The sequence below is a fragment of the Pleurodeles waltl genome, chromosome 3_1 (genome assembly GCF_031143425.1).
Source record: "Pleurodeles waltl isolate 20211129_DDA chromosome 3_1, aPleWal1.hap1.20221129, whole genome shotgun sequence".
NCBI classification, from domain to species: domain Eukaryota; kingdom Metazoa; phylum Chordata; class Amphibia; order Caudata; family Salamandridae; genus Pleurodeles; species Pleurodeles waltl.
Genome location: NC_090440.1, coordinates 1,912,996,318 through 1,913,068,406, shown reverse-complemented (window position 1 = coordinate 1,913,068,406; position 72,089 = coordinate 1,912,996,318).

The following is a 72,089-nucleotide window of genomic DNA, read 5'->3' as shown; positions in this document are numbered from 1 at the left end:
TAAATAATCAAGGCCCGCTCTCTGCAGTATCTGAGACATGCCCTTTGAATAATCAAGGCCCGCTCTCTGACGTAATTGAGACGTGCCCTGTAGATAGTCAATGCTTGCTCTCTGACGTATCTGAGACAAGCTCTTTAGATAGTCAAGACTGGCTCCCTGAGTCAGCTGAGAAATATCCTCTAGATATTCCAGACCTGCTGTCTGAGGTACCTGAGATGTGTACTTTACTCGAGGCTCGCTCTCTGAGGTATCTGACACAAGCCCTTTAGCTAATTAAGGCCTGCTCTCTGAGGCACCTGAGACATGCCCTCTAGATAATCATAGCCAGCTCTCTGAGGTACCTGCGATGTGCCATTTAGATAATCAAGACTTGCTGTCTGAGGTACCTGAGACATGCCCTTTAGATAATCAAGGCCCACTGTATGAGGTAGCTATGACATTCCCTCTAGATAGTCAAGCTAGCTTTCTGAGGTACTGTAGACAAGCCCTTTAGATAATCAAAGCCTGCTTTCAGAGGTATGTGAGGCACGACCTTTAGATAATCAAGGTCCACTCTCTACGGTACCCGAGTCGTGCCCTCCAGATAATCAAGACATGCTGTCTGAGGCATCTGAGGCAAGCCCCTTAGATAATCAAGGCCACTCTCTGAGGTACCTGAGACATGCTGTCTAGATAATCAAGGATTGCTAGCTAAGTTACCTGAGACATGCCCTTTACATAATCAAGGCTTGCTCTCTAAGCTATCTGAGACATGCCCTTTAGATAATCAAGACCCGCTTTCCGAAGCACCTGAGACATGCCACTTAGATAATCAATGACTACTCTCTGAGGTAACTAAGACAACCCCTTCAGACAATCAAGCCCCTCTCTCTTTGTGTCTGAGATATGCCTTTAGATAATCTAGGCTCGCTCTCTGGGGTACCTGACACGTGCCCTTTAGATAATCAAGGCCACTCTCTGAGGTACTTGAGATGTGTCCTTTAGATAAACAATGCCTGCTCTCTGAGGTACCTGACACATGCTCTTTCAATAATCAAGGCCCGCTGCTCACTCAGGTACCCGAGTCATGCCTTCTAGTTAATCAAGGCCAATTCTCTGAGGTCCTGAGACATGTCCTCTATATAGTCAAGGCCTGCTCTCTGGGGCACCTGAGACATGCCCTCTAGATAATCAAGGCCCGCTCTCTGGGGCACCTGAGACATGCCCTCTAGATAATAAAACTTGAACCTGAGATACCTGAGAGAAGGCCTTTAGATAATCAAGGTCTGCTCTCTAAGGTACCTGGCATATGCCTTTTAGATAATCAAGGCCCACTCGCTGAGGTATCTGAAACAAGCCCTTTAGATAAGGCCGTCTCTTTGAGGTACTTGAGATGCACTCTCTACATAATCAAGGTTTCCTATCTATGGTACCTCAGACATGCCCTATAAATAATCAAAGCTTGTTATCCAAGGTACCTGAGACATACCATTTAAACAATCAAGGCCTAGTCTCTGAGGTACCTGAGACATGGCCTTTAGAAAATGAAAACCTCCTGTCTGAGGTATTTCAGACATGCCCTTTAGATATCCAAGGCCCACTCTCTGAGGTACCTGAGATATGCCCTTTAGATATTCAAGGTGCATTGTCTGACGTACCTGAGACATTCCATTTAGCTAATCAAAGCCTGCTGTCTGAAAAGTCAAACACATGCCCTCCAGATAATCTAGGGCCACTCTCTGAGGCATCTGAGACAAGCCCTATGGATAATCAAGGCCCCCTAACTTTGAACCTAAGGTATGCATTTAGATAATCAAGGCTCGCTCTCTTAGGTACTTGACACAAGCCATTTAGATAATCAAGGCACATTCTCTGAGGTACCCGAGACATGTCCTTTAGATTATCAAGGCCCACTCTCTGAGGTAATTGAGATGTGCCCTTGTAGATAATCAATACCCATTCTCTGATGTATCTGAGACAAGCTCTTTAGATAGTCAAGACCGGCTCTCTGAGTCAGCTGAGAAATGCCCTCTAGATAATCCAGGCCCTCTCTCTGAGGTACCTGAGATGGGTACTCTACTCAAGGCCCGCTCTCAGAGGTAACTCACTCAAGCCCTTTAGCTAATCATGTCCTGCTCTTTGAGGCACCTGAGACATGCCCTCTAGATAATCAGAGCCTGCTCTCTGAGGTACCTGAGACGTGCCATTTAGAAAATCAAGGCCCACCCTTTGAATTATCCGAGCTATGGCCTTTAGAAAATCAAAACTTGCTGTCTGAGGTACCTGAGACGAGCCCTTTAGATAATCAAGGCCCGCTGTATGAAGTAGCTACGACATTCCCTCCAGATAGTCAAGCTAGCTTTCTGAGGTACTGGAGACAAGCCCTCTTAGATAATCAAGACCTGCTTTCAGGGGTACGTGAGGCATGACCTTTACATAATCAAGGTCCACTCTCTAAGGTACCTGAGCCGTGCCCTCCAGATAATCAAGCCCTGCTCTCTGAGGCATCTGAGGCAAGCCCATTAGATAATCAAGGCCTGCTCCCTGAGGTACCTGAGACATGCTCTCTAGATAATCAAGGATTGCTCTGTAAGGTACCTGAGACATACACTACAGATAATCAAGCCTTGCTCTCTAAGGTACCCGAGACATGCCATTTAGATAATCGAGGCCCACTCTCTGACGTACCTGAGACATGCCTTTTGGAAAATGTAGATTTTTCACAGCCTGGTGGGCAGAAAATCAGGATTTTACTAATGACACTGAGGCTAAGATTATGCAAATCCCCTTTATTGCCCGCTCAAAGCAGCAACAATTGAAGGAATTGAGAACTTTAATAACATTCTAGTAATGTATAAAGTATATTCACACGCTGCCATCTTCCTACTTCAGCGCTGCGAACAAGATAACTCCAATGGAGAACTAACCTTCAACAACGAAGGCTTCATCAATGGAATCCAGAAACAGAGACATGTCATTAATCTGAAAGAAAAAACAAAAACTGAGACAGAATTTCATTACCCTAGGGAGGTATTACAATGGTAGGATAATCTTAGCCTCCGTGTCAGTAATAAAATCCAGATTTGTTGCCCACCAGGCTGTGAAATATCCACATTTTATGTCATGACATGGAGGCTAACATTATGCACGTTTAAAGTGCTGTTAACACAATATAAATTGCATTTGCGAAAGGTCTAAAGTTGCAAGTTTAAACATATTTTCATTAGACCAATCTGCAGCTCTTAGGATATTTTGCAAGTCACCTCCCAAAACAAAAGCCTTCGAGGCTGATGCACCTCTAAGTGAGTGAGCTCCAAATCTAGTGATATCCACACCAGCCTCAATCATTACCTCCTTAACCCATCTCACTAAATTTGGGGAAGAAACAACCTTATGAGGTCACTTATGTGAAATCAACAACTGTGCCACATTAATTCTCAAACTTGCAGTTCTTCTCTCGTACTCTTTCAAGCATTTCACAACGCAAAGGCTGTAATTTGAAACAAAGCAAGGGTAGAAAATCGGGGTTGATAGAGTTTTTATTCTTCTAATATAAAAACAAACTCGCTCAGGTTGGTAGGCCTTGCTAGTGACATCTAAGGCTCTTACATCGGAAGTTCGTCTAAATGATACTAGGCAGAGTAAAACTGTTATTTTGTAAGAAATATGTTTTAACAATAGAGTCCTCACCCCATCCTGTCAAGACCTGTAAAACATCCCTAATGTCCCATGATGAAGTGTACTTTGCAGTAGGTGGGTTCAAGAATCGCATACTTTGCATAATTTTCTTAGTTAATTCTGACCAACAGATGTACCATCCACCAAACAATGACCTGCCACTATAGCTGATCTATTAACATTCACTATCCTATTGGATAAACCTGAAGCAAACAATTCAGATAGATAGTTAATCAGATGCACTAGATCAGTTGTAACAGAATCGTAATTCCATCGAACACACCGACATACCTATTTTTTCCAAGCGAGTCGATATGCTTTCCTTGTCCCAGGTGCCCACGACTCTAAGATGATTTGAAAAGCATCTGCCGAAAGCCCTGGGGTTTCCCATTGTCTCCTGAAATCCTCCAAGCCATCAGAACCAGCAGACCTTGCACCACAAGAGAGTGAAATTCCTCTTCTGGACACAAGATTACAATCCTGGATGTCGGTATTAGGATAGGGAAGTCCACGGTCATTTCCAACATAATTGGAAACATGGCCTGAGACCTCCAGACAGGAGTTACCACCACAGCGGTTTCCCTGGATCTGTGAACCTTCAATAGAGTTCTTGGTAGCTTGGCAAATGGAGGGAAATCATAAGGTCCCAAGCCCTTCCAACCCTTGAGGAATGCATGCTCTGCAGTTGTGTGTTTAATCTGTCTGCAAAGAGGTCCACCCTAAAGGGACCCCATTTTTCCTGAATACTCAGGAATACCTTCTTGTTCAATCTCCAGTTGCTGGAGTCCTTGAAATTTCAGGAAAACCAGTCCACTATACCATTGCTTAGTCCAGGAATATGTTCGGCTACAACAGAAATTCCCTTGCTCAAACAGTACCCCTAGAATTGTTTCGCTAAATCTGCATGGCCCTTCGACTGAGGGCCACCCATCCTGTTCACGTGTCTCAGGTGTGACACATTGTTCATACGCAACATCACACAACATTTCATCATGTCTTTGATGAAGACATTAATTGCAAAAGAACCTGCTAACAATTCCAAGCAGTTGATGTGTAAATTCCTCTCCTGAGCTGACCAACAATCCCCGGTGGATAAGTTCCCACATCTTGCTCCCCATCCTTCTAAACTGGCATCTGACTCTATTATTATTTCTGGTGCATCCCCGAAGATGGCCCTGCCGTTCCATGCTTCTGCATTCTTGAGCCACCATAAAAATTCCCTCCTCGATTCCTGATCTAGGGACAAAATTTGGGAATACAAACGATTTCTCCCTAAATATTCAATTTTGAGTCTTTGGAGAGCCCAGTAGCACAAGGGGCCCGGAAATATTGCCTGCACTCAGGAGGGTAACAGTCCCAGAATCCTTGACAAAAATCTTAATGGAATTTCCTTTTTTGCCAATACCTTCCTTAATTCCCTGCAAAGTTTTCTTAACTTCTCCCTGGAAAGCTTGAGTTCTGCTTGAACAGCAACTACCACAAAGCCTAGAAACTGCACCTCCTGAGATGGGGATAGACAAGATTTCTTTTGGTTTATAACAAATCCTAGGTGCTCTAATAGTTTAATAGTCATTTGTATATGATATGACACTATCTCTCACACTATCTCTCTGGATTGACCCCTTATTAGGAAATCGTCCAGGTAGATAATTAACCTTACCCCGCTTGTCCTCAGCCAGGCGACTACTGGACGGAGAACTTTTGCAAAGCACCAAGGTGCTGAAGAGAGGCCAAACGGTAGACTGCAAAATTTCCAAGGTTTACCCTTCCAAGTGAACTGAGGGAATTTCTGATGAGGAGGCCAAATTGGGATTGTTAAATATGCATCTTTGAGATCTAATCTTGTTAACCAGTCCCCTTTTCTCAAAATGTTTCTGAGTAGGTAAATCCCTTCCATTTTGAAGTGGCGATAGACCACCTACTCGTTTAATTCTTTCAAATGTATTACTGTTCTCGTACGTTTGTCTTTCTTCTCGACCAGGAAAATACCAAAACCTGTGTTTGCGGTCTCCCAAATAGCTCCTTTGGCCAGTAAATTGTCTACTTCCATCATGACCAATTTTGAGTCTTGTTCTGAGAATCTTATCTCTTGAGGCATCCTCACCTGAACTAGGAGGTCTACAAACTCTAATTGTAACCCTGGATGGTTTCCAAAGCCCATGGATCCTGTGTCACTGGTTTCCAATTCACACTAAGTGGGCCAATCTGCCTCCCACCTTTGTAGGGGTATGTAAAAGGTCTCTAGAGACTCTTACCTGTGGAAAAAGCCTCCTGCTTCTGATCTCCTCTGCCAAGCCTGTAATTGCTACTTTGTCTCTGTGGGTCAAAGCTTTGGTGGGACCCAAAACCTGTCTGGGCGAACCTGTTGGCATGTTCCAAGATGGGTCTGGATAAATCTTGACCTTGGCTGAGGAACCGACCCCTTGTTCTCCCTGCCCTGCCAAAAACCCTATCTTGAAAAAAAAATGTAATGTCTCTTTGAGACTTTTGAATGGAGCTAAAGACTCTTACTTATTTGGCCATGTCATTAATGAAGCCATCTCTGAAAGGCTCTAGCCGTTCAAGTTTTCCATGGACTTTCCTTGATTGTTATTACATTGTGGACTGCCTAAGAGTGCTGCGGTTTTCTTGTAATCAGTATGTACAATGTGACCTGCGTGTCGCACTAATATGCCTATTTGTAGTTGGGCATAAATTACTGTTCAGCACCACGTTATCTAACAGTGTATATTGCTCTTTTTACTTGTTTATGTTATTCACGCCTAGTGACTTGGAGGATGTGCGCCCATTAATACCACTACTACCAGGTTATGTTCATTTCATCTCCGAAGAGAAGACCTTGCACAGAAGGGCCTCCTTCCATACTTGCTAGATCTATTAATTTGGGATCGATCCTGAGAAGGCTGCTTTTTCTTCTCTCGTTAGAGAGAGCAGTATTCACATTCCCTAAAAAACAGACAGCTCTTTGGGCACACTGGCGCAATTCGTTGAGGCCAACTGGAGTCTCGTGGAGATAAGTCTCTTCAGCCATCTCGCACAATTTAGTCACGGGGGCAATGAGGTCCAAAAGCTGGTCCTGGCAAGATTTTAGGCCTTTGTTTAGATCTTTTTTGGGATCCTTGCTGTTTTTGATAATGAAAGCCATCACCTTAGGATCCAATTCTCGTTTTTGTAACTTTATCAGGGATAGTTAGATAGATAGATAGATACTTTATTGCACAATTATTTAAAATCATTCCAATAATTATAACTTGTTGATATTCATTTATATTTCAACGTTAAAAAATGAATAATTTTATATAAATAATTGGCAATTAAAAAGCAAGAATATTAAAACACAAATTACTAAAATACGGGCTGGTCTCAGGACAGGCTCAGTGCCCCTCTGGGATCCCCAATATCTGCAAGATGCTAATCAAGGTCCAGTGACATAATTTCTGATGGATTTGTTGGGAGTGCCCAGACTGCTCTCAGGAACATTATAAATCTTGCCACCAACTGTGAGAACTCACCTTTCAGGCATGCTTCCATGGCGGCACTGCAGCTGCGGATATGTAGTGCGCGCCATATTGATGGAAGCCAAATACTCTAAGTGACAGCAACTTCTCACATATACACAGGGTGTGGATTGAAGATTCCTCCTGCCCCCTGTATAAAATCTGCACTTCCTGTCCTGGACTTCAAAATATCTCCGACCGTATCCATACTGGGATAAGCCCCAGGCGTGCTCTCACTAGTTCCTGTTTAAGAGCCACATTAAACGGCAAGGAGAGGTAGATAGGTGCGATCACTGACTCAAAGAGGGTGGCTGCCCAGCTACAATGGGCAAGTTTCTTAATTGTCTCGTAGTCCTGCTCCCTCAAGATTAACTTTGCCTACTTGTTCAATAATCTATAGATCATTGGTCCTGGGAGTCCACTTGCCCAGATCGCCCCAGCCTCGAGAGTGTCCAGTGCTTGGCTGAAATTCTTATGCCAATTGGATTGTGTTTTTTTTATTAGTTCCCAAATTATATTTTTTAATGTACCTTCTTTTGCTTGTTTGGCATTAGCACAATATATTAAGAATTTGGCTTTCAGAGCCCAATGCAGTGACGTCAGGCCAAACTCTTGGAGGATTTGAGCATGAGCTGTACAGTTTGGTAGGGAAAATACTCTGCAGTAACAGACTGATTGTGTCCTGTCCAACCAATTTGCAATTTTCTGTCTGTATATGATTGCACTATGTATTAAAGTTGGAAGTAATTTAATTTTAGTAGGGAACTTAAATAGGGGTATGTCAATGACTTTCGAAGCTTGCGGAAGGCACACTCAAATGAATTTGCAGCTGCTTGTGGGCCTGAATATGCAATAAAGTGCAGCCCCTGTGGTTCAGCCAGACCCCCAGATACTTGTAGGCTTCCTCTACTTCTATGGGGCTCCCCTCAATAAACCATGCCCCATGCTTCTTCAATTTAAGTGAAATTACCATAACCGTTGTTTTAGTGACATTTATTTTTAAGCTGTTTTCTTGGCAATAAGTTGCAAGAGTATTGAGAAGTCACTGAAGCCCAATTGGTGTCTGGTCCAGGAGCACTGTGCTGTCTGCATACTGTAGAGATTGTATTCTGGTGCCTGCCATTTTTGGGGGGAATGCCCTCACCCTCTCTAGATGAATTGGCAGGTCCACCAGGTACAGACTGAATAACAACGGTGCCAAAATGCATCCTTGTTTTAGGCCCTTGTCAGTCCTGATTTTGACTGTAGTGGACCATCTGGCGCTGACCTTACCTTTTACCCATGTATCCGTATGTAGAGCAATAATAGCATTCAATAAGTTGGTTAGAATTGCCCAGGCCTTCAGTTTTTGCCAAAAGCCTTGATCTTGAGACGCCTTCGAAGGCAGTTTGAAAAGCAATAACGCCTGCATATAGGCTTTACCGTTCGTGGCTATAGTTAACTCACTCAGGTGTGCTAGGCAAAAAAGATTATCCTCAATATGGCTTCCCTTTTGAAAGCCCATCTGGCTCGGTGGAATTATATTTATACTTTCGGCCCAGGCTTGAAGATCCGTGTGTAAGATACTGGTGAAGCAATTTCCTTCTGTGTCCAGGAGCACGATTAACCTATAATTCCCAGGAACTGGGAACTGACCTGGGCCCCTTTTTGTATTTAGGTATCAATAGTGAGCCCCTCAATGACTCGGGAATAGCTGACCCCATCAGATATCAGGGAGTGAAGGGCAGGGGCACTCAGAAATTTCAGGTATTAAACAAGATCTGACTTCCTTGGGGATTTCCCTCCTGAGCCAGAAGGTAATATAATCAGCAACATGCTGAGATGGAGCCCATTCAGGGGCTAGAGGATGCTTAAGGAGAATGGGATCAAGCATGTCATCCCCCAGGAGGTTGACAATGCCTATTTTGGTTCCCAAGGCCTTAAGATGCCTCTTCTGATGTTCCCTTTTGGATGACCTCAATAACCTCATTATCTGAGTCAAAATTAGAGGAATAAGAAAGATCAATCTCAGGCTCAGAAGCAGTCGCAGCTGGTGAATGGGAAAAGTGGCGGGTGGGGCAATTAAAAAAAAAAAAAAAGTACCTGAATCTTACTGTCGCTCTTCGCCCCACTCCAGGCACCCAACCTGCCCTGCTGCCAGTCATGATGCTGCTCAAAACAGCGTTATGATTGGCTAGGGTGCCTTGGCTTGGTTGGAGAGAGCACTTGTGCACATGTGTGTTTAGCCGGCCCGAGAAGGCTGGTCAAACATACATGCGCACTGAGGGGAGTGCTCTGTGCACTCCCCTCAGTGCTCATCATCACCATGGCCCCGTCCCTTTCAAAATAAAACAATAATAAACATTTCCCCCCTGCTCAGAAGCCTCATCAGTTTCAATTCAAATGGAAACATCTGGGCCTTTTTCCTGCCCATCTGTAGTGCCCGAGGCACTAGTCCTGTCACAGCCACTTTTGCGTGCATCATCATGGCATGTAGCTCTTGCCTTTTGTGCTTTTACAGCAGGTATATGAACTGAAGCTTTTTTTCTTTGGGTCTTAACCACCCATTCTGAGGCCTCAGGCTGCCCAATATTTTCAAGACATTACTGTTTTTAGCAAGGCTTGCTCTGTAAGGTACCTGAGACATGCCATTTAGATAATCAAGGCCAACTCTCTGAGGTTCCTGAGACATGCCTTTTAGAAAATCAAGGCTTGCTGTCTGAGTTACTTGAGAGATTCCCTTTAGATAACCAGGCCTGCTGTCTTAGGTACCTGAGACATGTCCTTTAGATAATTAAGGCCCACTCTCTATGAGTTGTCTCATGTATGCCCTCCAGATAATCAAGGCCCACTCTATTTGAGACAAGCCCTTCAGGTAATCAGGGCCCCTATCTTTGTACCTGAGATATGCCTTTATATAATCAAGGGCCACTCTCCGAGGTACCTGAGATGTGCCCTTTAGGTAACCAAGCCCTACTCTGTAAAGTACCTGATATGTGACCCTCAGATAGTCAAGGACCGTTATCCGAGGTACCTGACACGTGCCCTTTAGATAATCAAGCCCGCTGCTCTCAGAGGTATCTCAGATATGTCTTTGAGTTAATCATGGCCTGCTCTCTGAGGCACCTGAGACATGCCCTCTATATAATCAACGCCCACTCTCTGAGGCATCTCACATATCCCCTCTAGATAATCAAGGCTGGCTCACTACGGTAGCTGAGATATGCTATATAGATAATCAAGGCCTGCTTTCTTTGTACTTGAGATATACCCTTTATATAATCAAGGCCCGCTTGCCGGGATACCTGGGATGTGACCTCCAGATAATCAAGGCCCGCTCTCTGTGGCACCTGAGAAATGACCTCTAGATAATCAAGACCTGCTCTCTGAGGTACCTGAGATACACCCTCTAGATAATCAAGGCCTTCTCTGTGATCCACCAGAGACAAGTCCTGTACATAATCAAGGCCTGTTCTCCAAGGCTATGCTCCCCTTAAGGTGCACACGGGTGCGGCCGTGCAACTCCACTTTAACTTCTGCGCACTTCATTGTCAGGAGTGCGTAGGCTCCTAAAATGCAATAAGGCTTGCACTAAAGGCAGGCACAGTTACTGTGTTGTATTCTCGCTGGTATGCTGCCTGAAACAAGTGAGACTCCTTTCCTTCCTACACCATTCTCACCTATGCCGGGTGAAGGGTGGGAGGGATGGGCATGCGACGATTCAACCATGGTGCTGAATGGTGAGACTGAATAAGACTGATGCAGCGGCTGGCAGGGTGCCTCTTTGTCAAGTGATACACAGTTTAATGATAATCTGGACAGATAGGCATGTGAGAAGGCACCTTTGTTTACAATGTAAGTTGTTGAAACGTGCTGCAGCACTGAGCTAATTGTGCCACACTGTGTGACTCCAGTAAAAGTGAGACTGCAGAGGTGCCAGGTCAGCATGAATGAGCAGCCCACGCCAAGTGCAGGCAGAGTCCCCTTAACTGCCCATAGGCAAGTCAGTTACCCTTAAAGCAGGCCTCCTATAGCCCAGGAGGCAGGGTGCACTGTTCTATGAGTGAGTACATATGTGCATGAACACCTATGACCTGTCCTGGCATTCAATACTGTCACGAGTAACCAGTGGTACATAGGATAATGTGGACTGGCACTTGGGCACTTTACAGATGTCCAGCTTCTTGATGGCCTGGCCAGTTCCCCCCTGTGTTTGGTATCAAACACCTTGCTTTTTAACCCTGAGCACGATGCTCAGGATTAACAAGCATGTGCCCTGGTGGCACCCTTAGAGGGTGCCCACCAACTTTTCAAGCTCTCTGCTGTTTTGGTGGGCTTGCTTTCTCAAGCCTCTGCCACCACAGACAAGAGTCTTCCCTTCTGCTGGTTGTGCTAAACTTCCCCAGGACAGAGGCAATGGGCTTGGGCAGGCAGTAGGTCACTCCACCTCCCTCTGCTAGTGTGAAAGGTGATCAAAGTTGTGAGCCTCAAAGGCTTTCCCTGCTCTTTATATATAATTACTCATCCCCCCTGGTGGAGGACAAAACCCTTCCCACCCTGTTCAGCCCCACAGACAGCAAAATTAGCTATGCAGGAGGTGTACACCTCTAAAGGGCTAGCCACACCTTTAGTGTGGGCAAGAAAGGGTTCTGCCATCTTGGTAACCATTAGGAATAGTGGGTTCTGGGTAGAAAGTGAGACCATTTCACAGGAAGTTGTCACTGCAGGGGCAGACTATCCGCAGGGACCAGTAGCCCATTGGCAACTATCCCCCATACCTTTAACACCCCCTAAACTAGGATTTAAGGGGCTTCCCTGACACAGATCCTCAGTTCTTACAAAGAAGAAGAGGCACAAAGACGATGTTGTCACCGACAACAGGACCTGGACTCTAGGCGCAGCACGAAGAGAGGGCACAGAAGTCACCAAAGGAGACCACCACTGGAACTGAGTGACCGTGTGCCTGTGGTGAAAACCTATTGGTCTCAGCAAGAGGGACCCCTGTGGACACCAAGAAACCAAGAAAGACTCCTTTGACGGCTGGAACCAATCCCTACAACTTGCAGGAGTAACGTTGGCTTGTCTGTCGCCACTCCAGAAACTGACAGCTACTCGGACATCACCAACTCCAGAGCAGCCTCCCAGCATAGATACCCAAATTGGCAAAGACCCCTCTCCTGTGGTTCTGCACTCTGAAGAGAGTGACCTCGAGAGGAGCACCAAAGCAGCTTTGGCGCCAACAGCTCCCATGATTGTCAGCTAGAAGCCACTTCTGCACCCGGAGCCACTGGACATGGTGGCAAAGTTCCAACTGTTGATTCCTGCTCCTGGCCCCCCAAAGACCTCTACATCCAAAGGGTAGAGCGTGTGTCCACCTCCAAGTACCTGTTTGTCAAGTGGTGCAACTTGCCAACAACCGCGGACCCCGTTAGCACCAAGGACAGTCAAAGCACCTCTGCACCCAGACTCCGTGGGCAAGGTAATAAGAAACTGACAATTGACTCTTGGTCTAGGGCCCGCAGAACCTTGAGTCTGGGTGTGCTACCCGGAACTCACCCTTCAAGTGTTCGAGTGCACACTTTGGTTTTCCCCATTGATTTCAATGGTAATCATTTGACTGCAAGAAATAAAGTATTTTCCAAAGCTTCTAAATTTCATAACTCCAGTTATATGTAAGATAAAACGTTTGTTTTGGTGTATAAATGTATATAAAAATAAGCTTTATTTTTTTAAATTGGTGTTTGATTTCTTTTAAGTCATTTCATTTACTTATCGTTCATGTTGGTATTGTGAAATGATTTACACATGTTCCTCTAAGTAGCCTGACTAATCTTTGCCATACTACCAGGACTGAGCTAAGGTTTACTAGTGTAAATCCAAGGTCCACTTTGGGTAATGTGCTAGTATTACATGGTAAGACTCCCCAGTCATACCACATAATTCTGCCACCTTGCTACAAGGGTGGTGTGAGATTTCTGTGCCCAGCTGGAAATTTCTTTACCTTCGCCCTAGTCCCGCTTCCACAAGGCAATGCTTTCCTGTGTTGTATTATGTTAAAAGAATATGCTTAGCACTGACTTGCAAATGTTATGGCATCAGAGTGCTGTGAAACATTACCATTAACAGCTGCGGCCCATCCTAAGGGGCGAAGAGGCCACTCCCCTCAAATTTGGCCCAAAAACAAAAGTGTCTGTCAGGCTGAGCAAAGGTCAGCCTGATAGACACTCTTTGTTTTCAGGTCAGGCAGCTAGGAGCTAGACGTGCGATAAATGAGCAAGCCCCTGTCTGCTTGAGCTGAACTTTGCTGGAAGTCACAGCTCCTGTTGATGTGACCTCTTCGGTCTGGCAATGCACCTCAAGACCCTCCCCTTTGTCACAAGGGGGGGCTCCACAGATTTCCTCAGACCTGGGTGCTTCAGCGGCGCCTGGGTTCTAAGCCCTGATGTGCCCAGGGGTGACTGTCAACCACTGACACCTCATCACAGAGTAGGGTGGAGTCAGCAGTCTCAATGACCCACTCTCACTTTCTGACAAGTGAGGGACTGCTGCCTTCCCTCATTGGCTGCCCTTAGGTCAGCCAATGAGAGAAGGCAGCAGTCTCAACCCTCCTGAGGCGTCTGAGACAGATCTGTTCAGATAAGTCTGATTTTATTTTTAATATTTGGTGCATGCATGAATATTTGAAAGCTAATTTTGTGAATGGATGTGTGTGTGTGTGCGCGCGCACACTTGTGTAAATGCATGGGTGTGAATTAGTGTTTATGTGTGCGTTTGTGTCCCGTCTGCTCCCTCCCTGCTAAAAGTATAAGCTGCCACTGGCCATTCATGTAAAGCTCTAAGCCTTCTTATTTGCTGTACTATTATCTAGGCACTTCACAAAGAGCATGATGGTAAAACTCCTTTAATGTATCACTCTAAATAAGCCACAGAGGAAAAGTGCCTAGATTTGATGCATTGAGTTCATAGTGTTGTCTAGTTGAAAAAAGCTTTGTTTCTTCTGCTGTGTCTGTCTTGTCAGCATTTATTGTATTTCCTTGACTTTTAGCAAGATATGGTGAAATAAATTTCCATTTGGTAACTGATCTAGGTGGTCATTACAACATTGGCGGTAAAAGGCGCTTACCGCCGTGCAGAAGACCACCAATACACCGCCGCAACCGCGGAATTCCGCCACAGCTATTATGACACACATCTCGGAATCTGCCGAAATTCAGACACCCAAACAACTCCGCCACACCAAAGATCAGTGATAAACTGGCGAAAACAAATCCTCCACCTCCACGGCAACAGAAACACGCCCATGCTATTACGACCCACGAATCCACGCGGCGGTCTTTCAACCGCGGTATTCCATTGGCGGTACACACCGCCGCGCTCAATATACACACACATCTCCAAAACACCGCCACATTGGACAATTCCAAATACACACACCTGATACACATACACACACCACTCCTACACACCCAACACTATATAAAACACACACCCACATTACCCACAAACCCCTACGACCACAATTCACAGACGAAGGCCAGAGAGACTGCACAGCATAGACAACCTCACCACACAGAGGCACACAACACCATCACCCACACAACATCCACGCACAAAACACCACACACCACTACACAGCACCACACACATCAACACGCACACCGCCCCACACATCACACACACCACCCCATGTCATGCCAAAGACACCCCCGCTTTTCCGAGGAGGAGCTCCGGGTCATGGTGGAGGAAATTGTCCGGCTAGAGCCACAGCTATTTGGCTCACAGGTGCAGCACACATCCATAGCCAGGAAGATGGAGCTATGGCGCAGAATAGTTGACAGGGTCAACGCTGTGGGACAGCATCCAAGAAATCGGGAGGACATCAGGAAGAGGTGGAACGACCTACGGGGGAAGGTGCATTCAACGGTCTCCAGGCACAACATAGCGGTTCAGCGGACTGGCGGCGGACCCCCACCTCCTCCCCCACAACTAACAACATGGGAGGAGCAAGTCTTGACCATCATGCATCCAGAGGACCTCGGAGGAGTCGGTGGAGGATGGGACACTGGTAAGTCAAATTTTAACTATCATATCCCCCACCCTACCTGCATGCTATCACACCCCCCACCCTCACACCCTCCCCTATCACCCCAAATCCTCACTAATGTATTCATAACACAAACTACACATCCCAACACCAAGCCCTGCATGACACAACTAAGCATGGACACCTATCAGCTAAGCATGCCCACTGCACATACCCAGAACAACCCCCTAACCATCATCACACAAGCCCCCACACAGGAATGCTGGCACTGGAGTACACAGACACTCACCCATTGCACACAATCACACACACACATGCAATAATCATGCTCTTATGCCCCTGCAGGAATACGAAGGACCATCACCACACCAGAGGGTCCAGACAGCACAACTCCACCCCCAGAAGAGGCCCACAGTGAAGATAGCAGCTCTGCCCTACTGGAGCCTGATGACCAGCCTGGACCATCCTGGGCCTCGGGACAGTCGGTTCCCCTTGCACAGGCACAGCCCAACACTGACATACCACCCTCTGGTAACACCAGCACTGCACCCACCCAGCGGGCCCATACCTCCGTACCCAGGACAGGTCAATCAGCGGTGTGTCCACCACTACAGGGAACCCAGGATAACCCACCACCCCAACAACAACATGGACCTGGGGGCAGTGGCAGTAGGCACACGGTCCAGGGGACGGAGGCACAGGAACACAGGGGAACTGGGAGGGCTGCTGTGCGACAGGGGGCGGACAGGCCAAGGGAACCCACTCTCCACGAGGCCCTCACCTCCATCATGGGAGCATACCACCACTCCCAGGAGACGATGGCGACGGTCCTGGTCAAGTTTCAGGAGACCCAGCGCCTGCAGGAGGACCAGTATTTGGGGTTCAGGGAGGAGCTCAGGACCATCAGCTCCACCTTGGGCACCATCGTAGGGGTGCTGAAGGACATACAGCAGACCCTGAGGGACACCGGGGCACTCCAAGGGGCCCCTGACACTAGCCAGGACGATGAACTGCCCACCACCTCCGCCAGCGCTAGTGGACAGGACGCCCCGCCACAGGACCACCACACCAGCACCCCACCCCCTGCAGATGGACAACCACCACGCAAGCGGTCCCTGAGAGCCAGGAACAGGACAGAGCAAGATGGCAAGACCCCCGCCAGGAAATGAGACCACCCTGATTGTCCCCCCACTGTCCCACTTTGAAACCCTGTCCATACTTGAACTGCCCCTGCTCCACTTCCTATGCCCAGATGGCCAATGCACCTGTGAGACTAATAGACTGGACTCTGCCATGGACATTCCTCCGCCATCACCCATCCTCATTTTACAACCCCCTCCCATTTCTGAGCACTTCAATAAACACCCTTGAAACACAAAACAATCTGGAGCCAGTCTATGATTTGTTAAAATGTAATATCTATGACAGTGTCAAAATGCGTTGTGAGATGTAAAGGCAACATACCAATGTCACACATCAAAAGTCCTTGAAGGATGCAAGTAGATGACACACGTTGGTAACCACACCTGTGAAACCGTAATGTAAAGAAACAACTTAATTACCAAATAATCCCAAAAAATTACACACAGGATAGAGGAAGACGTGTGACAGTGAATGTAATGGTAAAAATGAAAATGTTCTCACCTGTGTGTCACTGGAAATATTGCTGTATGACTGACTCCCTGTTGTCGTTGTCTTCTTCCTCAGCTTCCTCCTCATCACTGTCCACAGGCTCCACAGGCTCCACAGCTGCCACAACACCGTCATCTGGACCTTCCTCCTGCAGAAAAGGCACCTAGCGTCGCAAAGCCAAATTATGAAGCATCAGCAGGCTATGATGATCTGGCACACCTTCTTCGGTGAGTAGAATAGGGAACCACCTGTCCTATGGAGGCACCTGAACCTGGCCTTCAGGAGGCCGAAGGTCCGCTCGATCACCCTCCTAGTCCGCCCATGGGCCTCATTGTAGCGTTCCTCTGCCCTAGTCCTGGGATTCCTCACTGGGGTCAATAGCCAGGAAAGGTTGGGATAACCAGAGTCCCCTAATAGCCATACACGGTGCCACTGGAGTTGACCCATCCTATCAGGGATGCTGCTATTCCGCAGGATGTAGGCGTCATGCACTGAGCCAGGGAACATAGCATTAACCTGGGAGATGTACTGGTCTGCCAAACAAACCATCTGTACATTCATGGAATGATAACTCTTCCTGTTCCTGTACACCTGTTCACTCCTGTGGGGGGGGGACCAGAGCTACATGGGTCCCATCAATGGCACCTATGACGTTGGGGATATGTCCAAGGGCATAGAAGTCACCTTTCACTGTAGGCAAATCTTCAACCTCAGGGAAAATGATGTATCTCCTTACGTGTTTCAGCAGGGCAGACAACACTCTGGACAACACGTTGGAAAACATAGGCTGGGACATCCCTGATGCCGTGGCCACAGTTGTCTGAAAAGACCTACTAGCAAGGAAATGGAGCACTGATAGCACCTGCACGTCAGGGGGGATTCCACTGGGATGGCGGATTGGTGACATCAGGTCTGGCTCCAACTGTGTACATAGTTCCTGGATTGTGGCACGGTCAAACCTGTAGGTGACGATTACATGTCGCTCTTCCATTGTCAACAGGTCCACCAGCGGTCGGTACACCGGAGGATTGCGGCATCTTCTCACATGTCCCAACTGACGGCGCCTACGAAGGACAACAGCGACAATAAAGTCAATTTTCCACCAGGTATGTACCCACAGTTACACAGAAGACTACACCAAACACAAAACCCTTCCTGTATGTGTGTTGAGTGTAGGCCTAGCTATGTGTGACGCAGAAGTAAATGAAGCCATGTGGGCCCCTGAAATGGCGGCTGCCTGACCTCTAAACTGGGACAATGGGATTGTGGGGTAACTGCGTTGGCGTTGCACACCGTCACGGTAGGCGGTCGTAGACCGCGGCGCAATGCTGCATTGGTTAACATAGGACCCTATGGGTCCCAGGAGCCAATGAACAGGTGCCCCAGCGGTGATGATACGCACCGCCGCTGGCGTCACCGCCATTTTCTATCTGTTCAATCACTAGATACCTGACCTTCGACAGGAGAGGACCTACACTGCAAGTGCTGCTGTGACCTCGGTCTGTAAGCGACGATGGCTGCTGCGTCTGGGAAAAGGGCCCCTGCCTTCACTGCTCAGGAGTTGGAGAAACTGGTAGACGGGGTCCTCCCCCAGTACACGCTGCTCCACAGTCCTCCAGACCAACAGGTTAGTACACAGGGAGCACGTTGTATGGGCTAGGCCTGGGTGGAGAGGGCTGGTTGTAAGAGGGAAGGGGGCAGAGTTCTAAGAACATTAATGCATGTGAATGAATGGGCCCCATGGCTAGAGTAGGGAGAGGGCCACTCACATCGACTGTGCAGTTGGTAATGACTTTTCGTCTTCCCTTGTGTATGTCATGTAGGTCAGCACCCACCAGAAGAGGGACATTTGGCGTGCCATCGCCAAGGACGTCTGGACCCTGGGGGCCCACCAGAGACGGGGCACCCACTGCCGGAAAAGATGGGAGGACATTCGCCGCTGCAGCAAGAAGACGGTGGAGGCTCAGCTGGGGATGGCCTCCCAACGTGGGAGGGGTGCCCGTCACACCATGACCCCCCTGATGTTCCGGATCCTGGCTGTGGCCTACCCTGAGTTGGATGGGCGCATGAGGGCATCACAGCAGACACAAGGGGGTGAGTACAACCTCATTCTGCGGACTTTGCGCGCAGTAGAGGGGTCTGGGTGGGGGAGGAGGCCTGTGGGTGTACCTAGGCCAGCCAGAAAAACGTAGACTAGGCCCCTCTGTAATGCAGCCCATGTGGCACTCTACACCACCGCAGTAGAGTACCAAGTACAGGTATATATGCCCCTGTGGCATCGATGTGTGCAGATGTCCACCATAGCCATGTAGGCCATATCCCAGGAATAGCATATGCAGAGTCCAGGAGCACGGCGTAGTGCAGGGGGCTGCTGTGTCTGTCTTGTCCGCCAACGGTAGCGGTATGCCATGCACTCAACCTGTTCTTCTGTCTCCCCCCCCTTTTTGTGCTCTCCCTGTTCTTTTGTGCATCAGCATCATCAGGCGGAGGTACAGTGGCACCGGAGCACGAGGGAGCTGCATCCCACATGGCCATGGAGGGCCACACAACGGACTCAGAATGCACCAGTGGGACGGAGGGCGAGGGGAGCTTCACGTCGGCCAGCGGATCACCAACCAGCAACACGGACTCATCCTCCGATGGGAGCTCCCTTGTGGTGGCGGCACCATCTGTGCGCCCCACTTCTACAGGTACAGCCGCCACCTCCCCTACCAGCACCGCCCTCCCAGAGCCCCTCAGCGTTCGCCCCGTGCCCGCTCACCCAGGAGGGTGGGCATCACCTTCGCCCCAGGCACCTCAGGCCCTGCCCCAGTCACCCCTGCTGCCCTCAGTGAGGAGGCCATTGACCTCCTCAGGTCACTCACTGTTGGGCAGTCTACCATTGTGAATGCCATCCAGGGTGTAGAAAGAGAGTTGCAACACGATAATGCATTCCTGGAGGGCATTCATTCTGGTCAGGCTGTCCTTCAGCGAACCCTGCAATCTCTGGCCTCAGCACTGATGGCAGCCATTGTCCCTGTGTCTAGCCTCCCCCTCCAACCTCCTCCACCCAGACCCAATCCCCTGTACCCCAGCCTATCCCAAGCACACCTACAGACCAGCATGCACACAAGTCAACATACACAAGTAGCTCAAGCAAACATAGGCACCACACAACCCACAGGCACTCACGCAAGCCTCACCCACATACAGACACAGCAACATCCACTGCCTCCACTGTGTCCCCCTCCTCCTCTTCTCCCTCCTCCCTCCCAGTCTCATCTACACACACACCTGCATGCACTACATCTACAAGCACCAGGAGTCACACCAGAGCACCCAGCACCACTTCCCGCTCACCTGCACTCACCACCCCCACTGCCATTTACACATCCCCTGTGTCCTCTCCCACTGTGTCTGTGACGCCCCCTCCCAAAGTACACAAAAACGCGGGCACCCACACACCCAACATCCATCCACCTCACGACAGCCTCCAGTACCTGCACCTGCACCCAAAACACCTAAAGTGACACCTCCTACAACCACCTCCTCTTCCTCCACTCCCAGGCCCCCTCCAACTACCCATCCCAGTGTTCGTCAGAAACTGTCCCTGTGTAAAGTTGACCTTTTTGCCCCCACCCCCCCTCCAATTCATCAGTCCCGTCGTAGCGCCTCAGCCAAAAAGCCTCCAATACCCCTGGTGCCTGTTCAAGGTGTGTAGAGTGCACCGGCCACCAGGGCAGGCAGTATGACCCAGAGCCAAGGGACTGGCAGCCCACCCCCTGTAAAGGCTCTGAAATTGGAAAGTGGACGACGGGACCGTGTGAAGACTCCTGGAGGGAAAACAATTCACAGGGGTCCCAAGGGGATTGGAGAGCCAGCTTTGATGCCATCAAAGGTGGGGAAGGGCCAGAGGAAGTCTGCCCAGCCTGTTGTGAGTATCACGGCGGAGAAGGGCGGCATCATTCACGGCGGACGAGACGCCACCGCCAGCACCGTCGTCACTGGTCCGGAGACCACCGCCAGAGTCAGTGCCCAGGAGGGCCCAAGTATCGTCACTGGTCAGGAGACCGCCGCCACCGCCAGAGTCAGTGCCCAGGAGGACACAAGTATCGTCACTGGTCTGGAGACCACCGCCATAGGCATTGCCCAGGAGGGCACAAGTATCGTCACTGGTCAGGAGACCGCCGCCACCGCCAGAGTCAGTGCCCAGGAGGGCCCAAGTATCGTCACTGGTCAGGAGACCGCCGCCACCACCAGAGTCAGTGCCCAGGAGGGCCCAAGTATCGTCACTGGTCAGGAGACCGCCGCCACCGCCAGAGTCAGTGCCCAGGAGGACACAAGTATCGTCACTGGTCAGGAGACCGCCGCCATAGGCATTGCCCAGGAGGGCACAAGTATCGTCACTGGTCAGGAGATCACCGCCACCGCCGGAGTCAGTGCCCAGGAGGGCCCCGGCTGCCACAGCCCAGGTGGCCTATGAGGGAACGTCATGCCATACACCAATGCCCAGTCTAGGGAACGTCATGCCCCACACCAATGCCCAGTCTAGGGAACGTCATGCCACACACCAATGCCCAGTCCAGGGAACGTCATGCCACACACCAATGGCTGTTCCCGAACCGCCATGACAAAGCACTGCTGAACAGTCCAGAGACTGCCATGGCAAAGCACCGCTGAACAGTCCAGAGACCGCCATGGCAAAGCACCGCTGACCAGCGAACCCCCATGGCAAAGCACCGCTGAACAGTCCAGAGACCGCCATGGCAAAGCACCGCTGAACAGTCCAGAGACCTCCATGGCAAAGCACCGCTGAACAGGGCATGCACCGCTGAACAGTCCAGAGACCGCCATGGCAAAGCATCGCTGAACAGTCCAGAGACCGCCATGGGAAAGCACCGCTGAACAGGGCATGCACCGCTGAACAGTCCAGAGACCGCCATGGCAAAGCACTGCTGAACAGTCCAGAGACCGCCATGGCAAAGCACCGCTGAACAGGGCATGTACCGCTGAACAGTCCAGAGACCGCCATGGCAAAGCACCGCTGAACAGTCCAGAGACCGCCATGGCAAAGCACCGCTGAACAGGGCATGCACCGGGTGAGAATGAAAAGACTGCCACATCAAGCATCGTTATCCCATGTGCAGCTGGGACAGTGACGGGACAGGAACTTTCACGGGGAGACTAATCCAGTCTTGGCACCAGTCCCCCTCCAGAGCCAGTGGCGGCTGTTATCTACTTGCGAAATTGTGGCTTTGCACTCCCCAGGATGTAACAGTGGGCAACCCACCCACTGTAGAAACTTGAGAGACTGTGGCTTTGCACTCCCCAGGATGGAACAGTGGGCAAACCAGCCACTGTAGAGACATTGAAAGACTGTGGCTTTGCACTCCCCAGGATGGCACAGTGGGCATGGTGGCCCCTTCGTGGATCTGGCGTCGTGGACTCATGTGGCTGTGGTGCCCCCCCTTCCCTTCCCCCTGAGGTGCCTGTAGTTTTATCATCAGATGCCCCAGCAGTGTTCTCTCCAACGGACTCAGGTCTCCTGTGTGGGCTTTGCCCTTGTGTTGATACACTTTGGCCCATGGACACTTGGCATTTCCTTACATGTGCAGGACTAATTGCCTCGGTTTATCGATTGCACAAAATATTTATTTTCTTTTGTCGGGTGGTGTGTTAAAGTGGCTGTCTTTTTTGGCGGTTCCCGCCAGGGTCATGATTCCCATTTTTTGTCCGCCGGCCTGTTTGCGGTATTGCCGCACCTTTAAAACCGTCCGCCAGGGTTGTAATGACCCCCCTAGTGTTCTGTGAAAAATAAAGTCTTATTTATTGGATGAGAAGCTCAAAAGCAGCCTAAAAATCAAAAGGGCTTGAAATATGGACTGTAGTTGTGCTTGTTTTTGTGATGTTTGAAGATATTTGTGTAAAACAAACATATATTTTTTAATCATTTTTGTACAAGAAACTCACAGTTATACCAGTTGAACGAAGAATATAAATGCCTAGCAGGACCACCCCATTCCTGCTCTCAACCCTACTGCTAGCTTATCAAAAAATAATTTTGCACATGGTCAGGGGAATTGTGCAAATAGAGGGTCTCTTGCCGCACAGGGACAAATTTAATTAGAGGGAACATTCCTCTGAGGTACCAGAGAAGTGACCTTTAGATAAGCAAAGCCCGCTCTCTGAGGTGCCTGACATGTGCCCTTTATATAAACAAGGTCCGTTCTCTGCAATACCAGAGACGTACGCTTTGGATAATGAAGGCCCGCTCTCTGAGATACATGAGACATGCCCTCTAGATAATTAGGGCCCACTCAGTGACGTATCTGAGACAAGCCCTTTAGATAATGGAGGCCTACTATCTGAGGTACCTTGAGGCAGGCCCGTGGGATAATCAAGGCTTGCTCACTAAGGTTCCATTAGACATGCAATTTAGATAATTAAGGTCCGCTCTTTTTGTTTCTGAGGTATGAACTTTAAATATTACATGCTTGCTCTCTGAGGTACCTGACACGTGCCATTCAGATAATCAAGGCCCATTCTCTGAGATACCTGAGACGTGCCTTTTAGGAAATCAAGGCATGTTGTCTGAGGTACCTGAGACGTGCCTTTCAGATAATCAAGGCCCGCTCTCAGGGGCACTTGAGGCATGCCCTCTAGATAATCAAGGCCTGCTTTCTGAAGCACCTGAGACATGCCCTCTAGATAATCATGACCTGCACTCTGAGTTTCCTGAGACGTGCCCTCTAGATAATCAATGTTTGCTCTTTAAGGTACTTGAGACATTTTCTTTAGACAACCAAGACATGCTGTCCTTGGTACCTGAGGCATGCCTTTTAGATAAATAAGGCCCACTCTCTATGACTTGTCTCACACGTGCCCTCCAGATAATCAAGGCCCACTCTTTGAGGCATCTGAGACAAGCACTTTAGATAATTAAGGCCCCTTCTCTTTGTACCTGAGTTATGCCTTTATATGATCAAGGTGCACACTCCAAGGTATGTGAGCCGTGCCTTTTAGATAACCAAGCCCTACTCTGTAAGGTACCTGAGAGGTGCCCTTCAGATAATCAAAGGCCGCTATCTGAGGTACCTGGCACATGCCCTCTCAACAATCAAGGCCCACTGCTCTCTCAGGTACCTGAGACGTGCCTTCCAGTTAATCAAGGCCCGCTCTCTGAGGCACCTAAGACATGTCCTCTAGATAATAAAGGCCCGCTCACTGATGCGTCTCATATATCCCCCCTAGATGATCTTGGCATGCTGTCCGAGGTCCCAGAGACAAGCCTTGCTCTCTAAGGTACCTGAGGCATGCCCATTGGATAATCAAGGCATGCTCTCTAAGGTAACCTGAGACAAGCTATTTAGATAATTAAGGCCCGCTCTCTTTGTATCTGAGCTACACCCTTTAGATAATCAAGGCCCGCTCTGCTTGAGCCATGCCAGTTAGATAATCAAGGCCCATTCTCTGAGGTACCCAAGACGTGCCCTTTAGATAATCCAAGCCCGCTTCCTGAGGTACCTGAGATGTTTCCTTTGTATAATCAAGGCCCACTCTCTGAGGTCCCTAAGATCTGCCCTCTAGAAGATTGAGACTCGCTTTCAGAGATACCTGACACAATCCCTTTACATAATCTAAGCCAGCTCTCTGAGGTATCTACGACATGCCCTTTAGATAATCAAGGCCCGCTCTCTGAGGTACCTGAGATGTGCCCTCTAGATAATCAAGGTCCTCTCTCTGAGGTATCTGAGAAAAGTTCTTTAGATAACTAAGGCCCTCTCTCTGAGGCACCTGAGACATGCCCCCTAGATAGTCATGGCCTGCTCTCTGAGGTACCTGAGACGTGCACTCTAGATAACCAAGGCCCGCTCTCTTAGGTACCTGAGAGAAGCCCTCTAGATAACCAAGGCTTGATCTCTGAGGCACCTAAGACATGCCCTCTAGATAATCAAGGCCTGCTCTCTGAATTGCCTGACATGTGCTCTTTAGATAATCCATCCCTGCTCTCTTGGGTACATGGGGTATGTCCTTTAGATAATCAAGGCCCGATCTCTGAGGTTTTGAGAGACGTGCCCTTTAGATCAGTGGTTCCCAACCTGTGGTCCAGTGGCCCCTGGGGGTCCACAAAGCCTCCTTGGGGGGTCCATGACTGCTCAGAAAATTAAATAATCTTAACAGATTAGGTCCCCAGCTTTCAGTAATGACTCAGTGGGTGGGTCCCTGGATTCCAATAATGATTAGGTGGGAGTCCCCAGGTTCCGGTAATGATAAAGTGGGGGTCCACAGAAGTCAAAAGGTTGGGAACCACTGCTTTAGATAATGAAGGCGTGGCCTCTGAGGTACCTGACATGTGCCCTTTAGCTAATCAAGGCTCGCTCTCTGCGGTACCCGAGACATGCCCTTTAGATAATCAAAGCCCACTCTCTGAGGTTCCTGACATGTCCCCTTTAGATAATCGAGGACAGCTCTTTGAGGTACCCGAGACGTGCCCTTTAGATAATCAAGGGCCACTCTCTGAGTTACTTGAGACATGCCCTCTAGATAATCAAGGCCCATTCTCTGATGCACTTGAGACAAGCCCTTTAGATAATCAATGCCTGCTTTCTGAGACATCTCACACATGCCCTCCTGTGAATCAAGGCCCACCCTCTGAGGTACCTGAGACAAGCCCTCAAGCTAGTCAAGTCTTGCTCTCTAAGGTACCTGAGGTAGGCCCTTTAGATAATCAAGGCTTGCTGTATAAGGTATAAAGTATCTAAAACATGCTATTTAGATAATGAAGGACCGCTCTCTTTGTATCTGATGTATGTCCTTTAAATTATAAATGCTCGCTTTCTGAGATACCTGACACGTGCGGTTTAGATAATAAAGGCCCATTCTCTGAAGTACCTGAGACGTGCCCTTTATGTATTCAAGGCACCTTCTCTGAGGAACCTGAGACATGCCCTTCAGATAATCAAGACCTGCTCTCTGAGGTACTTGAGATGTACCCTCTAGATAATCAACGCTTACTCTCTAAAGTACCTGAGACTTACCCTATAGATATTGAAGGCTTTGTCTCTACAGTACCTGAGATGTGCTATTTAGATAATCAAGGCCCACTCTCTGAGGTACCTGAGACGTGCCTTTTAGAAAATAAAGACTTGCTCTCCGAGGTACCAGAGACATTCCCTTTATATAACCAAGCCCCGCTGTCCGAGGTACCTGAGACATATTCTTTAGATAATCATCGCCCAACCTCTATGAGGTGTTTTACACATGCCCTCCAGATAATCAAAGTGCACTCTATGAGGTACCTGAGATAATCCATTTAGATAATAAAGGCCTCCTCTCTTTGTACCTGAGATATGCCTTTATATAATCAAGGCCCATTCTCGAAGTACCTGAGACGTGGTCTTTAGATAATCAAGACCTGCACTGTAAGGTAGCTGAGACGTGCCCTTCAGATGATCAAGGGCACTTTCTGAGGTACCTGACACATGCCCTTTAGATAATCAAGGCTCTCTGCTCTCTCAGGTACCTAAGATGTGCCTTCTAAATAATCAAGGCCCGCTGTCTGAGACACTTGAGACATGCCCTCTAGATAATCAAGGCCCGCACTCTGAGGCGTCTCACATATCCCGTCTAGATAATCAAGGCTTGCTCTATAAGGTACCTGAGATACACCATATAGATAGTCAAGGCCTGCTCCCGGTACCTGAGATATATGCTTTAGATCATGGGTACTCACAAACCTTTTCCCAAGGGCCCAAATGACAGTCTGGTTTGTGGCCGAAGGCCATACAGATGGGCCCACGGGTGGGGTTGGGGTCAAGGGGCAGGGCTAAGGGGTCAAAAAAATCACCCCTTTTCAAAACATTACTAGACAATGCTGTATGTGGAAGACAGATATAACTACAAAGCTACAAGGAGGACGTTTTGATAATACATTTTTATTATCAGACAATAGCAATCTTAAGAGGCATTGCATGGTAATCCTCGTTAACTGGATAGTCAGCACAGGCCCAATTCAGCACAGGCTTAACTGAGTAAAAAAAAAATAGGTACGTCAAAGATATAGTAAGAACTTATTTTACACTTCATCCCTCTTATTAGTGTCTTGTAATCTGGTACTATGTCTGAAACGGCAAGCCTTAAGTGCTGATCCCGATGTACATCTGTACGCTTATTTCTGAGTTTACTCTTCAACAGTTACATTGTGGAAAACAAACTTTCACAAACATATGTTGACCCAAACATGCAAATTACTGTTTGGGCTACTGTAAAAAGAACAGGAAATGTATCAGAAGACACAATATTCCAGACTTCTTCTGGTGCCTGCCCCAAAGAAGATGGTTTGAGAGCTGAATTGTGCTCCATGTCTATCAGCACCATTTGTGTGTGCGCCCTATTCATGTCAATAAGTTCAACAACATCAAGAATTCATGCACTCACCATACAGGGGTTTTCAACCAGCCCGAACAGAGGGGTGAGGGCCCTGAATTCACCAGAAATGTTCTCAAGGCATGCACCAATGCTTAGCGTGGGCAGCATTTATTGTGCCTTTGGAAACCTCAGAGTCACAGCCAACAGTTTTGGGAAGTGGGTGAAGTCAGCATCATCCAGTTGTTCTTTGAATAGCGGAAGCTTACTTTCAAATGAGTAAATACCATTTATCATAGAGCACACAAGCTGTTGTTTGCCTTGCAGCATCGCATTGAAGTATGCAAATGGATCTGAAGGAAAATGAAGTACTTAAAGCCATTTCACATCTTTTAGTTCTGGGAATGATTGACCTCTACTTTTTACAAAGTGTTCAATTCAATTTCAGGGAGCAAAGCAATGAACCGCTTCAGAACTTTCCTTTTTCTTAGCCATCACACTTCACTGTCATCAAGAGGTCTGTATATTCAGATTCAGAATCCTGAAGCATAGCTTTAAAAAGTCTATGGTTAAGGGCTTTGGCACAAAACAAATTAACAATTTTCACTGCAAGTTTTAGGACGTTATTCAGTTCTCCGTGCTTAAATTTTGCACACAAAACTTATTGATGAATAATGCAGTGGTAGTCGAACACAGTCTGTCCGGTGAGCTACTTTTTAAGCAGGGATACAAAGGCTCTGTCATGGCCTACCATGGATTGAGTCCCATCTGTTGTGATGTTGACGAGAGGGTCTCATGGTATGTGATGTGTTTCAAAGTAGTTTCAGATGCTGTCTAGTATATCTTCTCCTCTTGTGTGCCCTTGCAGTGGTAGAAGGCACACAAGCTCTTCTTTGGGATGAAGTGATTTGTCCAAATACCTCACCCAAACTAATTACTGGGCTACATTGCCTATATCTGTGGACTCATCCATGGAAATGCTGAAGAACGGTGACTGCTTTGATCACCTGCTCTTGGACGTTTTCACCCATCGCCTTTATTCTGCGTGCACACATGGAATCCGATAGCTGTAATTCACCGATTTCTTTTACAATGCTGGCTTTGTTGCTATAGTTTTCAAACAAAATTTCGACTGTTGAAAGGAAACATTTCTTCACCAGCTCTGCTTCCGTGAATGGCTTCTTATGTTCGGCAAGCAAGTATCATATTTTGAAGGATGCTTTTGTAAAAGTCTCAGATTCCTTCATCTGGCAAAGGAAGAACTTCTGCTGGGAAAGAAGTGATTGCTTTAACAATGCCACTTTTGCCGAACGCAGTTTTGAGTGCAATGGGAAGTTCTCAGTATATACCTGCATGTCAAATTTTGTAGTGCCGCTCCAGATTATACCTCTTAAGAACACTTACTTTCTCTTTGCAAACAAACAGGTAGCTTTCTCTTTTTGCCATTCAACAAACACGTACTCTCCCCCATGTTGCTTGGAATGACCTGTGTTCAATCTGCATGGATCTAGGTTGTTTGCAAGGCTTGGTAACTGGACTGTAGGCCATTGCAGAGCTCTCCAGTGTGTTTGTTACTGTGCAATAAGTAGCAAGGACCAGGAATCAGATTTCCCCCTCACGATCGATGGACCGGCATAGCCTCACTATCGATGGACCGCCACCGCCACACGACAGATGGACCGACAATGCCTCACAACAGATGGACCGACAATGTGTTTCGCTATAGACCTCTGTGAGCAACACCAAAGTAATGTTTTGTTTAAACATACAAAGTGATGTGTAAAAAGAGAAGCATGCACATTGTGATTAAACATGTAATTGTTAACACACATGCTGGCCTTGGTCCATTTGCAGAGACGCATGTTCTAAAAAGGATTTTATGCAATTATGCTTGCACCTTGCTAGGCATCATAATATGATGGTTAAAAGGTACTCCGCTTGGTCTATTTTTGTCTGCCCTCCCCAGAAGTGAAAACAGCAAACACAGTGCCGGACTGCAAGGTGTCAAAAACCAAAAAGTGATACTTAGGCCAATGAATGATAAGTAGGCCCCTTTTTAGAAAGTGCTTTTTTCAGTGCACTAGGTCACCAAGCAATAGAAATCAACTGTGCACATTTATGACGCAGTGATGCTAATTCGGGCTTGTTTTTACCATAAAACCACACAAGAGCAGTTATGCAGTGTAATTTTGATCAGCCATTGCTGCTCTGCTTCTCTGACTTGATGCCTAATAGGATAAATTTTAGGCTAGCTAAGAATACTTTCTGTCAATGTGTGGCCATTTTTATTGGAGGAAATCTATTTCAGAGCAGGCAGAAGGCATGCTGTATGGCCATACCATTCATCCATATGTAAGGGTGTAATTCATAATTCCAAACTGCAAGAAGTTACCGCCATCAGGCACAAAACCAGTTATTTGAAGCCTGTCTCATGCTGGGCACGAATTACCTGATGTTGAAGAGTTCCTAAAAGCCTTCTCAGGTTTTATGGGTCCTGCTGAAAATGTCTAATGCGATACATGTATGTACCCCTACTAAATACTATTTCCTTCAGTAACTGCAAATCTCAACATGTGTTTGTGCTATTATGCAAATTTATTCATGTGTGTGTATTATTTATTACATTTGGCCACACCAACTGTGCTAAAACTGGACAGGCATCAATGTATGATTGCACATTTGTCTGTTAAATAAGCGTGGAAATATATGTGCTACTGTTTTATTTATACACAAAGCACAAAATAAATATAGATAAATACTGATAAGATGACAAAAAAAAGTAATATGGCTAAATACAGACAGAACAATCAAAAAAATAAATACCATAAAACTGGGAACCCTAATTCAGGTTATGCCAACAGCAGCCCCCTTCTTATCTTGCTCCAGCCTTGTCCCTGCCTGTTTGTTTCTGTCTGATTTGCAGAGATGTCTCCATGGCCTGAAATCTGCTGGGACGATAGGTGGACAACTGGGAATGTCCTGGTAAATCCTTCCTATGCAAATTGCCTGATTTATGAGTGCAAGGTTGTCACAAAAGCTGACCTTGCAATCTTAAATCTATTTATTCATACTAATGTCATCCCAGGAATGTTTGCATGCTAAATGGTGTTCGTTGTTGATGAATTCTAGATGAGAAACTATCAAACATTTAATTAAAGCACCTCTAAGGGTGTGAGCCTGTGAATAGTTGCACACTCCCACATAATTGTCTCTGAGATTTAAGAGTCATCATATTTTTGTATGTCATCTTCTATATAATATAAGAATACTTCTTTACGTTGCTTGACTCATATTCTAGCTGCGGGGACTAAATCAAATTCCTAGGTTCACTCTGACTTGACTGTTTGTGATGTGTGTGAGCCTCCCTACTCGACCCTGGATCATCACCTGACATTCGGACTTCCAAAAGGACCTCAAGACCTGGCTGTTCAAATGAGCCTCCAGGATCTCTAAGTGCCTAGATACCCTCTTGGGAGATTAGCCGCGCTCTACAAATCCAGATTTATTGAATTGGGAGAGGGTTGGACAGAAAAAATTAGAAGGGCATGAGATGTCTCACTTAGGAGAAATTGATCAATTGGAAAACAGGACATGGGCATTTACATCATTGAGGAGATTATTCTGCTAACAACAGACTGGAAAGTGTCACCTTATTAGGAATAGTAGTTCACTCAGTGCAGGTGGTAATGGCAGCACACACCTTAAAATGGCTCGCTACAAACATTCCTAACCAGCTGGTACAAAGCACCCTCCTGCCCTCAGTTAATAAATGGAGTATTCCTCTTACAGATCCAGAGCTAATGTTACTTTGGTGGGGCTGGGGGGTGGCAGGGGAGTGGAAGGACGGGTAGTGGGGTGTGGGGGGGTCTTAAACAGTGCATCTAAACGCTGGGATTACAGCTGCTGCACCCGTTTGTTAGTTACTAAAAGTCCATATACACATAGTCCAACTTCAAAGTACATTAATGTAAGTGGTTCCCTGAAGAACATTATGGGGTTTCTTAGGAACCCTAGTCACGTCATCCTTTCTGTGAAGGCTAGCTTTATAAAGAAAACATGAAAATTTAGGCATGTGACAGTAGGACAGGATATTTAAATTACACCCAACATTAGTTTTCCATCCAAAGAGTGCACACCAGCTTGTCTCAGATAGTGCTACATGTTTATTACAACAGGGTAAAAAAACTGTACATTTGTCAAGAACTATACATTTCTTATAAACTCATTCACACAGCTTTCCCCTCTGCCCTTACAAAAACACTGTAATCTCCTAGGGCAGTCTCGAGCACACCAGAGTACGCTAATCTAAACGGAGAAGGGGTCCAGGTGAAGGAGGGCTACTGGAAAAGGGAAGGAGCAACTCTAAGGAGGTGGGGATGGGCGACACCGGAAAATGAGAAGTGTTGAGAGTACACAGTTGAAAAGGGTTTGGGGAAAAGCACAGAGGAGACTTGATAAAGGTAGGCTGAGTATGGTAACCAAAAGACAAGAACTAACCATCCTGAGAAGCCAAATACTATGAAGCTCGACTACAGGCCTGAGAAAGGGAGTTTGTCCCACACCTGCAATCATTAATAAATATTAATGAGATGTGCAGTGGGGGCAGTCAGCATGCACCTTACCTTCTTAAGTGCTTCCTAAGGGCTGGCTGCAGGCTGTAGGCGGAGACGTTGTCAGTGAAGTTAACAGAGTGCTGGCTTCAGACGGCGTGTGAAAAATGGGTGGCGAAAGTAGCAGGAAGCTTACCAAAAGGTCCTCCAAAGGTTAGCTGTGAACGCTGACTTTTAAATGCTCTTTGGTTCCCACCAGTGCCAGGCGTGTGACATCAAAACGGCTCCAGTAAACACTGAAGAGGGCCCGGGAGCGGGAGCATCCACAGTGAAGCTGCTATCTCGCATGCTCCTGCAGCCCTCTTTTGTGTTTACGGATCCTCTTTTGCTTACGCGGGGAACCACACTGCATGGTCCACAGGCTGACAAGGAAGGTCTGCTGGCCCTCTGGCAGCCAGCCGGCTTTACTATGAGGACCAAGGCTTTAGATAAACAAGGCCTCTCACCGAGGCATCCGAGATGTGTCCTGTAGATAATCAAGGCATGCTCTCTGAGGTACCTGAGACATGCCCTCTAGATAATCAAGACTTTCTCTCTGAGGTACCAGAGACAAACCTGTTAGATAATCAAGGCACATTCTCTGTGGTACTTGTGACATACCCTTTAGATAATCTAAGTCTGCTCTCTGAGGTGCCTGACACATGCCCTTTAAATGAACAAGGTCTGCTCTCTGCGGTACACGAGACATACCCTTTTGATAATCAAGGCCCGCTCTCTAAGATATCTGAGACATGCTTTCTAGATAATCAAGTCCCGCTCCCTCAGGTACCTGAGACAAGCCCTTTAGATAATCAAGGCCTGCTTTCTGAGGTGTCTTGCACATGCCCTCCAGATTATCAAGGCCCACTCAGTGAGGTACCTGAGAAAACCCTTTAGACAATGAAAGCCTGATCTTAGAGGTGCCAGAGACAAGCCTTCTAGATAATCAAGGCATGCCCTTTAGATAATCAAGGCTTTCTCTCTAAGGTTCCTGAGACATACTATTTAGATAATTAAGGCCCACTCTCTTTGTATCTGCGGGTATGACCTTTAAATAATCAATGCTTGCTCTCTGAGGTACCTGATATGTGCTGTTTAGATAATCAGGGCTCATTCTCTGAGGTACCGGAGACGTGTCCTCCAGATAATCAAGGCACGCTCTGTGGGGCACCTGAGACATGCCCTCTAGATAATCAAGGCTTGCTCTCGACGGTACCTGAGACATGCCCTATAGATAATGAGGGCTTGCTCTCTAAAGTACCTGAGACATGACATATAGATAATAAAAGCTTGCTCTTTAAGGTACTTCAGACAAGCCATTTAGATAATCAAGGCAGACTAGCTGAGGTACCTGCGACATGACTTTTAGCAAATCAAGACTTGCTGTCTGAGGTACTTGAGACATGCCCTTTAGATAACCAAGGCCTGCTGTCCTTGGTACCTGACACACAGACACATATCTTTAGATAATCAAGGCCCACTCTCTATGAGTTGTCTCACTCATTCCCTTCAGATAATCAATGTCCACTCAATGAGGCATCTGAGACAAGCCCTTTAGGTAATCGAGGCCCCCTCTCTTTGTACCTGAGATATGCCTTTATATAACAAAGGCGCACACTCCAAGGTACCTGACACGTGTCTTTTAGATAATCAAGCTCTACTCTGTAAGGTACCTGAGACTTGCCCTTCAGATAATAAAGGACCGCTATCTGAGGTATCTAGCACATGCACTTTCGATAATCAAGGCACTCTGCTCTCTCAGGCACCTGAAACGTGACTTCTAGTTAATCAAGGCCCGCTCACAGAGGCACCTGAGACATGCCCAATAGATTACAAGGCCCGCTGTCTGAGGCGTCTCACATATCCCCACTAGATAATCAAGGCCTGCTCTCTGAGGTTCCAGAGACAAGCCCTCTAGATAATCAAGGCTTGCACTCTAAGGTACCAGGGATATGCTATATAGATAATCAAGGTCTGCTATCTTTGTACCTAGCATGTGCCCTTTCGATAATCAAGGCCCCCTGCTCTCTCAGGTGCCTGTGACGTGCCTTTTAGAGAATCACGTCCTGCTCTGTGAGGGACCTGAGGCATGCACTCCAGATAATCAAGGCACACTCTCTAAGGTACCTACGACATGCCCTTTAGATAATCAAGGCCCACCCTCTGAGGTATCTGAGACAAACTCTTTAGAAAATTAAGGCTTGCTTTCTAAGGTATCGGAGACAAGCCCTCTAGATAATCAAGGCCGGCTCTATAAGGTATCTGAGAAAAGCCACTTCAATAATTGAAGCTGCGTGTCTGAGGTGAGAAGAGCAGAATGATGAGTTTTCGTGGTACCAAATATGAATAACAACATCCAGAGGAGGAGGAGAGAGAGGGACAGAGAGACAGAGTGCGTGCGTCCCAGGCCAAACACATTTACATTGAGAATCAACCCCTTCCCGAGCCCTCCCTGTTCCCCCTTCCGACTCAAAGACTTTCTGGACCACTATCCTCCTCCACTGTGTCCATCTGGGCTTCCTTCTTCCTGTTTCGGATGGGGAAAAACTGCTTTTCGTCAATAAGTAGCTTCACGCTAAGAAGCAACAAATAAATAACCCTAAGCAATACACACCCATACATCGTATCAAGGAGGCCATACACGAGCTGGAATGAGACTATACCAGCCGATGCAGCGCTGTAATCACCTTTCCTTCACCTGTGTTGTAACATGAAGCAGAACACAACAACTCAAGTAATACTGTGTATTCAGCCTAAAAAACTGCTAATATTCAAAAGCACACACAATGTATCATATAATCACTACGCAGAGAAAATCACAAATACTATAAAAGACACAATTAAAAAATGCACTTTGCTTGATACATCTACACATGGATGCGAAGCCTTCAGTACCTACTGCCACCAGGGCACGAAACTGCTGGACACCCAGAAGTGGTACTTCCTTCTCTCTTTCTTTTCAGCTGGAGCCATGGCCTTTCTTTGCATCATTCAGTGGTTGAGCTCGCCTCTTCTTTCTCTTGAGCTGAGCCACTTGTGGAACGTGGCTGCAAGTTCTTACAACTAACCCTCCCTCGTGCTGTGAAACTTGTTGCATGTTAGGTAGTTGGACAGCGGTAATATCGAACAGTAATATTACCATTCACAAACTTAAACCCAGCTCCCAAATCCACACTGCTATGCCAATAAATGAAACGCTGACCTCCTGAATGCTACATACGCTGTCACCCATGCTGCTGACAGTACAGACCTACATGAAGACCTTGCTCCAGTGGCGTAACAAAACTTGAGTCCCGCAAAGTACATGGAGGGGCTCAGGGGGCCCCCTTGAGCTCGAGGGACCCCCTCCCCCGCACCGCGGTTGCTGCAGGGGCCTATGTTACGCCAGTGCATTGCTTTGTGATTTGTTGATTATCATGGATCTGGCGAGTGACATTTGTGGCATGTCTATTGCTGTAATACGCCGTACCTATCAGCATTTGAAAACTTGATACCATCTCTTAAGGTCTTTTCCAGCAAACCTCTGGGTCAGAGAGACATTACTCTTTGACCTTAGGAAGGTTAATACTCCTTAATCCGCAGGTCGTCTTCTCAGTTCATCATATAGGCTTGTCATGACAATGGTCACTTTTTGGAATTGATTCTGCACTCTAACCCTACAGCTAGACACATCCTTGCCTCACCTCTCGACTGGTCTGACTACATGCTCGGGGTATCTGAAATCAAACTGGCTTTGGCGAGAGCTTCAAACTCAAACACAAGCACTGTGGTAGCCATGGGGAGCCTTACAGAAGCCAACAACAAACCACAGAACCAGTTAAATTGCAAAACCATCAAATGTGAAATATTTCAGGTTATACAAAGTCAACATCTTGGAAGCCATGATAATATACAAGCAAAAAAAGGAAGCATTTCTCGCAATAATAAATAACCATAACTTAGAACCTAACTGAAGAAAGCAAAAAATTGCCCTTAATTTCTTCGGACGATCCGCGGATTCGAGGATTCTCCTCGGATCCTCCTCGGATCATGGGGAAAAGCAAGGCCCTGATTGGCTTGCCCCAACCTGACAGGTACGTTATAGTTAGGTTGATGTTTTACCCCTACAAAACCATAGAAATTCCGCAGCTATGGTTATACTTATAGTTATATATTTATCTGAAGAAACGATTACTTGTGCCGGAAAGTAACTTTGGGCAACAAGTTATAGTTTTATATGGTGTTGTCCCAGGGGTTGGGGGGTCGTCCCTGGAGCAGCGGGGGTGTGTGCGTGCCCCCCGCTCCAAATAACGTGTTGCCCCGGGATATGGTTGTCCCTGGGGCAGCAGGAGGGGGCCAGGAGGCCCCCCCCAGGTTTTTTTTTAAAAAGCTTCAGGACTTGGCCCACCCAGGGGCATTAGGCTAACGAAGCGCGGGAGTCCGCGCCTCATTAAAAAAAAAAAAATTACAAGCAGATTCGCAGATCCACTGCATCTCTCCTCGTAAAATTTTAAAAAATGCTTTTTAGCCTTGGGGTCCTTTTGGGACTCCACCACCAGAGCTAAGGGGTCAGGGTGTTCACACTCTGATATCTTTTTTTTTTTTTTTCTTTTACTTTTTGGGACTCGGTTGAAGCAGAGTCCCAAGATGGCTGACAACACTTCAATAGCTTCTGTTGTTGAAGTGTTATCAGCCAATCAGATCTCAGCACAAGATCGTTAGGGGTCGCAAATCCTTTGCGTCCCTAGATATAGAAATTTGTTTTCTCCTTAATTTCTCATAAACTACTGAACGGAATTAGACCAAAACAAAAAAAGCACTCTTTTTGGACCAGGACCTACCTTCCTGCCAGATTTGGTGTAATTCCATCCAGTAGTTTTGCGCTATCTCTGTTCAAAATCCCTATGGAAGAATTAATGGGGAAAACATGTCTTGGGATGTCTATTTTTTCTCGGACCCCCCAGGATGGATCACCCTGAAACTTTACAGGCAGCAACTGATGATACTGTCAAATTTGTTTTGAAAGTTTCGTAAAGATTCGTCAAGCGGTGCCAAAGATATGGGCAAGTAAAAAAAACGCTTTTTGTATAGAAACGTGGTCCTAGTAGCTATAACTACCTATTAGTTACATACATATATATATATATATATATATATACATATATTCCCTACTGGCATTACAGTTATGACCATGTTTCCATGGGAAAAGTGTTTTTTGACTTGCCTATTTCTTTGGTGCTGTTTCACGGATCTTCACAAAATTCCCCCAAAAATGTGTGTCGGTAATTCTTTTTGCACGTGGAACGTTTCGGGGGTGATCCATCAAGCGGGGGCTGAGAAAAAGTGAGGGTCCAAAAAAGTGCTTTTCCCATGTTCATTTTCATAGGAGTTTTGAACACAACTACGGCCCGAACCGCTGGACGGAATTACACCAAATTTGGCAGAAAGCTAGATTTTGTTCCTTAGACTGAGATTTGTGTTGTTTAGTGTTGCTTAGTGTAAATCCATTCCATAGTTATTGAGAAATTTAAGGAAATCCAAATTTGGAAAATCTAGGACTGCGGATCCTTCCCAACAGCTCCGTGAAGAATAACAAGCTCATAAAGGGAAATGCAGAACTCTGATTGGCTGTCAACACTTTAACCAGAAAGTGTTGGCAGCCATATTGGGACTCGGCTTCAGCGGAGTCCCACAAAAACATGTAGGAACACCCTGACCCCCAAGCCTTGTTCTTGGTGTCCCAGAGGGACCCAGCAGAGCAAAAAGGCATTTTAAAAACTTTTTGCAGCAACTTTGCAGCAAAAATGAAAAAAAACAAGTGCATCCTTTAATTAAACCCCCAGGTGGGTCAGGTCCCGGGGGCATGCAGTGCTTTTAAAAAAAATGGCGGGAGCATACAGAGCCCTCCTCCAAGGACTTATTTATGCCCTGGGGACCAACAGGGCTTAAAGTAAATAGTATGCGGGCTGCAAGGCCCCCCACACCCCAGGGAATGCCACTGCCCTGGGGCACAAAGATTTATTGTAATGGGGGTGTCCTGCGGACCCCCTGTGCCCTGGGGACTGCCACCCCCTGGGGCTTAAAGATAATAGTATGCTGGGGGCTGTGCAACCCAGTGCTTAATTTATGTTGGTGGTTTCCGGTGCTGGGCACCGGCACTTATTTTTGAGGATAAGCACTTATTTTTCTGCCTCAAACATTTACTGTGAGCAAAAAACAAATATGGGAAAGATGGAGAGAGAGAAAAACAAAAAAGCGTCACAAAGGGCGAAAGCAGAAAGGTGCAAGAGTGCGGTGAAGGGGCAGGGAATGGCTGTAAATGGATTAAAAAGGCCGAGTTGGCTTCAAGATTAGCTACCTCAGTATTCTGTGCTCGCACATTCAATTGCAGCAGCCGCGTGTTTCAGAGGAGAGCTTTGGGCACCAGAAAGTTTTTATTTACAAATTAAGCTTTGACGCCCCCCCTGCACCCTGGGTACCACCACCTCCCCAGGGCAAAATACTATAATTATAAAAGGGGGGGTCCTTCGGACCCCCCCGGAACCACCACCTCCCCGGGGTTAAGTTAAATGTTGAAGGGGGGCCATGGGCCTGCCATCATAGAGCCAATAATGGCCCTGGGGACCGCCATCCTCCAGGGCCGGCTCCTGCTATGTCCTGGGGTGCCCATCCCTGGGACATAGCTGATGGCTTTGACTTGGCAGGAGTTTTGACAGCCCCCTCCATATCAGAGCAAACACTCAGCTTCCAGCAGGCAAGAGCTGGCAGCAGAAGTTTTATCTCTTTCCCTGCCCGCAGAGATGTGGGCAGTGAAAGATATGAAATGATTGCTTTTTCACACAAGGAGCTGCATGTTTAGCAGATCTCTGTGTGCAAGAGCAATGCCGGCTCCTGCAGGAGGCAGGGAGGCGTCTGGGATTGTAGGGGCCTTGATGCTCCTCAGGCAGTCCCGTTGCACATTGGGTGCCCTGGGAGGCACCCAGGAGACATGGCCAGGTCATGGGGGATAGGGTCCCCGGGCCGAAATCAACTGGCAGAGGAGGGCCACGCAGCCCCCTATCCCATTGAATTGGCCATGGTTCTACCTTTAAATTGCTATGAGTATGCAAGTGTGCAAATCACCTGGAAGCTCCGCAACGCTTGGTCCTACCTCCTCCACCTTAGTAGTATGCAAAGGCTGAGCTGCCTTTTGTCAGGATGATGGACAGCCTACCAAATGGCCCCCCAGTGCGTTTGTTGCTGATTTTGGTGGCACATTTTTGATGCCGAGGAATATGAAGATCTCCCCACTAAACAAAGAAGCAATTATGTCATATAGCTAAGAGGAAGGACCCTTGTTTGGTGGAGATTAATGTCTTTGTAGTCTTGTTGGCCTTTCTATGGGAAGATTCATGTTATCACAGAATTCTGGAGAAAGACGCATGAGAAACAGTCACATTGCGAAACACACAGAAGGCAGCTGGAGACATTTCCTCGTGGTCCTCAATTACGCAGCTGTAGTGTATAAAAAACACTGGACATTTACCCAACCAGGTAGTACTTACCAACTAACCACTAGAAAGAACTTCAGTTGGGTAGACATTTTGTTCAAAACTGTGGACTCTTGTTGGATAAACAGGCAGGTGCGGTTCCTTTGTGGCTGTGTCACTCATGCAGCTACTAACACCCCCAGAGAGAAACTCCCACACTAATTTACAGATGCACTCAGATGCTTACTGAGGCACTCATGCACCCACTCACATATCCACTCAGAGAATCATGTACTCACTCACAGTCCCACTCAGGCACTCAAACACTCACACACCCACTCATAGATCCACTTAAACACTCATACACCAACTCACAGATGCAATCAGATATTCATGCACCCACTCAGACTCATGCATTCACTCACAGACCCACTTTGAAACTCATGCACTCACTCACAGACACACTCAGACTCATGTACCCACTCACAGACTTAGTCAGATACTCATGCACCCACTCAAAGACCTACTTAGACACTTACGCACCCACTCACAGACCCACTCAGACTCAGGCACACACTCACAGACCTACTCAGACACTCACACACCCACTGACTGATCCACTCAGACACTCACACTCACTCACAGACCTGCTGAGACACTTATGGACTCACCCACACAGTTACTGTCAAAGGTTTGTGGTTACAGTTAGGAAATAAAATTCAAAACAGCTTAGAAATTCACTTAAAAATTCCAAAGGCTACAGGAAAGTTATAGCTCACTGAAATTCACTGAAAATCACTGAAAAAACAAAGTTTACAGGAGCTTGAATTTAGGAAATAGAATGATAAAAACCTTAGACATCAGGGCAGCCATTAAAGGGAGGCTCCCATTGTTTTCAATGGGCCTCTGAAGCCCGTATTTATATTTTTTTTGCGCTGCATTTGCGTCATTTTTTGACGCAAAAATGGCTCAAACTTGCAAAATACAATTGTATTTTGTAGGTTTGTGCCGTTTTTGCGTCAAAAAGCGGCGCATATGCAGCGCTAAAAAAGTATAAATACGGGCCTGAGTGCTTTGCATGATTAGCGTCAAAGCGCCAGACTAGCGTCAAGAATTATGATGCTAGCACCCTAACTAACGCCATGGCGCACCGTGTTTTAAATACGGCGCACACATGGTGGCGTTAGGGGGGCACTAAGGGATGCAAGAAAAGTGACTGTGCACAAGGTGCAGCGCTACTTTTCATAAATCTGCCCCATTGTTTGCTAAGAATCTGCTACAGAGACCGCTGCCAGTCTCACCTCAGATGCAATATTTGGCAAATGAGGTGGCGAGCATGGAGAGGACGATCGCTACTCCTGAATCCTTCAGGATAAATGTATGTTGAGTAAACCTTCAGAGCTTTCCCCCAGGAGTGGGAAAGGTATGAAACATTGCTTAAAAACCAATGCCAGGGCCAGGCGCGTTCGAAAAAAGCATGGTGCCCATGGGCTGCTAAACCTTTTAGAAATCTGATGCGCAGTATTAAAAACCTCCGGAATCCTTTAGAGGAAGTGATGTGCGATCTTCAGGTGCCCATTTTGGGACCGTTTGCTGTACATATCACACTCCTGTACCACACCCTTTATTGGGTAACGAAGAGGTCACACGAAGAACTGACCTGGGAACCAGCCCTGGGATCCCTGAAACCAACGCTACACAGAGAGTAGTAAAACCTGAAACCTGTTTTCTAAAAATGTAAAAGCAAAAAACAAGTACAGGGAACTTTACCGAGAAGTAGTTTTAGAGTTAACAATTACGTCAGTGTTCTATAAAGAAGCGTGCCAGCACGTTGCATAATAGATGTATATGAACGGAACAACAGGGTTGCAAGTTTGCTCTGTTGACAAGTAAGAACAGGATGCTTGGCAAATACAGACTACTGACTGAGGATTGATAATTAGTTGTGAAGGCTCGACAAATTTAGGCTTTTGTCTCTTTTGGAAAAAAAAACCAAGAGAGTCGTTTAGGAAAAGTCTTGATTAAGGAAAATAAATCGAACGAAATTCTGTTTGTGCCACTTTCCAGACAAACAACAAACCAAGATAGGGTCACAGAGACACCAAAACATCTGTGCTTAACAAACAAGTACATTAAAGTACGAGAACAAGTAAGCAAACATATCATTTTTAAAATTGTATTGTTTTTTGCGCAAATTACATCACAGCGAGTGTATTGTAGTTCATTTATACGAAAAGCAGTGTCTCGCATGACTGCAGCATCCTCCTAACTAGTAATGGTTCACACACTGTTTCGGCGGCAGAGTCATGACATTACATATCCGTAGCGTTATAACAAGCACCGCTCCGGGCCTTTTCATGGCTTACAGCCCTAACGGGCACACTATGTGAAAGAACATTATTTTTTTGTGTTTTGTAACGTAAACGTAAAAACTTACCAGTTTTGGTCCCACGCGAATTGACTATGGTGCATGATGGTGTAGTTTAGGTGTGGGTCAGTGAGGCGTATAAGAGTCTGGATGGTGTCAAGGCAGAGGCAAGTCGTGCCACAGGCCACTGAGGCATTCCAAGTGATATGGTCTCTGTGTTCCTCTTAGTGCAACAAACTGGCCGCTAAGGCCATTTTTTCTAATGCAAAAGTGGCGCTAACCTAGCACCATATTTATATTTTGTCGCTAGACCCGTCTAGCGACAACATTTCAGACTTAGCGTCATTTCTTTGGAGCACCACCCCACCTTACGTAGTTTAGTGACAATGATATGCAAGGTAGGTGTATCCTTCCAAAAAAAATGGTGCTAATCATCCAGTGCCATATTTACTGCCTGACGCAAAAAGGAAGTACGTTACGGAACCGGTCCAAAAACACAGATTCTGATTAGCATCAAAATTTAACGTCTGGTCAGACCAGGCGTTAAAATGAGGCCCACACAGGTAAGATATGTGCAATGCAATGTTGAAATGGCATGTGTGACCAATAAGACAACATCATCTGAGTTAGGGTATTGACATCATGTCTGATGCAATGTTGAGGATATAGATTAAGTTGACTGTTGCACAAATGCCAACGTGTGCTGCTCTGGAATTGTGGATGTTAGGAAAAGGAAAGCGTGCCCACATACACACTGATTAGCATGCCTGTTGCTAACATATTTATCACAGCACATTTTACAGCTCTGTATGCCACACATTGCTTTAATTTACTCAGGACATGGTACAAATGATGTACATGCATTGAGGTCTCTAGGGGGCTTGTCAATGAGACACTGGCACCACCGGTGCCTCACTACTCTTCAGAAATTAAGTGAAAATGATTTCCATTGAGATGCTATGTCTCATATCTCTGTGGGACACCCTAAAGGCTAAATCCAAAAATCTATTGCCTGCTGTCCTTTCAGGTTGCCTTCAGCCCATTCCATACAAGCTCAGGAGGCATGTCTCCGCACTGAGTAACTGGTGCCAGCTAGGTCAACTGTGACCTGTGTCCAGAAGCGCATTACAGCTCCACATCATGTCTATGAAGTCAGCATTGGCAAGAGCACACCTAGGGCATCTCAGGTCTGAGGCATTAAAACCAGTCTGTGGGGGTAAGTGATTGAACCCTGGAGTAACAGTCACTCAGCGTGACTATATCTGCAGCCATCAGTCGCCAAACCGTCAAAAAAATGCCCCTGAAAGTTGGCCGGCCCACTAATGGACTTGCCCAGGCATACAGGGACGCAAGGGAGTGCCCCTCTCCAACAGCAGAGAGCAATGTAAAGGAGCTTTGGTCTACGAGTTGGCACAACTGTGGCCCCCATAATCAGTGCCAATAGCATCCCCTACCTGCGTACCTCTCCTATTTTCCCCAGGTCCACTGAACCTGATCCTGCCAGACATCTGTAACCCTCAAGCTGCGTACCTTGCTGCCCAGGTTGCTCTCAATCGCATCAGCATCTGCATGATACACCCTAACCCCCAAGTATTTAAAGACTCTAGGTTCCAATTGAATTTCCAGTTGCTTCACTGGGACCAGAACTCCGTAAGGTCCCACGATACAGGGAGCATGCAGGACTTCTGCCAGTTGGTGCGTAACCCAGATTCTTGCCCAAAATCTCCCAGCAGGTTTACACACCATGGCATGCCCATCCAAGTCTCTCTCAACTAGAGAAGCTTGTCGCTGTTAACACGTCCTTCTATGTCAATTTATTACACATTAGGACTCGTTTTTGGCCAGTGAATCTTGTGACCCAGTTGAGAGACACCGTAGGACGAGATAACTGATCAATATGTCAAGCAATATATCAATAATATCATCAATATTTACCACCACAATGTACTTTACTTTGGATAAAGTCATTAATCAAATCGTCGATGCAACCATGACCTTTCAGCCATGAATAACCACACCTTTTGATAGCATTTTATGAATTTTATTCCCTATTGATTGCAATCTATGAGCAGAAGAGTTAATCTCAATACCAAGAAGCATAAGAGTATAGTCACAATATGGCAACTGTGATAAGATTTCATTAATGCAAGAATCACAAACATAAGAATATAGCACGGCGTGAACATATATTAGATTACAACAAATATCATATGTGTGTCAGTTCAGCATAGTGTAACGTCAGTCATTTGTCTATTTGCGTCAGTCAGAGTGAACTCCTATCCTAACCACTAATTAGCATCAGCATGTTGGGCTTCATGCCAAACAATTTAGAACATCAATTTAGAAAACATCTAGCTATGGTCTCTATCAAAATGAGCAGTTGGTACCTAGAAAGGAAAAGCAAACACACAAATTACAGATTGCATTGTCATAATTACCCTCCAAGGATTAGGTCAGCACACAGGATCAGTCTTCGTCTTCAGGACATCAGTCAAAACGCCATCAGTCTAAACTCGTCTAAAGGACAGGGGACACTTCCCTCATAAGGAGGAGAAATGCAAAGGGCAGTCTATGGGTGAGGATGATTTAATAAGTCTCAAGTCACCAAACAGAGTGACGGAGTTTCTGGATAAAATCAGTAGCATTCCCTACCTAGTTCTGACGACCCTTCTGTGACATGGGTTTTTATCCCTTTTCCATAATACCTTCCCCCAAAATTCTATTGGACATTCACTATACCCCACTATCTTTAACCTATCAAATTATACATTAGGTAATTCCAATTGTCACCCCACGATAATTCATAACATTTTGATTGGTCTTCATAATTGACGCCTTCGGAGGTGGCACATCCGGGGGTTTACTTCAATCAATCAATCACTGCATTTGTAAAGCGCGCTACATACCCGCAAGGGTCTCAAGGCGCTGGGGAGGGGGGGTGCTACTGGTCGAAGAGCCAGGTCTTGAGGAGTCTTCTGAAGGCCAGCAGGTCCTGGGTCTGTCGTAGGATGGTGGGGAGAGTGTTCCAGGTCTTGGCGGCATGGTAGGAGAAGGATCTGCCGCCGGTGGTGGTTTTTCGGATGCGGGGGACTGTGGCGAGGGCGAGGTTGGCTGAGCGGAGGCTTCGGGGGGGGTGTGGAAGCTGAGTCGGTTGTTGAGGTAGGTGGGTCCGGTGTTGTGCAGTGCTTTGTGTGCGTGGATCAGGAGCTTGAAGGTGATCCTTTTGTTGATGGGGAGCCAGTGCAGGCCTCTCAGGTGGAGTGTGATGTGGCTGCGGCGGGGGACATCGAGGATGAGTCGGGCCGAGGCGTTCTGGATGTGTTGGAGTCGTCTCAGGAGCTTGTTTGTAGTTCCGGAGTAGAGGGCGTTCCCGTAGTCGAGTCTGTTGGTGATGAGGGCCTGGGTAACGGTTTTTCTTGTGTCGAGGGGGATCCATTTGAATATCCTGCGGAGCATACGGAGGGTGTTGAAGCAGGACGCGGAGACGGCGTTGACTTGCCTGGTCATGGAGAGAGTGGAGTTGAGGATGACCCCCAGGTTGCGTGCGTGGTCCGTGGGTTCCGGGGCTGTGCCTAGTGACGTGGGCCACCAAGAGTCGTCCCAGGCTGATGGGGTGGGTCCGAGAATGAGGACCTCCGTCTTGTCTGAGTTCAGCTTCAGTCTGCTGTCCTTCATCCAGTCGGCTATGGCCTTCATTCCTCGGTGGAGGTTAGCTTTGGCGGTGTCGGAATCTTCGGTGAGGGATATGATCAGCTGGGTGTCGTCGGCGTAGGAGATGATGTTGAGGTTGTGTTGTCATGCAACGTGGGCGAGGGGGGCCATGTAGATATTGAACAGTGTCGGGCTGAGGGAGGATCCCTGTGGGACGCCGCAGATGATCTCAGTGGTTTTGGAGCGGTGGAACTTCACCGTTTGGCACGTCTTCTCGGGTCATGAGTTCCTTTGTCCATGGTTTAAACGTCCTTGTACATTACATTAATCTACTTTTGTTTCAACTTTGTATATAAGCTCATACTAAAGCAGCAAGCATGCGGATGAGAACAGAATCCGTACTGATACATTCATCTTTCCAAGTTGAAGAAAAAGAACATTTGCAGGGTCATGGCCCTTTGCGAGTCAGCACACTGAAAAACAGGAAAATGCTTTTAATATGAGAGCTAGGCAGCTAAATCCACATCTCACGCTAACTTATGGCCTATAGGATTTTCAATGCAATATCGTAAATACTAATATAAGCTTGATTAATCATATCATGAACAATTTTACTCATTATTGTCATTATTGAGATAGCAGCATTATTAGACTCTGGAGCCACAATACATTTTATTGATGTAAAATATGGTCAGAATTTGAAAATCCTTTGTGTCAAAAAAAAAACCAGACGGTGAAAGCGGGTGATGGCACTGCATTGGCATCGGGTCCAATCTGCTACCGATAGCAGATTCCTTAAAATTGCAAGCCCGTTAAATAAGAAATCACAAATAAGGAATCCTTATTTGCGATTTCTTAAGCACATGTATCAAGCTTTTCCTTAATGTGAATTGGGCATTAAGGAATCGCAATTACCACCAAGTTTAACTTGGTGGTAACCATGTGCAAATGTAAAAAATGCATTTAAAATGCATTTTTAAAATTGACATGTAAGGCACACATGTCCCTTTGGCATGTGTGTGCCTTACATCTCCTTAAATAATTTTTTGGGGTGCAGCAGAGGGGGCCTTAGGCCCCCAGCACCCTGGGGTTTTGCATTTCCCAAATTGCGAATTCCAGTTAGAAATTCGCAATTTGGGAAATGCAAAAAATTTGCAAATATGGGTCTACAGGCCCATAGGTGCGAATGGGCTCAGAATCGCTATTTGTGATTTGGTAATAGCATTTGCGATTTTAAAGAAATCGCTATTACCGAATCACAAATATGATCATACCATTTTGAGATTCAGAAATAGCGATTTCTTAAAAATCACTATTAGAGAATCGCAAAGTGGATTCTTCATACATCTGGCCCTATGTTCACTACATGTGAGTAACAAGTCATGCCCTTCGGACTCTACAGCTTGTCACTAGCGTTCCAATACTTTGTGGATGATGTTCTATGAAGGTTTCTTGAATTCTTCTGTATAGTACATATAGATGACATCCTGATATATTCTGATTCAGAAGAACACATCAGGCACGTTAAGGCTGTTTTAAAAAGATTAAAGGAACATAGGGGGTTATTCTAACTTTGGAGGAGTGTTAATCCGTCCCAAAAGTGACGGTAAAGTGACGGATATACCACCAGCCGTATTACGAGTTCCATAGGATATAATGGACTCGTAATACGGCTGGTGGTAAATCCGTCACTTTTCCGTCACTTTTGGGACGGATTAACACCTCCTCCAAAGTTAGAATAACCCCCATAATCTGTTTGCCAAACTCAAAAAGTGTCAGTTGTGTGTAAGGTGGATGGAGTTTCTTGGTTATGTCAGTGAACCTAAGAAAATCCAAATCGATCAAAGCAAAGTCCAGATAATAATTCAGTATCTATCCCTGTCTAATATAAAGGCCCTCATTATGACATTGGCGGTCTTTTTCCAAGACTGCCGATGCCACAGGCGCCAACATACCGCCAGTGCTGGCTGTATGTTTGGCACCACATTATGACATTTCCGATGGGCCAGCGGATGGAAACTGCATTTTCGCCCACTGGCCCAGGGGAAATGTCACCACAACATTGAAGAAGGCTCGAAATGGAGCCCTCTGCACTGTTGAGGTGTGTCGGGTGCAGCAGCCCATTATTCGGGCAGTGGAATGCATATTGGGACTGTGCATGAGGGCCCCTGCAGTGCCCATGCCAAGTGCCCATGCCAAGCCCAGTGCATGGGCACTGCTAGGGCCCCCAGGGGGCCTCCTGAGTCTCCCATACTGCTAGCCTTTACATGGCATTGTTTACCGCCATTAAAAGGCTGGTGGATGGGGATTACAACCGCCGGGACCGCCAGGCTGCAGGCTGGTGGAAGCCTGGCAGTATCGGGGATATTACCATTGCATCTCGGCCATGATCATAATGGGCAGTAAGTACCGCCAGCCTGTTGGTGGTACTACCGCCACATTATCGCCTCCTGCCGGGGTCGTAATGACCCCCAAAGTCCTTACAAAGATGCTTAGGCCGTGCAAATTGTTATAGACACATTGAAATGTCTCTGCTATTATCCAACCAATTACTCGTCCATTAAAAAATGGAGTCCCCTTTCATGAGACAGAAGAAGCCAAAGAAGGTTTTAAAAAGTTGCAAAAACAATTTACTCAAATACCATTGCTAAGATATTCAGATGTAAATTTACCCTTCCTATTTGGAGCACAATGGGTGCTCTTCTGGCCCAAAGACATCCTGAAACAGGTCAAATTCACCTGGTTGCCTGTTGTAGTCATAAGTTCACACCATGTGAATTAAACTATAGAATCACAGACAAAGAACTCTTAGTCATCAGATGGGTATTTGAAGAGTGGTGCCATTATTTAATGTGGCCAAGCCAAGCACATTGTGGGAATCTATTCTGACCTCTGCAATCTTCAGTTTTTAAAGCAAGAGTTTTCACCTGAGAAAATTACGTTGGTCACTAGTTTCCCCAGATTTTGTCTTCATGATCGCCTACCATCCTGGTCCATAAATTGGTAAAGCAGATGTTGTTTCAAGAACTCATAACCCAATAAAAGAAAATAATAACTTGGAACCGTCCACTAATTCTAAAAGAAACCCCTGTCCTTTATTTTGTTGGGAATGCACAGGGAGCCCACTCCTGTGTTGCTCGATTGTCTCTCTGCGCAGCTAGCAGTCTTCTTCTCCCTGCCACTCCGTGGAAGCAGTGTGCTGTTTGCTGTGTGCTGGTTGCTGCTAAGTCCCCCCAGACACAGCCACAATGAGTGGGTGGGCTAGGCCACCACCACTGGGGGGCTGTGACAGTGCTCCCACTTCCATTTCTGCGTTGAGGCCTGGGGATGGGATCCTGGGCCCCTTTTTCACATAAACTGGCCCCAGAGATGGGGTCGTTGAGCCTGCAGAGCTCTGGGGAGGGGCCCCATGCGCACCTCTTCTCGGAGCCATTAATTATTAATGAGGTGTCGTAGGACTCTTCTTATTGGCACAAAACCGCTGGAATTGGGTGGCAGCACCAATGCTTGTGGGTGACTAGTCAATCCCACACTGTTTGGTAGCTTTTGGCCCAACCCTTCTGGCGAGCTAGCAGCACCTCACCCAAACATAGAAAGCAAAGATGATTTGTGGCACCCTGACACATGACAGTCTGTGGCCCCTCAGGGAAGCTGTGGCTGACAAATCTTACCCCTTTCTCTTGTTAGCAAAGGTCTCATGCACACACACAGGCAAAAAGAAGCAATGCAGGATAGTTTTTAAATCATTTATTAAAAAGACTGCAATCTATGGTAAAATATATGAGCTGCAGTTATTAGGACGATAAGACATAGCACAATTGGGATTATTACAGTCAGTGAAAACAAAATGAACAACCCAAGCATATTGGAATAAACATGTGCATAGGATTTCTACCTAATACCTAGCTTCTAAGCGAAAGCATAGCAGTGGTAGCCCAAATCTGCCCAAACAGTTCATGGAAGAAACACCCACCCACATTACCTGAAAACAGAGGTATGCCCACCATCTCCTTCATTGGTTGCAGAGACAGGGCTGAGGTCAGCAGAGTGAAATGGCATACAGCGTAGATGGATCTCTTGGCTGGAATGGCCTCTATACCCTTCTTTGGCCTGTGTGATGTTTTTACAATAATAATTTTTGTGTTCTGAGAAACAGGCCTGACGTGATCATGTGTCTAGGTGTTGGGCTGTCCACGCGCTCTTGTGGTAGCAATACTAGATCAATTATCATGTACCGTTCTTGTCAGCCTTGGTCAGAAGTAATGGTAAAATGTTGTGCGCAGAAAATAATAACACTTTCACAGAACACACCACCGGACGGTGGAAGGAAACAGCAGTGGATCCCCACATGCTTTTCTAAAACGGTCAAAGGTCAAAAATCTTTAAATATGGATATCTCTGTTCCGAAGGGCCAATTTTAAGTATCATTGGCTCATTTTATTCCTTGTGGTGAGCCCTAGCCACCTGAAGCATTTCCAGCAGGTCTCCTGGTCTCTAAAGGGGTGCACTCTGCAGGCAGCTGGCTTCACTGGCTCGCTGCACCAGACTTATTCTCTGCTGTGCCCTCCACAGACTCCATGGCCTCCTGGGGAGCAGTGAAATCCAACTCTTCCAACAACTGATCCTCATGGGTGTAAGAGAACCAGCCTCATTGGTCCTGGAGAGACTCACTTGTCCCGGGGTTAGCTGTAGCAGAGTCCTTAGTGCATCAGTGGACTTGTCCTTCCAGCTTTCTATGGTGTTACTGCCATCCAGTTCCAGTGTCCAACTCTTTTACTTACATGTAGAAAAGTTTTTAAAAGGGTGATGGAATGTTGTAAATGCCAGGCACCCCTCCACCCCTGGCCCAATCTTCCTGAACAGTATGCTGGGACAATTTGAGTTGGCACTATCAAGTGTTCTCTGTTCATATCATCTCTGAGGGCCTCAACTTTACGCCTAGCTGACATCACTGCTGTGGCCTTTTCCACCAAACCTCAAGGGGGGCCCTCTACTGTGTTTGCTCCAGATGTATTGGCTTCCTCCTTCGTTCCGTGGGCCGTCCTTAACCTAGAACATTGTCCAGTAATTTATCATGGCTAGTTATTGTTTTATTACTTCTGCAGACTAATGACGTGAAATGTCATATTAAACATGTAATCTGCAGCTCAAATAAACGTGTTCCTTTTAACACTGAAACTGCTGGATACTGGATGGGTGAAGCAATGTGTGTTTGTTTGAATGTGTTTGCAGGGCTTGACAGAGTGGTTAAGAAAATGTGGGTGTCTGTGTATAAGAGTTGTGTGAATGGCAGTGGATGACAATGTGGATGAGTAAATGGGTATGTGACCAAAGGCAGTGGGTGAGTAGGTGAATGGATATACGTGGGTAGTGAGGCTCTCTCACAAGGTGCAATTCCGTCTTGTATTTGTGCCCCACCACTGCTTTCAGTCACCAGCCACCACTGACAATACCTAGCCATGATAAATTACTAGAACCATTACTGCCTTTGAGAGAGGAAATCACCTACAGAGGCAGTGAAAGGAGAGGAGAGCTGAGAGAACAGATTTTGTTCTTATTGTCTGTAAAAAAGATAGAGCTCCAACTTGTGTGCAGGGTTGTCTTTGGCATATTTATGATTTGAGGTCTTCAGGTCACACTCCTGTCTCCCAGAGAGCCCTGGATGGAGTTATTTATTGTATTTATTCTATTTCTCTGCCACAGACTGCTTGTAATGCAGGAAAAGGGGTTTTCTTTGCACAATGCCACATTTTTTAAATAAAATGTGACCTCTGGTACATAGACCCTTCTGATCACACCCCACCATTTGAGTAAATAGGAAAGGGTGGAGAATAATATTGAGTGACATGAAGAAACCCGGTCTGAACAAAAAACGCTCCAGGCTGTTTACTATCAGGGCTTCTGGTGGAGGAGGAGATAAGCCAGGGACGTCACTGCGTTCTGAGAAAACGTAAGGGATTTGCGTGGGCAAGCCCTGTCAGCCCTACTGTGCAGCTTTCAGCCACATACTGACGCAGGCGCAGTGGGGCTTTTCAAAGTGCACAACTTTCACTCAGAAAATGTTGTGCAGAAAATGTTTTACTTTCATCATGTACGCCTTAGAACACCCCCATACAAGAAAAAGACTGTAGGTGGTACATCCTTCTCCGTCCAAGCAGCCAAACTATGGAATTCATTACCCCCAACTATAAGAGCCACAACTTTCTTGTCTTCAGAAAACTACTCAAGAGTTGGCTCTTTCCTTCATAACCACCTTTTTCAAACAACTATGAACTGCATATGCCTATGTGGATAAATATCTTTTTCAGATTATATGTATATTTCTACTTATTTATAGTTTCTTTGGAAAATATGTATTGCTACTGTCATAACAATAAAATACACACACACACTCTTTAAACCTGTCTGACTAAGTATTTTTTTTACCCATGATTCTAATTATGTATTGTATGTGCATATGTGTGTGTATTCATGTGTGTGTGTGTGTATATATATATATATGTGTATGTATGCGTATATGTTGTTTCTGTGCTTGGCATGTTCGTGGATCATTGCATGGCTCCTGGTTTTGGGTTGTTTTACTAGATATCTATGAATTCCTGCTCTCATCTTATCACACTTATCTACTCATCACTCTTATGTCATGTCTCTATCAAACTATCCTCCATTCTCACTCTGACTCATCCCAAATCCCTTCTACCACTTTCATCTCCTAAATATCTCTCCCTAAGCTCTTCCCTCCACCTCCACATCTAACTCACCAAACCTCACTCTACCTCTGTGATCTCCCACACAACCCTACTAAATTCTCCTGCATTCATCTCACCCTGCTACTATGCTCTCCCTAACCCTTCCACATAATCTTCCCCCTCCGCCCCCCTTTATTCATCCCAAGCCTTTGGGTTGAGTAAATGAAGGATATACTCCCAATTAACACTTCTGGATTTCTTTCCTCCTCCACCCCTCCATTACTCCAGTCAATCTAACTAACAAACTCTCATATCCGCAGCTCAAATTAACTCATAATAATACTAAAACTGTACTCATTATTAAACAATACTAATCCATCACTAATTCTTGTTGGGTTCCGGAGTAGCGTGCTACTCATCGAAAAGCGCTTCGACGCCTCGTCAGGGATAGTAAGCGCTATATAAATACGATTACAATACAATACAATACAATACAATTAGTGAGGCCAGAAAAGGCTAGGGGTGCAGCCCCTTAGCCCTTGAACACCAGCCACCCCTGCAAAATTTGCTTAAAAACCAATGCCAGGCTCAAATGGAAAAAGCATGGTTTGCATGGGCTGCTGAACCTTTGAGAAACCTAATGCACAATATTTGAAACTTTCAGAATCCTTTCGTAAAGGTAGAGTGAGCTTTTGAAGTCTCTGTGCCCATTTTGAGATCGTTTGGTATAAATACAACACCCCTGCGCCAAACTCTTTGCTGGCAATGAAGAAGTCACATGAAGTCACATGAAGAACTTACCTGGGAAGATCCCTGAAACCAGTGCCAGTTCTCTGTGCCTGAAGCCAATCTGGAATCTTGAAGGCCTGCAAGGGAAGTGTCGTAAAGTTGGTAAGTGAAATGGGAAACTTGTTTTCTGCAAATTCAAAAGCAAAAGACAAGTACTAGGGCCTTTAGAGTTAACGATTAAGTAGAAGTTCTTTTAACAACGGTGCACACAGACACCTTACACAACAGAGGTAAAAACGGAATAAAGGATTGCAGGTTCATCCTGTTGATGAGTAAGAATTGGATGCTTAGCCAATATTGACTATTGAACAAGGATCGATAAATAATTATCAAGACCCGAGAAATTTGAGCTTTTGTGTATACGTTTTTTGAAACATAAAAACAAGGGAATAGTTTTGGAAAAGTATTGATAAAGGAACTATGGAAAATAAATCAAACAAACTTCTGTTAGTGCCACTTGCCAGACACATAGGGGGTCATCCTGACCCCGGCCGGCGGCGGAAGCCGCCGGTCGGGCTGGAACCTCCAGAATATCGCTGCGCGGTCAAAAGACCGCCGCGGGTATTCTGAGTTTCCCGCTGGGCGGGCGGGCGACCGCCAGAAGGCCGCCCGCCCGCCCAGCGGGAAACACCCTTCCATGAGGATGCGGCTCCGAATGGAGCCGGCGGAGTGGAAGGGGTGCGATGGGTGCAGTTGCACCCGTCGCGATTTTCAGTGTCTGCGTGGCAGACACTGAAAATCTTGGTGGGGCCATGTTAGGGGCCCCTGCAGTGCCCATGCCATTGGCATGGGCACTGCAGGGGCCCCCAGGGGCCCCACGACACCCGTTACCGCCAGCCAGGTTCTGGCGGTCAAAACCTTGCTTGCAGCGCCGCCATGGAGGATTCTCTTGGGCAGCGGGAAACCGGTGGTACACCGCCAGTTTCCCGTATCTGACTGCGGCTGTACCGCCGCGGTCAGAATTGCCCATGTAGCACCGCCAGCCTGTTGGCGGTGCTACCCCCGGCCTCCACCCTGGCGGTCATAGACCGCCAGGGTCAGAATCAGGCCCATAATATACTAAGATAGTGTTGCAGAGACACCAGAAGCTCTGTGCTAAAGAAACCAAGTCTATTAAAGAAAGAGAACAAGTAAGTAACCAGCTACATTATTATTTAAAAGTAAAAATGCAGCAGTGACAGGGTTGCAACAGTGTCTTAGTGTGTGCATTCCTTGCAGAGCATCATTGGCAGTTGCATGCAGCATAATAAGAATCACAGAGAGAGAAAGGTTGATGTTGGCCACTGCGAAGGAACATGCCGGACAACTTTCTCTCTCTCTTGTCCCATCACCCCATTCTCTTCAATGTCACCCAAGAGCGTCTGTGCATTTCACCTACTCTGAAGGGCACCTTCCTGTGGAAGGTTCAGCTCTGTGTATGGTTCCTGCTGGGTCAGGATTTGAAGGTCAGTCACTCAAGGTTGTCCCTAGATAACATTGAAAGTTGTAGTTGCAGGTTGACATTTACTGAGAAAGTGTGCTTTTTGTGATTTGGTGTAAATCCATTCAGCTGTTTTCTGGAAATTTGCGTTTAAAAAAGGGTGCTCAAGGTAGGCATGAAAGACAATGCAGGTAAAAAGTTACAGATATCTGGACCATTGGTATCCAGATATGCTCTAATATGGCCCATTTTAAATAGCTGGGTATTTACCGATTGTTTAGCCACAGCATAGAGATTATATTTTGGCAGCCATTTCAGGATTCCAGTAGAATAGAAAGGTCACATAAGGAGGTCTTATGGGCACTCCCTGACTTCCTTGGCCCTGTAAATGGGGAGAGGGGGCTCGGAACCATGAGGCCCGGAGGGACCCCTCCAAATGGCTAGAGAGGACGATGTCCAAAGTGGCACAGTGGGGGCTGACAAAACACTGAAAAAAGCTCAGTCACCAGACCCATTTTTAACTGCCAGGAGAACCTCTACAGAAGAGACCATAAGCAACCCCAGACCCATTTCGACACTGTAAGGCTTCATCAGTGAGTTATAGCTTGTATCTTATGGAACAGAAAGCAAGGGACATCTAGACATACTCTTGGACACGTATGATGTTACATTAAACACACAAAAGGTGTTGGGAGAAATGCTTGCACAGTCTAAACCACTTTAATTTGCATTGATTGGCATACATACCCATTGCTATTCACCCACAGTGCCAATGTAAATAGAGGCCTCACTTATGCACAACATCAGTACTGACCCTGCTCCTCATGGTAAAACTCCATCTCGAACTGCCAGAAGATACCACAAGTGATACCCGACTGGTTTTGCCCTGTATTAGGCCTTGTCCATGAGGTATAGCTTGGATCCTCTTAAAGCGAACAGTGGCCTCATGTCTGGGCATACATTTGGCCATACAGGGTGCTAAATCCAGGGCCACTGGAATTAAGTGATTTTGCGGCTCTGTTTTTATCTGCATAATTATGTATTTACTGCATTTACCAGATAATCCATGACCTGCAGCACAATATGCAATTTTAACAAAAAAATGTTTTTCTAGCTCAAATAGATCAAAAGTTTACTAAAACCTCCCAATATCTTTTTGTTGCTTATTGCTGTATATGGGTGCTAAATTTGTAGCGGTGAGGTGGAATCTTTGGCAGGGCAATGTTAACATGTGTAAACATTACATAATAGTTAAGTAATTCTATCACAAAATTTGTTAAAGTAGGCAACAAAATTTGCCTTTGTTTCTGCATAATTTAGTAAACCCTACTGTATAATTCGTCCTCCTGTGGCGCAGAATTCCACAACACAGAAAAGGTGATGGGAGGAAAGTTTGCAAGTAGTCTAAACCACTGTCAATCACTCTGGGTAGCATTTAGGATAAACTGTTCCCCAATTGACTTGGCCCAAAAGGAATAATCAACCAGCAAACAAAAAAACAACACATTCAAAGTAATCAATATTTAACTTCTTTCTAGTCTCCTCAGTATATTCGAAACTAAAAGACACCACTCTCTAGAAAGATGGGTAAAATGCTTAGAGAGGGAAACACAAATGTTTCCTACCAGACTTTCTGGCTCCTGTGTCACTGAGTCACTCAAGTGAGGTCAAGTAACTGGTCTTTCATATCTCACCAAGAGTAGGGATACCTTCCCTCTCTGTGAATAGCCCAAGGGTGTCCTACACAACCTCAGGGGCATAAGATGACACAGGGATCTGTGAAATTGAGTGAGGTCCATCTTGTGCTACTTTTCTTAGAGTTTATCCTTGAAAATCATAAGGCATTTTAGCTTGACAGTGGTCAATTCCAGGCCTGTCCCTGGGTAGTCCACAGGATTTCACCTGATGGTCTGAAACTTTCCACCAAAGTTGGTAACCACAACAGAGGCAATCCGCAATGCATTGCCTTCTTCCTGCCTACACAGAAAATCAGCATATCCATCAACTTCTCTCCATCCTTTGTGCCTCATGCCTGGTAAGGATGGGCTGTTTTGTGAATAGCACTAGGGAATCGTTCAATGGAGGCACAGATGTAGCATAGTACCAGACCATTCTGCCCGTGGGTCCAGAGGGTCTGCTCAACTTTGCAGCAGACAGCCCTGATCCTCTGAATAGTCTTCAAGGAAAAAGTAGATCTTCCATTCCCTCGTACACCCGATGACAGTCTTTGTAGAACCCAGAATCCCAGCAGGGCTGCAAAGCAGGGAGCTCACCTGTGAACTGCTAGCTCTCTAGCTGCAGGGCTAAACCAGTCATATCAATCTCTCCTGACTTGACGTCAGGCATACTTGATTGCAACACCCCTCATTGCTACCAGAAAAAAATAATGTTATGCTACCTTCCAGGCCTGAGAATTCTGCCTTGCCTGGGGACTGAAAAACATTGCACAATTGTTCCCGGTACAATTAAGTCATTGTATACGCTGTAATAATTCTCAGCACATTTGACACACTAAGTATGAAAGATAGCCCTAATCCAGCATTTAAAAAAAGACATGGCTAGGTGGTACATAGGAAAAACAAGGGGAAATGAAAATGTCTCTCCTCATGCTTCAAAGAGGCATAAGATTGTGGTGCAAACCCCTTGCTACAAATATTTGTAGATAGGGATTGTTAGAAATGGGGTCTCTAGCTGGCAGTGGTTTACACCCTGTCCAAGTAGGGGCCCTCACTCTAGTCAGGGTAAGTAAGCTACTTAGAAACACAATAGCTTCAACTGGGGCTATCACACTGTCATTGATGGAGTTGTTCCCAACAGTCCGGCGATACACACAACGGAGTGCAGGCAGGGGCATGGTGACGCACGGACCCTAGGCACAGTACCTTTGGTAAACAATGAAAAAAAATGTTGCACGGAGTTGGGAAGGTAAGGCATCACTGGAGCTGGTGCGGCATCGGTTCCCTTACTGCTACTGGGGAGGTGAGGCATCAGTTCCTTACGGTTGCAGGGGAGGTAACACGGCATCAGTGGCAAGACATTGGTTCCTTATGATCCAGCAGGGTTGATGAATCCAGCAAGTCATGACATGAGGCATTGACTTCGCTGTGTCGCAATCACACCACAGGCAACAGGTGCTGTGGTGGATTCAGATGTCCTGGGCATTAGGGACACAGCACTCAGGACTAAAGCTTTGGCTGGACTTTGTGGATGCGGCAGTGGCATCAGACCTGCGGCTTCAGTCACAGTCGTTACTCTCAGCAGAGACCACGGCTCCTGGTGCAGGCAGCGACGCAGAATCAGACAGCTGGGCCAGTTCTGACGTCACTCTGGAGTCAATGCACTTGGATTCTTCTTGGTTACACCAGAACTCACTGCCAAGGACCCAGGGACTGGATTTGGCACCATTTGGCAAGTCATGACTGTCAGCCAGATAGTCCAGGTGCTGGCAGATGAAGTCTTTGATGTCCCTGAGACTTCTTAACAGGGACAACATAAGTTCAAGCCCTTGGAGAGCCTTGGACAACAGAATGTAGAAAGCAAAGTCCAGTCCTTTCACTTCCTAGACAGAAGCAGCAAGCAGCAAGCCAGCACAGCAAAGCACAGCAAATCACAGGCAGAGTGGCATTCCTTCCTACAGCATCCAGCTCTTCCTGGCAGAATGTCCTCATTCCAGACGTGTTCTTAAAGTTGTGGTCTCTTAGGCCCAATACCTATACTAATTTCTGCCTTTGAAGTAGGCAAACTTCAAAGAAAAGTCTTTGTAGTGCACAAGACCCTGCCTTTCCTGCCCACTCTGAACTCGGACACACTCCAGGGGGTTGGAGACTGCTTTGTGCAAGGATAGGCACAGCCCTATTCAGGTGCACAGAATGGTTAACCAAGAAAATGCCCACTTTCTAAAAGTGGCATTTATAAACTTATAATTTAAAAAACAACTTCACCAAAAGATGTATTTTTAAACTATGAGTTCAGAGACCCCAAACTCCAAATCTCTATCTGCTCCCAATGAGAAATTACACTAAAAAGATATTTCAAGGCAATCCCCATGTTAACCTATGGGAGAGAATGACCTTGCAATAGTGAAAAACGAATTTAGCAGTATTTCACTATCAGAGCATGTAAAACACATCAGTGCATGTCCTACATTTTAAATACACTGCACCGTCCCTATGGGGCTGCCTTGGGCCTACCTTAGGGGTGGCTTATATGTAGTAAAAGGGAGGGTTTAGGCCTGGAAGGTGGGTGCATTGGCTAGGTCGAACTGGCAGTTCTAAACTGCCCACACAGACACTACAGCGGCATGTATCAGACATGCTTACAGGGTTACTCAAGTGGGTGGCACAATCAGTGCTGCAGGCCAGCTAGTAGCATTTGATTTACATGCCCTGGGCACACACTACTAGGGACTTGCTAGTAAATTAAATGTGCCAGTCATGGATAAACCAATCATCAATACCATTTTAGACAGAGAACACTTGCACTTTAGCACTGGTCAGCAGTGGTAAAGTGCCTAGAGTCCTAAAGCCAACAAAAACAGATCAGAACAAATAGGAGGAAGAAGGCAAAAAAGTTTGGTGACAACCCTATAAAAAGGGTCGTTTTAAACAGGGATTTGCAGAAAAAACACACAAGTGGTTGCATGGGAACACCCATGTACACCTATTAATCACCCCCTTGACACAAAGTAGCACAAAGCAGCATATAGAGCAACTTTGCATCATCTCTGAAAAGCAAAGGAATTTTATTAACAAGTAATTTTAAAAAATCAGCTACAAATGGTGTACACACTGTTAACCAGGTGTTTGTACCTTCTTGGCCTCAGATGCTACTACAAGTATTTTTATAGTTGCTATGTGCTAGGCACTAGGGCCTGATTTATAGATATTTAGTGCCACATTTGCGTCATATTTTGACTCAAAAGCGGCACAAACTTACAAAATTCAATTATATTTTGTGAGTTTGCGCCACTTTTGAGTAAAAAAATTACACAAATGCGGTGCTAAAAAAGTATAAATCAGGCCCTAGGTTTTGCATAATATTGGCCTGGAATACTACACTGGACAACTCAGTGAGTTAAAGCTTCAGCTTCTGAGTTTCCAGTACCTGAGGTTAAAAAGAAAGGTAACCTACAAAAAATATTGTGTTCTCCATCCAAACAAAAAGGACCCCACCGCTGTGAATTCACTCATGCTCAAGTCAATGGTAATGAGTGTTTTGGTCACCATTATTCAGTTGAGAGCGCAGTTGGAAGTCATGAAAGTCTTGCAATCAGTTTAGTACCCAACTGGTTGTGATTCAGATGAAGCAACGGGCAGCTCTCGCTATGGAATATCTCAGAACTGACTAGTGAAAGTCAAGATCCTCCAGTTGTGGTGGCACCCGCTGAAGACACTGGCTTCCCCGGTTCTTAGCAAACTCAACTTCAGGGTTAGTGCTTCATACTTTAAATGAAGATTTCCACTGAACCAAACTCACTAGAATGAACATTCAAGTGGCCTCGAACCAAAGCAATTTCCTCTGACCAGCAGGAAAGATACCATGCTGGTGGGTGTGAAGGCAGACTGCCTACTGGTTCTTCCGGGACAGAAGAGAGAATTTAAAGGCAACCAATATTTACAAGATGGGTTGGTACTATGTAATCTCAACAACTCTTGCAACAAAATATGGTGATGCTGTTCCTCACTGTAGCTAATGCTCTTCTTTGATCATGCTTCTCCTTTCTTGCTAAATTGCAGTGGTCTCTTGTTTCCTGAGTGACCTTGGTTCTTTGAGAATCTTCCACAAGAGACCCTTCATTTAGCAAGCTTTTGTGCGGATCTGGGATTAGGTTGCTTCTTCTTTGCAGACACCATCCAGATCCTCTTGCTTGTAGGCACATATTACATTTCTCCACAGCTAAAAGCATCAACGTTTCATGAAGACCCACAGATTTAAGCCAAGTGTGGAGGGAGAATAGCAGCTGGGTGGGAGTGATAATGACACTCTTGATCAGATATTTTCTTCCTACAGTGTTGTGTTGGACCTCTGGTTCTCCAACAATCTCCTGGTAGAAAGGAAGAGTTCATTTGCTCCTCTGGTAGCTAAATGTTCCCTCTTGGTTCCATCCAGAGTGTCTGTCTCTGTAGCAATGTGGCAGTATTATGTGGTATGACTGGGGAGTCTTACCATGTAATACTAGCATGTTACCCAGGAGTGGACCTCTGGCTCACACTAGTAAACCTTAGCTCAGACCTGGTAGAGTGGCAAAGAGCAGTCAGGCTACTTAGAGGAACATGTGTAAAGCATTTCACAACCACATGGATGATAAGTAAATGACACAAGAAATCCAACACCAATTTAGAAAAATAAAGCAGATTTTGTATCTTAATTTAGACACCACAACCAGCTTTTGATCTTATTCACAACCAGACTTGTGAATTTTTAAAGTGTGGAAAATTAGAGTACTTTTAATGGTCAAACAACTCCCATTCAAGTCAATGAGGAAAATCCTAGTGTGCAATCGGTCACTTGTAGGGTAAGCTCTGGGGAGCCCACTTGGAGTTAAGGTTTTGTGGGCCCCTAGACCAAGCCTCAACAGTCGGTTTTTACTTACCTTGCTCTGGCAGTGTGGGTGCAGAGGTGCTCTGTCTGTCCTTGGTGCTGACGGGATCCGCAGGTGCTGTCAAAATGCAGCACTTGACAAAAGCACACTTCGGGATCGACTCACACTCTACCTTTGGAAATTAGAGGCTTTTCATGTTCGAGGACCTGGATTCCAAAGCTGGAACTTTGCCACCACATCCGGTGGCTCCTGGCGCAGAGGTGGCCTTGTAGGGACTGGTCATTCCAAAATAGTTTGCTGCTCCTCTTGAAGTTGCCTCCTTCAAGATGCAGGTTCTCAATATTGGGGTCACTGCTGGGGAACTGCCCTGGAGTCGGTGATGTCCGAGAAGCTGTTGGTTACCGGGCTGGCAACAGGCAAACCTTGGCAGCGGGAAAAGTAGTCATCGGTTTCTTTGTTACCTGGAGTTCACCTGGAAGGGAGTAGTGGCTTACAAATTGGTGAGAGCCTCACTACCATTCCCGGGGTGCAGGTCACCAACTTTCTTTGGGCTCACTCACCAGGGGCCCAACGTGTTGCACTTCTGGGGGCGCAGTATGTCGATTCTTCTGCAGGTTGCAGGTGACTGGTGCCAACAGTCAGGTGAGTCTGCTTTAGGTTTCTGGCATCCACTGGAAATTCCTCTTGCTGGTAGCAATGAGGTTTCACCAAGGACACACGTTGATCACACAGTTCCAGTACATGCTCTCCTCAGGGCACTTAAGTGTCCTCGCTTTGCGCTGCAGTGGAGAACAAAATCCTGTTGTTGGTGACGGCATCTTCTTTATGCTTCTTCTTGATTTTAAAGTCACAATTGAGGTTATGGTGACAGGGGAGCCCCTTAAATCCTGGTTTAGGGGTATAAAGGTTGTGGGGGACAGTGGCCAATGGACTACTTGCCCCTGCGGTAAGCCTGTCCCTGAAGTGACAACTTCCTTTGGGAGTACGTCTCTTTTCTACCCAGAACTCACTATTCCTAAGGTTTGCCAACATGGCAGAATCCTTCTTTGGCTGCACAGACCGCCTAGCCCACTCTAAAGGCGTGGCTAGTCTTTGGGGGGTGTACAGCCCCTGAATAGCTGCTTGATCAGGGCAGGAAGGGCTTTGTCCTCAAATGGGGGACAAGAGATTACACATCAAGGGCAGTGAAGCCTTTGAGGCTCACCACCTTGATTACAGTAAACACTAGCCTCCCTGGGAGGGAGGAGGTGTGACCGCCTTCCTGCCCAGGTCCTTTGTTTCCATCCTGGGAGAAGTGTTAGCATGTCTAGCAGGATGCCAGACTCTTGCCTTGGTGGCAAATGGCGTTGGAGGTCCCGCCAAGGCAGAGGAAAGCTGGTAGCTTGGTGGGAATCCTCTAAAGATGCCACCAGGATACATGCTAGCTAAGGCTGGGCATGAGAATCGTGCTTAGGGTTAAAATGCACACTGTTTGGTACCAAACAGAGGGGAAATCGATCGTGCCAACATGGAGCTGGACATCTGAGACCTGTCCAGGTGCAAGCCCATGTTATCCTACGGACCACCAGTCACTTGCAGCAGCATTAAGTTTTAAATGCTGCCACAGGGTCATATATGCTCCTACATATACGTTCACACTCATAGCACAGTGCACTCTGCCTCCTGGGCAGTAGGAGGCCTGACTTACCTGTGCTATGGCAGTGAATGTCCTCTGTCTGCACTTTGTAGAAACGTACCCTCTTTTTGGCATGGTTACCTCCACATTTTGCCTGCTATCAGTGTGCTTAGACTGTCTTCACTGGGATCCTGCTAACCAGGACCCCATTGATTGTGTTCTCTCCCTCCAAATTTGGTTATCTTGGACCTTTGTGCACTCCACAATTGGCATACTGTGGTGTCCCCTTATACGTCCCTAGTATATAGTACTTAGTTTCACAGGGCATTCGGACATCATGGCTCTCCCATGGGCTGTAGCAAGTATTATGCCACCCATAGGAACCCATGCAAAATGTGTCTGCAGGCCTGCCATTGCAGCCTGTGTGAAAAGGTGTATGCACTCTTTCACCACAGGTCACTACACTAGATCACTGTAAGTCACCCCTATGGTAGACCCTTCCAGCCCAATGGGGAGGTTGCAAGCCCTTTTTTGTGAGGGCACCCCTCCATGAGCAGAGGTGCCCCTATGACCTCCAGTTCCATTGCACTGGACTTCATAAGTGCAGGGAAGTCATTTTCCAGCTATATAATGGTAACTCTGAACCTGGGCATGTTTGGTATCAAACTTGCCCATATCATACCCTAGTACGTTGCCAGTATTAGTTGCATGATTCCATGCACTCTGGGGCTCCTTAGAGGACGCCTCAGCATCGCTCCTATCAGTCTTCCAGGGTTTTCCAGACAGCCCGCACTGCTGCAGCCCTTCAGACAGGTTTCTGCCCTCCTGCTGCTCAGGCAGGGGAAGGCAGAACAAAGGATTTCATGTGGGAGAGGAAGGCAATACCCTCTCTCTTTGAAATAAGTGTTACAAGGCTTGGGAGGGATAGCCTCCCCAAACCACTGGTTTGATTTGAAGGGCACATTTGGTGCCCTCCTTGCATAAACTGGTTTGCACCAGCCCAGGGACCCCCAGTCCCTGCTCTGGTGCAAAACTGGACAAAGGAAAGGGGAGTGACCACCCCTGTCCATCACCACTCCAGGGGTGGTGCCCAGAGCTCCTCCAGGTGACCACATGATTCTGCCATCTTGAAACAAAGATGTGCAGAGGCCTCTGGGACCCTCTGAGTGGTTAGGTCAGACAGGTGACGTCATAGACCCCTCCTTATAGGTGGTTACCTTGCAAGGTGACCAAACCCTCTTTTAGGGCTATATAGGGACTCCCTGGCGGGTGGATCCCCATATTTGATGTGCAAGACTCCACCAGGAATCCTCTGCATCGTCTACTTCTGCTCTTGGACACTGGAACTGCAACTGGACACTTCAGGAATAGACAAGACTGCAACTCCCGAGACAACCTTGCTTTGCAACATTGTTTCTCCGGCTCCTTCCAGCAACTGCAACATTTCCCCGGCTGTGCATCCTCTGGGATCGGCAAGACTTCAGCTACACTAGGAAGCAAGAAGGAATCTTCCTTGGAGTGAAAGAGTCACTCCCGAGCATCTGTAGGCACCTGCTGCAACGACATCCGGCTGCATGGATCTGCTCTCCTCTGGAACTGTGTGGATCCTGCATCACAGATGGTGGTCTGGAGTGGTCTCCTTGGTCCTCTCTGCGTGCTGTCCAACTTGGGAGACAGTGAGCCCTTGCCTCTCCTTGCAGGACACGGCGACTCTTGCAGCAACCAAGGCTTGTTGACTCCAGCTCCAAGGGATCTTCAGGCTCCGAGTAGCCCTGGTCTCCAGCAGTTCATCTTTCCAAGGACAGTCTCCTCTCTGCTGCTCCAGAGAAGTGGGACTCCTTTCCAGGTGTGCTGGTTGGGCCTCACTATAACTTACTGTGCCTGCTGCCACTGGGTTACCTGTGGGGTCTGCGACCGCTTCTGCTGACTCTCCTGACTACTGAGGGTCAGCCCGGACTTCCCTCCAAGGGTCGAGTCCTCTGGGCCTTGCTAGTCCTCTTCAGCCTTGCAACTCTTCTTTTGCTCCTCTTGCATTTGCCAAAGCTTGTTGGTAGTTTTCCTATGCCACTGACCATATGCGACCCGACGACCGGTGTTGGACACCATCTGCACCACTCCAAGGACTCCTCTGCAGCTCTTGGACTCCACAGCTGGTTTTCTTCTTCCCCCATTGACCTGGATCTTCATCCACAGAATGGTAGGTAGTGGCTCCTGCCCCGACTGGACACTCTATCCTGGACTGGACTCTGTCCCTTTCCTTTTCAGGTCCTCTTCTTTCAGAATCCACCTTTGGTTTCCTCTGGTCTGGTCCTGTTCTTGCACAATCCATTTCCTAAATCCTCTTTTTAGTCCTTGGGAAAACCAGGTACTTACCTCTGCTCTCTTGGTCACTGGGTGTCACTAAGGTACTCACCTCGTGAGGTCAGGAGTTGTCCCCTCTAAGTACTCCATATCCTTGGGTGGGGGACTTCACTTCGCATTCCACTATTTTAGTATATGGTTTGGCCCTCCCATAGGGCCCTCACCATTTTCTACAACTCTTGCCAATGTTTGTTGTTCCTATGCTAATTTCTGATTGCTATAGTGTACATATATATATATATATATATATATATATATATATATATATATATATATATATATGTATATATATATATATAGTGTATATTCACCTACGGATGGGGGACTGCCTATAAGTAATCTAGGGCCAGATGTAAGAAGGGTTTTGCGACTCGCAAACGGCAAAAAACGCCGTTTGCGAGGCGCAAAAGCCTCTCCGCTATGCAGAAATGCATTTTGCGAGTCGGATACGACTCGCAAAATGCATTTCCGACTCGCAAATAGGAAGGGGTGTTCCCTTCCTATTTGCGACTCGCAATGCTATGCAAATGAAATCGCAGTTACCATCCACTTGAAGTGGATGGTAACCCAGTCGCAAACGGGAAGGGGTCCCCAGGGGACCCCTTCCCCTTTGTGAATGGACACAAAAATATTTTTTCAGAGCAGGCAGTGGTCCAATGGACCACTGCCTGCTCTGAAAAAACCCGAAACTAAAGGTTTCGGTATTTTTTTACAAGTGCAGCTCGTTTTCCTTTAAGGAAAACGGGCTGCACATGGAAAAAAAAACTGCTTTATTAAAAAGCAGTCACGGACATGGTGGTCTGCTGTCTCCAGCAGGCCACCATCCCCGTGAGTGCCCATACTCGCAATGGGGTCGCAAACTGCGACCCACCTCATTAATATTAATGAGGTGGGTCTTTGCGACCCCATTGCGAGATGCAGAAGGTGTCTGAGACACCTTTCTGCATAGCAAATTGCGACTTGCAATTTGCAAGTCGCATGGACTCGCAAATTGCAAGTTGCAATTTTAAACCTACCTACATCTGGCCCCTAGTGTAGTGTTACTGTAATAAAGTACCTTTATTTTTGTAACACTGTGTGGTACTTTCATGTGTGATATGTTGCTGTGTGACTATTGTAGTATTGCATCAGCTTTGCATGTCTCATGGATAAGTCTTGGCTGCTCATCCACAGGTACCTCTAGAGAGCCCTGGCTTCCTAGACACTGTCTTCATTCACTAAAAGGGGTTGTCTGGATCTGGTATAAGGTGCCAACACCATAGGTGTCCACCACACACTCCTACACTCTTGGTGTGGGCAGAACCATACTCGATCACGCAAGCTTCTCGTGCAGGCTGACATGGCAGCTCTGCAGGTTTACATTTACTCGGGTCAGGCAGGGTGGCACAATCAGTGCTGCCGCCCTGGTGTCCCCTTTACCATCCTTGCCCTGGGTACCACTGGTACCATTTAGTAGGGCCTTACAGAGGTGGTGAAGTTCTTGTCAATTGGTTGTACAAACGTCTCAGCACACTTTAAGGGAATGAGCACTAGTACTGAGGTCTGGTTAGCATGCCTCAGTAAACTTTCAGTTGAAATGCAACAGCATCAGGCAGCAAAATGTGGGGAGTGACCATTCAAAATGGGGACTTTACAACAGTCTCTCCATTTGAAAGTAAGAAAACAAATCAGTATGAACTGGTCCTCGGCTGTTTGTGGAGTGTAGTTGTACAGACCTCTACATCTTCTTTTCATTGCTTAGGGTTTTTTGTCATAATATTGTGGGAAACATATTGATAAACAAAAATATTGCAGCCTAAATATCGAATGTCAGAATATTGTGAAGTAAGTTGGTAAAGGTAGGTATAGACTCATTTTTCTTCACTCCACAGATTGTACCTTGATGATAAATATTTGTATTACGGTAAATGTATGTGGAGTTCAGTATTGTAAACCTGTAATTACCTATTTACACTTCGCCTTCACAATATTTGGTACTCAATATTCGCACTACAATCTTTTTGTATAATGATGTTTTGCCCACGGTTTCTGGTAGTACACCTGTCATGGGAATCTGAAAAACACAGGATGATGTGGATGGTTGGGTTTCATTCAGGCAGGAGGAAGTGTACTCTGAACAAAGGAATGGGCTGGCAACCTTCTACACCCATTAGGGGGGACCAATTTCGGCGAGGGGAATCTATGGACAGTGTCAGGCTTGTCAAAGGAAAGCCACCATCTTGGACAGCAGTCTTATAGGGTTCAAATGGACCAACTATTCACCACGATATGCATAAATCACATTCACAAACAAATCACAAACACATCTTTCATGCATGTCCCACAAATGAGGAAAGCAAGGTACAAAAACAACAAGTGATGGACGGAATGCTGAACATTGTCAAACACTCACCCCCAGTCATAGATCTGGGTTTAATCCATCGTTCTTTTGCTCACCATGCCACCCCAGTTTGGACCCAGCCATATGCAAATCAGTCTTGACCCTGTTCCTCATGGGAACAGTCCAGACCGAACTGCCAAGCCAGGTCCTCACTGGACCGGAAACAAGCATCCTGGGACCGGTTTCGGGGTTTCACCCCTCATCAGCCAGGCTAGCTTGAATCCAGTGGCATGGGAAGCACGGGACCCACGTCTGGGCATACAAGTGATGGACGGAATGCTGAACATTGTCAAACACTCACCCCCAGTCATAGATCTGGGTTTAATCCATCGTTCTTTTGCTCACCATGCCACCCCAGTTTGGACCCAGCCATATGCAAATCAGGCACGGGACCCACGTCTGGGCATACCACTTAGGGCGACAAAGCAAAAACAACAAGTGATGGACGGAATGCTGAACATTGTCAAACACTCACCCCCAGTCATAGATCTGGGTTTAATCCATCGTTCTTTTGCTCACCATGCCACCCCAGTTTGGACCCAGCCATATGCAAATCAGTCTTGACCCTGTTCCTCATGGGAACAGTCCAGACCGAACTGCCAAGCCAGGTCCTCACTGGACCGGAAACAAGCATCCTGGGACCAGTTTCGGGGTTTCACCCCTCATCAGCCAGGCTAGCTTGAATCCAGTGGCATGGGAAGCACGGGACCCACGTCTGGGCATACCCTTCCCACTTAGGGCGACAAAGCAAAAACAACAAGTGATGGACGGAATGCTGAACATTGTCAAACACTCACCCCCAGTCATAGATCTGGGTTTAATCCATCGTTCTTTTGCTCACCATGCCACCCCAGTTTGGACCCAGCCATATGCAAATCAGTCTTGACCCTGTTCCTCATGGGAACAGTCCAGACCGAACTGCCAAGCCAGGTCCTCACTGGACCGGAAACAAGGTACACCAGTTAGTGTTGACTGGGCAGACCTTTGAATGGGGAGAGCCGCAAGGAAGTCTCCTCACAGGAGTCAGGCGGAAAGACTGTGCTCTTGTACTTTAAATTTGCTGTTGTTACTGCCGAACTTTGAATTTGGTGTTTTTACTGCCTTTCACCACATCACTTAGTTTGAGGGAGCAGTAGCACTCTCACCCAGAAAGCGAGTACATTTTAGGCCTCCCAGTGAGAAGAGCACAGCTCTGCTGATGAACAGCACAAGAAAAACTAATGAACACTACTACTGGTCCTGATTGATTGTGGAGGTCACTGTAGGAAAAACGGTGGGCTACCTAGGAAGAAAGGACAAGGCTAGTTGGTACATAGTAAAAAATGTCTCCTCATTACGCCTGCCCGAAGAGGCGTACGGTTTTGGTGCAAATCCCTGGCTACAAATATTTGATAGGAATTTGCGCCAAAACCTATGGGTGGTTTCATGGGAACGCCCATGTACTACCGGTTGAACACCCCTTGACACAAAGAAACACAAAGCAGCGCATAGTACAGCTTTGCCTTAGTTGGGGAAACTATCCAATGCAAATGCAGATTGTCGTTGGATAGTAGATTCCAGCATTACACTTTGCTTTGGGTTTTCTTTACAAAGTGATGTAAACCTGGTGCAAAACATTAGCAAATCTGGGCCAAAGGTCCCATATATTGACTGAGCTTTGCATTGGAAATTGAATAAATCAATTCTCCGCAACATTTGTGGCAAATATGGCTACACTGACCAAAACCTTAGTAAAAGCCTACGTTGGTTACTGCAATATAATCTGTACAGACGTTCGTAGAATCTTATTGGCAAACTCAGAGAGTGCTGAATCAAGCAACTTTCCCTTAAGCATAATTTGCTCTTTAAACTTCGGAAAAAGATGAGGTGAAATCGTCTGTGAAGATGCACCATTCGTTCCTGCAGATTAAAGGATTAAAATTCGGGCTACTTACAGACACTGACAGCACACTACATACTGAGCAGCGCTCTCTGCTCAACCACGACAAACTGGATTAAGCGTCAAGGCTTCAAAGGAGTGAAATATGAAGGCCGATCTCCTGGAGGACAAGGCTCAAGACATTGGTATGATCTGAATGAGAAGTGGAGCGCTCAGCCCAACCTCATGTGCTCCTTCAGCGTGGCAGTCGAATGAACGGCTGTCTTTAAGTAGAGTTGGAAGCCTACTCTTCAGGGACCCCGTCCCTTCTTCCAGTTAGATTCCAGCCGTCTTTGCAAATTTTCTCTATTTGCTTTGTTTACATAGCACTTTGAAGTAACCATGAGGTAATAATGTGGCGCTATGGAAAGATTATTAAAAACATAAGAATGCAGAGTAGTTGACAACAGTTCAACTTTATTTCATGGATTAAGCTTCAAAGTCCTTTGGCATAAAGTGCACCACCACTAATTAATACACCCAGAGGTCCACTTTTGATTTCACTGGCAAAACAAAATGACATTAGTCCACCATAACTCCAGTAAATAAGTGATCCCAGAACCATGTTGAAATGGAACCCAGGTTCAGAAGTTTTGGAGGACCAAATTAAGAGCAGAAGTACATTGTTCAGATCCTAGTAACATCCAATAGCAGGCAAGACATTTGAGAGCGCAAACGGGAGGACTTGGCAATCTTTTGTCCCACCTGGATAGCATATTCCTAAGAAGGAGGTTACCTATCAGCCATCCATGCTGACTCAGTCTTCTATAATTTAGGGCTTGATTAGGAGATTGGAGGACGGGTCACTTGTCAAAAACGTGAACGATATCCCGTCCAACATATTACAAACGCATTATATCCAATGGCACTTAAAATATGGCAGATGGGATATCCATCACATTTGTGATAGCGTAATCCATCCGCAGAACTCTAATTCTAAATCAGACCCTTAGTTACTTGTTTCACTCCCTGAATGTGTAGCTGTGCTATGAGAAGTGTATGGGCATATGGAAAGCGGAGTGAAAGCTGCCCATGGAGGAAACAGTGAGTGACTTCTCAAAATAATGGTTTCCCGACAGAGTGCCTTCATCAAATCATGTGGGTGTGATGACTGACATGTAGAATGCCTCTGAGCACCCTGCCCTGAAACTGGTGGATTGATGGAATTTAAATCTGCTCCCTTACTACACCAGGTTCTGCCATCCACAGTGCCTGGGTTCTTCTCTTGTGCAGGCCATTTTAAATGTACCTGGGGATCATGTTGACCTCGTACTGATCTGGTTAGAGTCAATCCACCAAGGATTGATTGGTTGAACCCTGGTGCTCTTCGAAGGCACAAGAAAATGCACTTGGACCTGGTTGCAAAAGTGTTCAAAATGTTGAACACAGCTTACCTCTTAGTTGGCCCCAGCTTCCTGCCAATTCGCCACTGGGAAATATGTTGGCTCCTTGATCAGTTATTTATACGTCATCTAGACTCCAGAAGGTAGACAGTGGGCATCAGCCCACGAGAGTTGTTTTGTTGAGAGCAGGACTGTGATATGTGCAATTTCATCAAGGCAAGGTCGATGCTAAGAACCCTTAAAAAGCACTGGCCTGCACCCCGCCAAGACGGAAGAATGAGCTGGACTGCTTGGAGCTGTGCTGCACAGTGAGCAAATCCCAACTGACGTGGTCTGTTTGTAGGGCGTTAAGACTTTCTTTTGGGGTCTTAGGACAGTCACTGTTAGTGGGTAATGTTGTTTACCAATGGTACCCCTAAGTCACCAGTATTGCTGCAAATTAACTGGATAACCGGTGTATTCCCGTTGGGCACCTTTCTGTCTCAGGGGAAGGAAGTTAAGGGTTGAAAATGTACTCTAAGAGGCAGCATATTCAAATTCAGCCTGGCACAGGAAACAAGACACAGACTGGAACAAGGTACCCACCCAAGGTCTACTAGTGATCAGATGGCTAAACACAAGTGACTAGTCATTTAACCATGCATTCCTTCTGGTGGCTATACTTTACTAATTCCTTGCAGCACCCTAGTCCAAATCAGCCCTCACAAGTTACCTACATTTACCTGGGACAATAACCATTTACCATTCAAAGTAGATCCTCACATCCATAATAGGGGCACCCGCAAATGTTAAATTCTACCAAACTGTTACCTCCAATGTGAAACATAAGTATAAACAACATACTTGTTTACCCATTACATCTATTAGATATAATAATATAAGGTTTGGCCTATGGCCCCTGTAATTTACAGTTAAAAGGGTGTTTGTCACCTTGGCTATCTGAGGATGGGATTTATATTTACTTTGAGTATCATAAAATGTAAGACCAATAACAAATTATTGGCTATTAGCAAAAGCGAATATTGAAAATACAGACATTCAACAAGCCAGTGTTATTTGTTGTAAGCACAGACTATATCTACATGTAACCAAGATACACATAAAACATCTGTGCTGGGTAATAATTTTGAAAACAAAGTCCCTGAGTCTTGTAGAACAGTTGCAAAGTTCTAAGTTTAATACTTACTATCCAATAAGACACAGTTCAGGTTGAGACCAGTTAAAGATGCTAATGGTTCAAAAGTCTTTTTTAAGCTTATAAAGGGAGACAAGGTGGAGAAGTGAACCAGCACCGACAGTGACAGCCCGTCCTCTAGAGTAACCAAACTTAGGGGGCTCACTTGTGAAAAGATAACTAGTTGGAGCAGTTTCCAGTGGCTTCACAATTTAGATTGAGGGCCAAATCACACCTAAAACAAGTATATCTTCACGAATATAAGGGCTGGACACTTTCAAAAGTTACATAGTCAGCCACCTGCAGTCAATAGATCCTAACCCCAAAGCGCAGGGTGAATGGAAAAAACCTCTGTGTTACTCTGCGGCTAGAGGAGGACAGTTCGATTCCCTTGCACTACAGGGTAAAGTGGTGCCAATACCCTCATAATAAAGCATATATTCAACTTCCCGAGTTTGGATGACTTTTTGTTGCTTCTTTTCGGTTCTGATTGGCTGCATTGTGTGATGCTCATAGCTTTTGCTTAACTCCATTGGGGCATGTTCCTCATTAAACTTCAGCCCGCTATGCAGTGGTCTCACCTTCCTCTTAGATGGGGATCTACCTTTCTCTCTTGCCACTATCCCTTTACATTCTCTTGGACAGGTCGT